The 67,987-nt window shown below is 42.7% G+C and overlaps 3 protein-coding genes and 1 long non-coding RNA gene across 5 annotated transcripts in view; 2 read left to right on the plus strand and 2 right to left on the minus strand.

Moving 5' to 3' along the window:
• The first annotated feature begins 5,394 nt into the window (after nt 1-5,394).
• Nucleotides 5,395-12,661, plus strand: LOC309531795. The gene is made up of 2 exons (XR_014219454.1): nt 5,395-7,674; nt 9,180-12,661. It is a non-coding gene; the product is annotated as an uncharacterized lncRNA (long non-coding RNA).
• On the minus strand, nt 12,197-29,274 carry STYXL2 (serine/threonine/tyrosine interacting like 2). The gene is made up of 6 exons (XM_082221467.1): nt 29,097-29,274; nt 27,234-27,358; nt 22,813-22,907; nt 20,434-20,665; nt 17,062-17,279; nt 12,197-15,914 (listed from the first exon to the last, which is right to left on the minus strand). Exons 2-6 carry the CDS (start codon nt 27,338-27,340, stop codon nt 13,036-13,038), a joined length of 3,531 nt encoding a protein of 1,176 aa, XP_082077593.1. The 5' UTR covers nt 27,341-27,358; nt 29,097-29,274; the 3' UTR covers nt 12,197-13,035.
• Nucleotides 29,275-31,525: 2,251 nt separating this feature from the next.
• On the plus strand, nt 31,526-56,381 carry GPA33 (glycoprotein A33). Of its 2 annotated transcripts, none has more exons than XM_082221490.1 (7): nt 31,526-31,813; nt 43,373-43,527; nt 44,586-44,646; nt 46,083-46,247; nt 52,876-52,986; nt 54,205-54,328; nt 55,845-56,381. In XM_082221490.1, exons 1-7 carry the CDS (start codon nt 31,771-31,773, stop codon nt 55,984-55,986), a joined length of 801 nt encoding a protein of 266 aa, XP_082077616.1. In that variant the 5' UTR covers nt 31,526-31,770; the 3' UTR covers nt 55,987-56,381. The 2 variants fall into 2 exon arrangements, with proteins under 2 accessions (XP_082077616.1, XP_082077615.1); XM_082221489.1 differs by having other exon boundaries at nt 31,528-31,813; nt 44,586-44,799.
• Nucleotides 56,382-62,586: 6,205 nt separating this feature from the next.
• Nucleotides 62,587-67,987, minus strand: part of MAEL (maelstrom spermatogenic transposon silencer) — a 15,713-nt gene continuing 10,312 nt past the window's right edge. Inside the window, exons 7-12 of the mRNA XM_082221486.1 lie at nt 67,871-67,925; nt 67,643-67,784; nt 66,532-66,594; nt 65,399-65,531; nt 64,998-65,079; nt 62,587-63,450 (exon numbers count right to left, since the gene is read on the minus strand). Coding sequence (XP_082077612.1) covers nt 63,347-63,450; nt 64,998-65,079; nt 65,399-65,531; nt 66,532-66,594; nt 67,643-67,784; nt 67,871-67,925 — 579 coding nt within the window. The 3' untranslated portion in view covers nt 62,587-63,346. The remainder of the gene's footprint in view (nt 63,451-64,997; nt 65,080-65,398; nt 65,532-66,531; nt 66,595-67,642; nt 67,785-67,870; nt 67,926-67,987) is intronic.

Below are 67,987 nucleotides of genomic sequence, written 5' to 3' on the forward strand. Positions count from 1 at the left end.
CATTTTATACATTTTTCTTCCTTTCTTCATGCCTCTCAAAGAACTTCCACTAATCTCCTGTCCTTTTCTCCTCTTCTCCTTGTGCAATGAATTTGTATCCTATTCCCACCCAAAACTCCAAGTTTCTTTCAACCGTCTTCCCTCCCACAACAGCTTCCCTCTCCTATTCCCTGCTTCCCTATTCCCAGTTTATTATCATTACTTGAAAAATGAATATTTTATTTCTTTCTAATGTGCTTCAGTGCCCCCTCCAGCGGCTCTTTCCTCCCAGAGAGGGGAGGCTTCCTGGCTCTTCCCCAGGCAGGGATGAAGGAGGCCTGTGAGCGTGAAGCTGAAAGGTCAGAGGGCAGCAGCCCTGGGGGCTTCCTTTTTGCCTCTCCTTCAGATCATCTATCCCCCTGGCCTCCCTGTACTTTCTCTACCTTCCTACATATTTGGCATTGACTCCCATTCATTCTCCTGCTGTCCCTTCTCCCCTTCCAGTGTTGCATGTGACTGGCTTGTTGCTCAACCAACTCCCACTTCCTCACCATCTTATTTACTCATTGTAGATGGGGGCAGCTGCTGTTAAGCTTCTGCCCAACCACAATGCTGCTGTAATACCAGAGAGTGGCTGTGGTTCGGAGGCCCGACGGTGGCCCCAATCTACAATTTGAGAAATACCAGCCTCAAGCACCACTCTGCAATCTCTTCAGGAAATGCATGCCTGCAGTTTGTTCACAGCTATCCTTTAACTACCTGCACAATAACAGGTTCAGATGCTGGCCTTAATGAAGACACCAGGGCAAAACCTGTTTGCCTCTTGTAGGTTCCACATCCTTCCCGAGGAGCTCTAAAAGTAATAATGATATATCCCAAATAAGGAACTTCTTGACCATCTCCCCCTATCATCTGCAGTACTTTTTCAGTTGGATTTTCTTTTGTGTGTTTTATATGTTTCCTGTAAAATGTCTGTTATGCAGGTTACCTGGGATCCTGTATTTTGGCTGTCTCCTAGTGCAGACCCAGGTGACTGAGCTTGAGTTTCCACAGCTGCCACCTGCCATGAACCACCATTAGCAGCAGCAGCAGCAGCAGCAGCCGCCGCCGCCATGTTCTAAGCTTTTGATAATATTTTATTCTTGCCAATTATGCTGTTTGAAATGTACATTTTATATTTGACTTCTTTTAGTAATGCTTTATCTTGAAATCTGCAAGATAATATTTTAGCTTCCTGTTAATTACATTTCTTTGAATGTATGCTTTATATTTGACTTTCTTCAGTAGCATTAAATTCTGGATTGTTTTATTTTATGGTTCGATGTGTTGTAAACCACCTTAAATTTCCTCCCCCCATTAAAAATATAAAGCAGCACAGAAATGAAAATAATAATAATAATATCTATTAACAGTTGAATGCAGCTCTATCTATGAAGATCCAGACCCAAGATGGCTCACTTGCTAGTTAACACCCGAGTTATTCCAAAATAAATTCTTCAGTATCACCTCTCAGTGTCAGTTTTCAGAGTTTTTGGAAACTAACTTATTTTTTACCAGATTTGTATTGCACAACTAATTTACCTCACTTTAGGCTGTTTTTCCCCATAGAATTGTAGAGTTGGAATGTGGGAATAACCCACAAGGGTTATCTAGTCCCTGCAAGTCAGGAATATTTCGCCCAAAGTGGGGTTCAAACCCACGACCCTGAGATTAAGTCTCATGCTTTACTGACTGAGCCATAGAAGAGCCATGCATTAAGATAAGCAGATCCTTTAGCAGCTGAGGATGCCTTGAGAATCATTTTGCCTAGGCAGATGCTTCCCCTTCTTAGAAGAGATATCCATTTATATTGCAGTAACATCAATTTGAGCCACATGTTATTTTCCATTTGTGTTGATTTTCTTCAACAAATTGCCCACAGCTTCCTGCTTCCATACTTTTAGGCCACAGCCACATGGAAGGGTTGTAACAGGGCTGTGTACACAAAGCAGTTTAGAGTGCTTATGATGCATTCCATGGGTGCATTTTTTCATGTTGTGCACATAATTTCCTCATACTAGGGGAAGACACCCCCCACCAAATATGGATTTACTTGATTTGTAGATGATGAAACAAGGAAAATAAATCCAACAGAAAATCACATGTCACCCAACTGTGTATGTACTGAAGCACATTGTGTGTTCAGGTTTGTGGGTGTGGTGCTGTTTTCCTGGGTGCAAGTTTGGTACAGTGGAAAACTTGTATCTAAAACATAATAAATGGTCGCATGCACTCATAAACAAATACCTGCATGTCTACCCACCATGGGACCCAGGACTCAGGGAAGTTGGGGATGTACTAATTTCAGGATAGGAGGTGGAAACACCACAGTGCAAATACATCCCCTCAAGCAACACCACTAGTGTGATGGACAAACATGCTAAAAATCACACATGAAAAAGTGGATCTGTGTGATCCTCAGGCACTGGTGTACACTATGTGCGCAGCCCAGGTGGTGCAGCCCCCTCCAGCTGAAAAACTTTAGCTATCACCGCTCTGCAGTTTGACATGAGCTGCTTGATTTGCTTTGTGTGCCCCCCCCAATGGCTCCATTTCCCCCCTCATATTGTAGAAGCTTATAGAGCAGCTGTGTGAATATGACACCCTAGAAGCAGAATGACTGTCTGAGCAGGTCTTAGATGGAGCTTCACAATCACCTAAACCTCCATGAATAAATTGCTTTATCAGCTGCACATCAGAATTTGCTGGCATCCACAAGTACGTTTTCTAACACTTTTCTCTGGCAACTGTTTAATCTCCTCAGATTCTCTAAGGGGTTTTCCACAGACTTTTGGAATGTCTGTAGAAATTGGGCACATTGTTCATTAGCACTGGAAAGAAAGTTATGTGCTGACAAACATTCTACTGCCATCACATTTCCCTTCACTGAAGGCTACACTCAAAGCTGGAAGGGAAAGACTTTCTATTAATTTTCTTTTGCCCTCTTACTGATGGCAATTCTCAGTCCACCAGTAGCTGTTGTATTAGCAGCTTCCAGGTTTCAAAATCCACCTCACTACTGGGAATTGAAGAATGACATGAAAAGCCATTCAGTCTGAAGGATGTGTGAAGGTAAGTGGCAGTTTCCTCATTAGATTTTACCACACGTTCCACTAGTGCCTTTTGCACTCCTTCAGGGATAGTAAAAAAAGGTGTAGTAAGAGTATACATGGTGATTGGGGAAAGCAAAAACTATACCTGCCCAATAGAATACTTAGTTCAGAATCAATAGACTTGCCCCAGAATTGTCATCTGAAATGCCAGCAAACATCTTTTCTATGTCAATGTGGGGAAGACTCTCTCCATTTAAAATCGGTATAGCAATTTTCTGTTTTTTTCCTTATGATCCTAGCTGTACACTACCTAATAAAGTTATAAATGACAATGTTTGCCTCAGTAGCCTGTCTTTTTAAAAATCCTATCTCAAAGTCCAAATCAAGTCCTCATCAATCACAACAGGGAATAGCTGACAGAATGCAATCCTATATGCTTACCTGGGAGTGAGCTCAGTGGGCCTTGCTTCTGATTAGATATACATATAGCATTGCTCTATCAATCTAATTTAGTGTTCTGTATCCATATACCTGAGTGCTCACTGGAAGGACAGATCATGAAGCTGAGGCTCCAGTACTTTGGCCACCTCATGAGAAGAGAAGACTCCCTGGAAAAGACTCTGATGTTGGAAAAGATGGAGGGCACAAGGAGAAGGGGAGACAGAGGATGAGATGGTTGCACAGTGTTCTCGAAGCTACCAGCATGAGTTTGACCAAACTGCGGGAGGCAGTGGAAGACAGGAGGGCCTGGCGTGCTCTGGTCCATGGGGTCAAGAAGAGTCGGACACAACTAAACGACTAAACAACAGCAATCTATATCATAATACTTACAAAATTCCATTCCAGTAACAGGTAGGTATTTTTTTTTTAAAATTAATTGTCACAGAACAGAAGAAAAGAAGCGAACCAATTGTCTTCCTCAGCCACCAGGTGCATCTGTTCCAGTTTGGGGCCCAATGATTTGGAGGTGATGTGTGGTTCTTCCTCATTTACTGTTGTGATTCCACAAATATCACACTACCAAAACAACCTCAAACGGAGCAAGGTTCATCTGTTTGACAGTTTGATTCCTCGTGGCGCAAAAACAGGTAATAAAACATATGTAAACAAATGTGATAGGTTTTATGACTAAATGTGTGGCTAATTAAAACTGACCGACAAATGTTTATTATTGTTGACAATCAGACTGTGCAACCCGCTCTCTAGCTGTAGCACGTAAGTTAATATTGTCAGAGTTTAAATAATATATTTTTGCAGCACATGTTTCTAGCACATTACAGTTCATATAACAAGCAGAAGAAACAAACTGGTTCTCCCCAAGATGCATCTACTTGGTGCTACTTTTGTTGTAGTTAGCCTTTCTTGATAGAGAGTGATATAAGTAAAAAAACCTGCTCCTTTTCCCTTATGGGGTACCCAAGAGCCCATTTAGAGTCCTTTGTAGGTTCTCTATCAGTAGGAAAAAATAACAGAGACCAACCAGAGAATATTGAGAAGCAAAGCAGCTAGTAAGCCTGTTGCAACAGGGTGCTTCCCCACACGCAGGAGAGAGGAGGAGGGACCAGAACAAAGGTGTGCCTGCCTTTATATAGACATTTTAAATTGCCCACCCTGAGTCCAAGACCACCCCCCAGATACATCATACCTACATCACAGAAAAGGTGGTCTACAACAGAAATCTGAGTGCGTTTTTTACCCTGTCTGCCAGGTTACCTGTTAATGGTCACTTGACTGGATTACCTGGGGAGTCTGGCCATTTTTTTGTAATGATAATACTTAATTACTGAGCCAGGTCACAGGCTCACTCTATTCACACCTTAAATGTGCCCTTAAGGCAGGATTTGTGAGGACAGAGACAATGGGGAGGTTTCTGCATTTCCTTCGACCTTGCAAAGAAATATTTGAGGTGACTGAGTCAAAATGGCTTTAGGACTTTTCCCATGGGTTTCAGACATGTGCTTTATATATTTATATATGTGTTTGCTTGGTACATATATGAACATTTATTATATATATATATATATATATATATATATATTGGTTTTGGTGTCTTCGGGTGTCTTCCCGTGTAAGAGTCGGGGTGTCTGTGCGACGTTTCGACGAGGTCTCACTCGTCATCTTCAGGCTGGTGCTTTCGGCTTCTTGTTACTGGAACAGAGCAAGAAGTAACAAGAAGCCGAAAGCACCAGCCTGAAGATGACGAGTGAGACCTCGTCGAAACGTCGCACAGACACCCCGACTCTTACACGGGAAGACACCCGAAGACACCAAAACCTGCATTCCTGTACCCGTGAAAATCTACGAAAGCATATATATATATATATATATAAGACCTAAACATTCTTATAACAGAGAGCATACCCTCCAACATGTCCCAGAGAAAAACCAGGATGTGCATCTTTTGGGGCCACGTGACCCGTACAAAAGCACAGTGCCCCAAAACACAGTGTTTCGGAGCTGTGATTTTATGTGAGCGCACAGCCCCCCAAAACAGGATGCCCTGGTTAAATCGGGACAGTTGAGGGGTATGAGAAAGAGCTGAAAAGGAGATACCAACTCTTATAAAACAAAATTCCAGTTATGTCTTGCTGGTCTCTAAAGAATCCCATCAGCTTCTTTCTGCTGACTGGATTTATCCATTCTCAGGAGTTCATAATAAAGGCAGTGTAGGATATTAAAGCTGAGAGCAATTATAGAATCATATGGGCAGCAATATGCCAGGTCAGATTTAGCACCTGATATTCTTGGGCAGCTGCCAGGGACCCAGCACCTGCCTCAGCTCCTGCAGCCCCCTTTCCCTTTCCTCTAATGAGCCCCACGGTGGCATGACAGTTTTTGACATCACCCCAGTTTAGTAATAACAAAATAAATATATGGGAGCTCTAAGCTCCACAGAAGCTGGCTGTGCCACTGCCTAGGAACCTGGCCAGGACTCATGGGAAGTCCCATTGATGTAGGAAGGGGCCTTCTGAAGGCAATATGCTGAGCCCCCCCCCCACCCCAGAAGTGGAACTGGCCCTGCCTATAGCATTACAATGACAGCTGCTCTAAACAGGTCACCAAACAACAACACATCACAAACTGAGCTGTAAAACAATGACTAAGTTTTAATTTATATATTTTTAACTGTTGCTATATCTGTATTGTCCCCGTTACACCTAATTGCAAATTCAAATGTATCCCTGTCTTTTTTTATGAGTTCCTTGATATTGTATGTGGGCTGGAACTGGTCTGTGACCGAAAGAATAAAATTCATTCATTCAAGACAATGCTGGGAGACAGTTACTGGTACAGAATCATTTTGACTGATAAATTTCTCTCTCCTCTTTCAGGATCATAGAATTGTAGAGTTGGAGGGGACCACAAGGGTCATCTAGTCCAACCCCCTGAAATGCAGGAATCCTTTTGCCCAACATGGAACTCAAACGCATGACCTTGAGATTAAGAGTCTCATGCGCTACCAACTGAGCTAGCAGGATAAGGAGATCACAAATCTTAGAAAACTGAATTCCACTTAGGCCCTTCTGATCTTTGAGGTAGACCTTCTATATCCATCGGCTGACTGGATTAAGAAATCCTCCAAGCATGGGAGTAGCTAGGATTTATTGGGGGGGGGGGAAGAATTTTTATTTATTTACTTAATGGGGGACAGCTGCCCCCCTGCCTCCAAGGGTTATTTATCTTCTTCACTGAATCCCCACCCTTTCTTCCATATATGGTGATTCCATATGACTCTGTGAGATGCCTAGCCACCTAGTGGAGAAAATTTTGGGCTCCAGCTAATTTGCACTTTAATTCTGCAAGCTGGGCTTATCCACCAAGGTGGAGAGGGCAGAGTGCACTGCCCTAGCCGCTGCAACACACGTCAGGGCTTGTATCTTCCACAGTGTTGGAGATTTACAGAACTGGCATATAAATGTTTTACAATCAATCTTTCCCTAGACACGCAGAGATGGGATTTCAAATCACATTTGGGAACTCTGGCCAGAAAGGATCATTAGAGGAGAAAAGCCAGCGATTTGGAAATTAACTACAATAGCTATGTCAAAATAGATTTTAGAAATACCCTTATGGTGCATGGAGATATTGCAGTTTAACTAAATCCCTCTGTTTCCCATCAGTCAGTGCGCTGACTGGGAAAGAAGAATGAAATTGACTGCGCAGTATAATGGAACAAGGTATCTGTATCTGATGGCGGTTGCTTGTCTTGCTATAACGTTTCTCACATGCACAAGTGACAGCTGCTTGTCACAGGCTGAGACCCCAAGAATACTGCATCTTTCCTCATCCTCCTGCCACATGGAAATAATGCAGGGCATAGAATTATTATGTAATAATGTATTGGGAGATGTCGTCCACAAGCCAAGGTCTCACCAGCACACAGGTGCACACCGAGCTCAATTCATTGTTTCTACCTGCTAATCCCAATTAGGCTACGGAAACTTTTAACAGGCACCCAGAGGCCATTTTAGGATGGATGAGGGCAAACCAACAGAAACTGAAACTTAAGACAAGATGAAAGTACTGTTAGCTGGAAACAGCTGAACTACGTAGAGGTTTGCAACATGTATTGGACAGGGCCGCACTCCTCCTGAAGGATCAGGTATGCAGCTTGGGGATAATTCTGTTGTCTGTGGAGGTGCAAGTGTCTTCAGGGATAGAGGTAAATTAAATAAATAAATAATTTTGATGGTGTCAATGATAATACTCCAGTGTGGGATAAAGTCAAGGTTGAGTCACAGTCTGCGGTCTCAGACAAAGAAGTTCAAGTCCTGGCTCTGACAAACAGAGGGATAAAACCCCTTATATTCTGTAGTCCCATTGAAACCAATAGGGATATGTGTTGTGATCACTGGGTACTATTTGGAAAGCTTTGTGAAATTTAAAAAACAAAGCAAAAAGCCAAGTGGAAAAACTTTTCCATTTCCCAAAGTGTTGGCATGCCCCTTTGTCATGCATTTTGACACTGAAATTTTGCCCAAACAAAATTGGTGCTGCATGAAACATTTCTGGGAAGCCCTATTTTTGCTGTTAGCAGCTGCACTAAAAACCTTGAACTTGGTTACTTTCTGTGGCTAGTGTTATCGGACTCTCTTCAAGCTGTTTCTCAAATGCTTTGAAAATATGTTAAACAGCTGGAGAAAGGCATACAGCGCTGTGAAAACAGGCTGTTTTCTCTGTAATCCTTTGCGTCATTTCTCCAGCAAAATCACACTCAAGCCAGTTTAAACTGTGCTCTGTTTTATAGCATACAATAAATAAATATTAGTTATTTGTTGATCTGATTAATTTGTTGATGTTTTTACATGCTACTTGTTTTCTAAACTGTAATAAAAGGGCATTCCTGCATCGGGAGGAATGTTGTTTTAGTGCAGAGAAATAGAAACAAAATATTAGCAGGACTACAATTAAAAAGGACAATATACAACAAATACACAGTCAGAATAGCAAAAATGAGTATTTAAGTCAGACTTCATCAAAAGAAATAAAAAGCCTTGTACTTATGATTGGTTATTTTACTCCCCTTCTAAGTTTCCCCTCCCCTTCTATTGTTTTTTAAAACACTCAAAGCTGCATTCAAAATTAACAAAAATGCATCAAATAAAGCAATATTAAAAGGCACATATTAAAACAGCTGACATGAAGAACAGTAGAAAGCTGCAGTTAAAAAGAGTTCAGCAGTCCTAAGGCTGTCTGCTTAGAAGCAAGGCCGAATGTGTTTACGATGTCTTACTCCCCAGTAAATCTGTAAAGGAAAGCATCCTAACAGATACTTAACAAGGAGAGAGATGCCTGGCAGATCTCCCTAAGGATAATTTTCCAGTATGTCAGCATCAGTACCTAAAAGACCCTGTTCTCATTGCACCTGTTGGATGACACACAAGGGCAGAACAGAGCTTCTGAAGCTGATCTTGAGTGAGGGATGGGGAAACCTGTGACCCTTCAGATGTTATTAGACCCCAACTCCTTACCATTGGCTATGTTGTCTAAGCTAATAGAAGATGGGGTCTAACCTCTGAAGGGCCACGAGTTCCCCATCCCTCACTCAAGATCAACTTCAGAGGCTCTGCTGCCTATTTCACCCTTGTCTGCCTCTTTTGTTTCAAGTGACTGGCATGGGAGCAGATTGTACCTGATGCAGCCTCTCCCCTAGGGTCTCATCTGCTTGTTGCGAGAACTAAGGTCTCATCCTGGCAAAAAAGGTGAGGCCTTTTAACCTTCATCTTGGTTTCAAGTGGTTATTGCTTCAGGGGAGAAAAGATCCCCTGTTACTGGATAATGAGGTTTTTATAAGGCAAACAGGAAGCATGGGCTACAATCAGTTAATTCCTTAAAGACTAATCATTGGGCTGATATAATGGTGGGGGAAAATCACTCTTCTTGGATTTGTTCAATGAATGAGTGGATTTCCCATAAAGATTCCCAGAAGATTCTTCTGGCTTGTTGACAGTCTGTTATTTTGATGCAAAAAGACATGTTTTTGTGGGTAAAAGTTTTTTTTTCTGCCCAGAACTCTAGCTCCTTTTTGAGGGTGCTGCAAAGTAAGTACTGCCCCCTACTGCCCATTCACATAGGTCCTCCAGAGCAGGAAAGTTCCATCCCTACCCCATGTTTTATTTGATTTTTACCAAGGTAAAATGAATTCATTTAAGACTTCACCACCAGCAACTGTGACACTATCAAACCCAGACCTGTGCAATAATATTTGCAGTTATGTAGATTTGGGCATGATCCCACCTGTCTCTGGTAGGGATGAACAAATCTGTCATTTTCTCATTTCTCTAACCTTATGTTGAGTTTGCCACATCTCTGCAGCAGTTTGCAAAATTCTTGTTAAAAAATCTTTATGAAATTTGTCGGCATTTTAGTGAACATTTCTCCCAATAAACACATTTTTGTATGCAATTTTGAAAAATATACACATTTTGCACAAACCTTTCCCTGAAATAATGCATTTTGTATGTTATTTCCACCATTTTATGTACACCTCTCCCTTTTTTGTGCACATTGGTTGGGGCCAATTGGTTGCACTGGAAAGTTTGGAGAGTTGCCGATTTCAAAGGATCAATTCCAGTATTGTTTTGGAAACTGTGAATTAGGTACCGGTAAGTTTAAAATGCAAGCCCCGCTCCTTAATACCTGGCCTTGGTCCTGCAAAGATTTATCCCTGGGATGACCCAGGAGAGAGGGGATGTTATCAGAGCCAATCTCCAATTATGAACAGGAATAAATGTCATCTCTTGATTACACCTATTGGTTGGTTGTCCCAGAGTTTGTTAACCTTCATTTTGTGCCTCTGGCATGCTAAAGAAGGTATAGCAATTTCAACTTTCTATATTAGAGGGGAGGAAGCCTTTCATATATGGCACTCTCTTCCCCACCCCTCCGGAAAAGCTTTCTGAGAATGTGCAAACGAAGCCATTTTCCTTATCCAGCACTGATCCTCCTTCACACTTGCAGAAGCAACAGAGAGAAAAAGAAGAGCTATGGCAAAGCCTGGTCAAGATGATGCAAGGAACAAAGCCCAGAAGAGAGCTTTCAGTTGCAGCTAGCTGAACAGAAGAAGAATTCTTCAAAGAATTGAACTCTCTCTACCATTCTCGCAGGAAGGAGTCTCATGGGAGGAAGAGAAAACAGCTTTCATTTTAACAAGTCATGGTATTTATGGCCCTTTCATGAGTTTTGTTTGAAAATATGAAAGTAGATGGACTTAAACCTTGTTTCCAAAAAGAGCAGAGGGAGGTGAGAGCACACGAAAAAGGCAGATGCGGCTGAATCAACTTTGCCCATTTAAAAAGAATCAAACACCCTTTTGTCTAAAAACAAGCCTCTTATTTTAAAAATGATGGACAGTCATAATTACCTGAAACCAACTCAAAACACTGCTTTTAGATAGAAATAGGTGGTGGGAAGGAGTGCCATTTTTATCTGGGGAAAGTAAAGGTGATTTGGACTTGGGATTTCAGGTCTAGTCTACACATGCAGTAGAATCCTGAGGTAACAGAATCCTGAAGTAATTTTGGATGGCACCAGGCCTGATGCCAAAAGCTTGTGCCCTAGCACTGTGGCAGGGATTCCTCCTGGGCTGGCCCAGCCTTCCTGATTGACAAACCAGCACTTCCCATTTCCCATGATGTCCCAGAACAATGCTATGTCAGGGGCATAGTGGAGAATGTTAAATAGAGGCCCACAGTCACCTGCTGTGGCCAGGTAAGCCCACAGTCAAGGGCCTGCTGAGGCCACGTTGCCAAAAGCCCCCTCAAATCTGAATCTGCCCTGGACTGGTCTACGTTAGATTGCTGATGGGGTATGCTATTTTTTATTTATTTTTTTTAATTGCTTTCCCACGTACTAAGCTTCCTGCAAATACCACCCCATAGCACATCAGTTTTCTGATTGCAGTGCATTGTTAATGTAGAGGAGCTTTCAAAAATATTTTTCTCTTCCCCTCCCAACATTTGAAATGATGCAGTCAATTCTATCACCCCAGGCCCCTGCCACTTTATTACTTTATTACCAGCTCATTCTTATGGATGTAGAGAAGAGGCTGAAGATGGTGTCAGGTCTGGCTGCTCCTGATTTATGCAGGGTAGGGGGAAGGTCTGAGGAGCAAGATGAAGTAGAAGGACATTCTGGACAAAGAATAGGCCGGGTGGGGTGGGGCCGGGGGGCGACCAAGATGACCAAGGATCTGGAAACCAAGCTTTATGAGGAATGGTTGAGGGAGCTGGGTATGTTTAGCCTGGAAAAGAGGAGACGGAGAGGATATGGTAGCCATCGTCAAATATCTCAAGGCCTGTCACAGGGAAGATGGAGCAACCTTTTTTTCTTCTGATACAGAAGGTGGGGCCCAAACCAATGGCTTCAAGTTACAAGAGAGGAGATTCTGACTAAACATCAGGAGAAACCTTCTGACAGTAAAAGCTGTTTGACAGTGGAATGGTCTCCTTCCTGAGGTTCTGGACTCTTCTTCCTTGGAGGTTTTTAAACAGAGGTTGAATGACCAACTGTCATGGACACTTTAGCTGATATTCCTGCATTGCAGGGGATTGGACTACATGACCCTTGGGGTCCCTTTCAACACTACAATTCTATGATTCCATGATCCATAGCAAACAAACAGATGTGACTCTCTTTCCTTTAATGTGCACACACCAATATATATCCTGGATTTACATTTAAAAGGGATAATCACCACTGTAGCATATGTTTTCTAAGGCTGGGCCTGATGTTTTGTTCCAAAGGTAATTTGTTCTATCTAGTGTTGTCTCCTTTATAGCAAACAAAATTAAAACCTTTAAACAAGATCTCCCCATGTGACCAATGATTGATATTTTGCTCAGTTACAAGTTGTCATGGGAACAAACATTAAATTTATTCTCTCAGTAGTTTCCCTTCTATTGATACACACAAGAGAAAGAAAAGGCTCTGTGGTTTGGGATTTAGAAGGAAAGGAATAATATAAGTTCAATTGTACTATCCACAAGGGAACAGGGCATATATGCTGTAAGAGCAGCTACGTTTTCAAACTAGTGGCAAAGGCTGCTGATTTTGTTCCAATTCTAATCATGATGAAGTGGAAAGGGGGAGACCCCAGAGTGACTCTTCAATGATTGCAGTAAACAGAATCAAATGAATATCTGAAGCAAATTAGCTTAGCCTCTGTTGTTTCTTTTGATTATTATTGTTAATTATGTTTACTGTTTTGTTGAAGAAATTGTCTCAGAAACAACTTGATGCATTTCTGCACACCAGTAATTGACTATTGACACAGTCCCTTTTCTTGGGAAGAGCCACTGTCATTAGTATCTTCATCTCAGGTTGAGAATTAAAGATAAGAGAATACCTGTAGGATTAATGCAGTGCTCTGTTCTGGGAAGGGTGATAGGAAATGCAATGGAGGTTGATGAAACTGAGGGGCATTTTAGTCTTGGTTTCTCGTAGGGACTGTGGAAGTTTTCTTTCAAATGGGAGGGGGAGACATGGAGCTGGCATGACTTTGTTCTCTATCACTCCGCTCCTCTCTTCTTCGCCGGAGCTTCGCCGTAGTTTCTTCTTGCCGATTCCTCCAGGCAGCAATTATGGCATCATCATCCATTTCTTCCTCCTCCTCCTTGCGCATGCTTTGCCTGTGTCTGAATAACTGCCTTGATGCATAACACTCTTTTCTTTCTTCTACCTTTTCTTCTTTCTCTGCATTCTCCTCAGACTTTGAAAAGCTCTGGGTGAACTTTCTCTTGGCTCCAAACTCAGACGTGTCTGAACTGGACTCCTCTTCGCGCTCTTCCAAGCGATGTGACCTGATCCGATTCCTGGTGGGTGGTTCAGGGGATTCTGAGCTGCAGGATGGTTCTGGTGTCCTCCTGAAAAAATATGGCTCTGGACTTTCTTCTCTGGAACTTGTCTCACTGAATTTGGACCGTGTAAATGTGCGAGCTGCCTTATCTTCTTGTGCAGAGGCAGAGGAAAATCGCGAGGAGGTTCTCTGCAAGCCATCTTTGCACTGAAAGGTTGAAGAGCGATCAATTTCTTCTCTTTGAGATCTGGAAAAATTATAGCTAGAAGCCTCAGTGTCCACCTCTCTGAATGATGATCTCCTGTATTTTTCTCCACTAGCATCAGAGAAGTCCTGGTATGAGGACTTTTCTTCTGTTTTCAAGCCACTGAGCCACTTACTTACATTCTTTTCTACCTCCGACCTTATAGCCCCTGCTCTGGCAAACTGGCCTGAGAAAGAAGATGCTGTGTCACTCCTGTCGTTATGAGTTTCTAAAGGGCACCTAAGGCCACCAATTACATTTTCTGCATAATTTTCTGCCTTCTCATCCTCATCCTCTTCCTTGATCTTCTTCTTCTTAAACAAAGTGCTACGTTTATTGTCACTGATAAGCTTCTCAGTCTGGTAATCTGACATTTTCTCTCTCATCTCGGTTTGCATCTCCCTTTCCTTTCTGTTAAGTTTCTTCAAGTCAACCTCATCAGCAAAGAGGCTGTAAAGAGGCTTGCTTGTTTGTGTCACTTTCCTGCTTGAGCTGGATCCTCCTGTCCTTCCACTCATTGAGGTGTTACAAGACAGCATGGACTGAGTGTCAACATATTGGTTGCCCTGCTGGTGAGATAGTGAGCTAGGTAGTGATAAGCCACTTTGTGCACTAAGCAGAGATGCCTTGTCATCATCAACTGATTTAACACTTGAAGCTAATACCGATGATGGGCGGGACAACATTAGGATCTCATTTTGTTTCTGAGCAATAGTTTCACTAACAACATTGGCAATCCAGTTCTGAATACTGGCTATAGATATAGTGTCTTCTGGGCCAACAGGAAGGTTGGGAACACCTGTAGCTACTGAATGGTTTGACATTGCCCCACTACCACCTCTAGCCTGAGAGAAAGATGAGCGATTGGTCTGCATGCTCAATACTGAGACAGAATCCTGTGCACCATTTATGGAAGCTGTTGATGGCAAAAAGGCCGACAAAGGGATGCTTCCACTCATTGTACTCTCTGCCTCCCAGCTGCAGAGAGACTGACTTTCTTCCAGAACTTTCTTTGAGTGTTCAAGTAACTCCATTCGCCTCTGCTTTCTTCTGGAAGAAGCAGAATCTTCACCTTTAGCAAGCTCCACAATATCATCCTTATTCTCATTGCCTACCTTCTTCTGATGTTTAGCCTTCCAGGCTTGGTAAGCTGTCAGGTTGATATCTGACAAGTTCTTCTCCTCTTCCATAGCCTCTTTGTTTTGTTGGCTGCCATCTTCATCCTTTGATTTCTCAGAGGCCTCTGAGTCTCTTTTGTGAAATCCAAACTGAATTCTCTTGATTTTCCACCTTTCTAAGGCAGTCAGCTTATCTTTGTTCTTTTGACAGAAATTATAAAATGAGCTAGTATCAGATAATATACTTTCCTCATCCATATCCCTCCCATTTGTTCCATTGTCAGGCCTTGGCTTCTCATGACCACATTTAGTTTTGGAATGATATTTCCGAGAAGCTTCCTTCTCTATCTCCATCATCCTCTCATTCCACATATCCCAGCTGCTTTCTGTAGACATGGAATCTGTACGCCCTCTCCTCATTCTGTTAATGCCACTTGCTTCTAGCTGTTGTTTCAAGATTCTGATCTCTTGGCTACTCACACTTTCTGTTTCACTTACATCATTTACAGAACATGGCCTTTCTCCCATTCTAGAACCTCCTTCTTCCTCCTTGGGAAACAAGTAGCTTTCCATTTGGTACTTTTCATTTTTGGACTGCCACTCTTGGATCATCCGACTCGTATCCGCCTCAGATTCCTCCTGTACCTGAAATGTAAGGTCTGAGGGTTTGCTTTCTCCATCCTTGTTTGAAAGTTCCTTTGCAGGCAAACCTTGCTTCTTCCTCCATTCTTCATAGAGTTGTTCCTCCTCTTCTTCACTGATAAGAGTAGGCTGCTTGGAAACCAAGCTCGATTTTCCCATAGAGGAGGTACTCATTATACTTCCCAGGAGGCTTGTTGTGTCTTCTTCTTCCACCATGATAGAGTGGACTTTGGCTCCCATGATACTCCCAGAATCTTCTCTCCCAGACATCAAGGAAGAGCTTCCAGCTCTGACAACAGAACTCTGGCTACTGGTTGTGTCATCATCAGAATCTTCTTCACCTTCCTCTTCTCGTTCCTCCAATAGCTTTTCATTGAGCTCCCGGAGCTGTTTCAGGAAGCCATCATTGGGATATATGGCGCGCTTCTTGCGTATAGTCATCAAGGCTTCTAAGATGGTCATATGATGAAAGATCATCAGATAAGCAGCTACCAGCACTGCTGAGCGGCTGATTCCCATTTCACTGCTGACCAAGACTTTTCCTAGAAGTAAAATTATATAGGTGGTTAACTACTGCCAGAGGAATACTGGGAACTGTCGTTCAACAGCATCTGGAGGACACTGGATTTGGGAAGTATGCAATAGTCTATTTCTGAAACAGTTTCTGGATCAAATAAATAGTTGGTGGGGGTGGGTGGGTTCTGCCATCATTAGTCTTGATTTAATTTATCATTAATACCTAAACTGGGAACATGGTAAATTAAGTTAAATAAATGATTTATATATTTCGTCACAGACATCTTAAAGCATTTTAAGCATAGCAGCAAATGGGGGAATATATGCTGTAATGCATTCTAATCCAAAGCAATTCTTACTGAGCTCAGCCTGGCTTACTCTCAGTTAAGTGACACCAGTGTTGGTACCATGGTTCCCACCACACAGGCCACTCCTGCATCTTCCCCAAATTTATATTCGCTAATGTTGATAAACCACTGGGGTGAAGCTTGGTGCAAATCCATAGAAGAACAATGATGCTCCAAAACTTGGGAAGAATTTGCCCCTCACCATATTAAACATATTTTCCATTATTATATGTGTATAAATTATAAAGGTGGTACCCATATTCAGAGGAGAAACTTTAACGTGGACTTAAGTTAGTCATGTCTGTTGCTTTCAATGAGTCCACTCTGAGATTACTTAGTTGGCTTCAACCCAATGTACTTATTTATTTTCATCTTCCTAAATGGTTAACATTGCCATGGTAGAAACATTAAAAACACAGTCTGAAGAGCAGAAGGAACTTCATTAGTGTGTATGAGCGGCCCTAATACCTACTGCGAGAAGCCAAGTTACAGGGAACCAGGCAGAGGGCCTTCTCGGTAGTGGCGCCTTCCCTGTGGAACACCCTCCCACCAGATGTCAAAGAGAACAACAACTACCAGGCTTTCAGAAGACATCTGAAGGCAGCCCTGTTTCGGGAAGCTTTTAATGTTTGATGTATTATAGTATTTTAATATTCTTTTGGAAGCCGCCCAGAGTGGCTGGGGAAGCCCAGCCAGATGGGCGGGGTATAAATAATAAATTATTATTATTTTTATTATTATTATTATTATTATTATTATTACTTCTCAAATGATAATGAACCAACAGAAGCTGAAAATGAGAAGTTGTGCAGTTTGCCCTACATACCTCTGTAGGTTAGTAGAGCTTCGTCAAGGAACTCTGCAGCCTCACGGAAATGTTTAGAGATGTCCATATCTGGGAAATCATCCACCTCAATGCCTAAATACTGGATGTTCATGCCATTGTAGAAGTCTGGCCCTGTATACACACCAGTGCCATGAGCAGCATTAAGTACATGAGTGATTCCTAGTCTCTTTAGGCGACCTTTATTCACTGCAACACTCCTTCAAGACAAAGGAAGAGAGGTTAGATTCTGTCTACTTTCTTGAGTATTTGAAAACTAGCCTAAGGCCAGCAATAGAAAAATGGGTTGAGTTGATGAGGAACTCTGCAAGTTTGTGCAGACTGGCAATATGAATGATCTACCCCACAGGTGATTAAAATAGTATTGTAAGTGCGAGCATGTTCACAACATGTGTTAACTATCTGGTCGAACACAAAAGGTTACAATGGCCACATTTTCATGCAGTGCTAAGACAAACCATTGCTCAGTGCAAACATCAGGGCTGTCTTATCCATAGGCACTAGGGGTGCAGGGCACCAGGCTCTCAGGGGGCTAGGATGAGAGTCTGGGGCCCGAGAGTTGAGTCCAGCGAAGAGCCCGCCCATCAGTCGGAGTGCCACAGTGGGCTCTTCTGCTGTGGGTGGCTCTGTGCCACAAGTTCAGGGGCGATCGAGCCAGCGAGATGCTGAGGCGGCTGGCCGGCTCTGCCCTCTTGCGAGCCTGGGACTGGCCAACCGTGGGGGGGGGGGTGCCGGGCGGATCTTTGCACTCTGGTACCACATATGTTTAAGATAGCCCTGGCAAACATGCTGGCTGCCAGGAAGGAAACTGCACTAACTTAGCTCTTTCCTGGTCTGTTTAGGTTAGTGCAGCACAGTAGTTAATCACTGTTTGTTCTCCAGTTCCACAATCATGGTTAAATGCTCTCATCTTTAACCATGATCCCAAGTTTGGATGGTATGCTAAGCAAAACCTTGACTTAGCTGCCATGCCATGTGGAGTTGACATGAGCTCCCTTTTGGGAGCCAGCATGATTGTGCAGTGCCAGTTATACTTTGGCTTACAGTGACATGTGCACCAGGCCAACATGACAAATCTCTGGAAGTCTCATAACGGTGTTTTATATTAGGGAGATTTATACCTCACCTTTCTAGTGTAGCCACATTACTCTGGGTGGCTAACAAGACATTTAAAGAACACTTACAAAATCAATTAAAGAAACATCAGCGATACAATAATAAAACAAAGAGCCAGGAGGAGGATATAAAACCAGCTAAAAAAGGGCCAGTCTGCTAAAAGTTCATTAGCATGGCAGATCAAATACCTGCCTGAATAATAATGTCATAACCAGGCAATGGATAGTCAAGAGAAAGGGAAATAAACAGACCTCTTGAGGAAGGAAGTTACAAAATTTAGGTGGGATCACTATAGCAGCCATCGCCAATGTTTTACCAAGCCACGCCCCCACCATTGATTGGTCATACAGGAGAGCCTCCCTTGCTGACTGTAATAAGTGGCCATGCTCATTTGGAATGAGATTGCCTTCTGGGTAGCTGAGCCACCAACCAGTTAGGGTATTTAGAAAGTTGCTGCACTTCATCACTGGGGTCATAAATGCCCCACTGATAAAATGTTTACTATTGTTGCCCTGGGCATTGTGGCAAATGCAGGGAGCAAATCATCTGCAAGGCACATAAATGATTCTCCAAGTGCAACACCATCAAGATATCTCATAAGGCCTTCGTTCCAATATGTACTGGGATTTTGAAATAACTGGGTTAAGGAAATATGATGGCTGCAAATGTTGAAAGACTCATATACCAAATTGTGTCATAATCACTGTGATTTGACATTTGGAAACTGTGACAAGCAACCATTGGGGGAAAAGCTTTTTTTATGAACAAAAATGGCTCAGAAATTAGAAGACCTTATTTATAATTCATGCTCTTTTGTTTAAAACAGCATTGACGGCAGCTGTTATTTGTACATTGGCTGGTCTTCTTCTTAAAGCAGGCTTTATTCATACCATGAATCAGAGAGAATCAGGGCATGGCAAGTGGAGGCTGGAACTACATAATGGTCAACACCTTTCGACCTCTGAAAGTAATGGCTGTGCATTTCCCTCTGGCATCGTTTAATAATGCAAAATGCATGGTGTGATGCCATCACGTTACAGTTTTTTCCACCCCCGCAAATGGCAGCCAATTAGGTGGAAAAAGGAAGTGAAAAGTCATAATGCCATGTTACAAGTTCTGCATAACTAAATGTTATGAAGGTGATAGAAGGAAGAGACATCAGATTGCCTGTTTCAGTGGCAGCTGCATCTTGGCTGCAAAGTACAATTCTGGCCTGATGGAGGGAAAGGAATCTTCACTTGTCCAATTTAAACTTTCAGATTCCAACAATTATGTGAGATGCCAATTCCCCAATGCAATAGAAACAGCATCAACTAGTTGACTAAGAAACTGACTTCCCTCATTAATTTGGTTTAGGGGTTTTTGATCTCCCACCACTGGTGTATGTACAATCTCCTTGACTGCATTCAAATCAAGAATGCATTGTGTCACTAACAGGAATGCAGGCAGGAGATCAGGCTATAATATTCACCCTATACAGTGGAACCTCGTGTTATGGATGGGATCCATTCTGGAGGCCCATTCATAACACGGAACTGACGTAAGCTGAAGCGCTGCGTCGGCACACACGCACGACACTATTTAGCTCTTCTGCGCATGCGGCAAAACCCAGAAGTAACCCGTTCTGGTACTTCCGGGTTGCCGCGGGACACAAGACGAAAACACACAACCTGCAGCAGATGCAACATGAGGTATGTCTGTAACAGTTTCTGCCTTTATAGTGGTATTCTTTAAAGGTAAAGGTAAAGGTACCCCTGCCCGTACGGGCCAGTCTTGACAGACTCTAGGGTTGTGCGCCCATCTCACTCAAGAGGCCGGGGGCCAGCGCTGTCCGGAGACACTTCCGGGTCACGTGGCCAGCGTGACATCGCTGCTCTGGTGAGCCAGAGCCGCACACGGAAACGCCGTTTACCTTCCCGCTAGTAAGCGGTACCTATTTATCTACTTGCACCCGAGGGTGCTTTCGAACTGCTAGGTTGGCAGGCGCTGGGACCGAACAACGGGAGCGCACCCCGCTGCGGGGATTTGAACCGCCGACCTTTCGATCGGCAAGCCCTAGGCGCTGAGGCTTTTACCCACAGCGCCACCCGCGTCCAGTGGTATTCTTTACATAAGTTTATATTGGGATGGGACACTTGAAAGATTTTGATTTTTCAACTAGGATTATTTATCTTCTTCTCCAATAAAGTGCGAGAAGTCCAACTCTAGGAATGATAGAGAAACAGTCTTCCTACTCACTTTTCTGCTATGAAGACATTTGGCCAGACTTCATCAACGGCATCCTTTGGAGACTCAAGACGGTCTTTCACAAGTGCCCTCTGCAAATCCATGACACATGGTGTGTTGAACAAGCTGGTATCATCTATCTTTTCCTTAACCCGATTGTACAAGTCTTCCACCAGTAGCTGCTCTGCAGATTCTAGCATCCCTGGGCACCCAGAATCTGCTTTCACCTCCTTTGTCTTCAGCTCTGGAATGAAACAACACTTACATTTTCAAAATAGCACCTGTTTACCTTTGACAACGGTAAAGCAGCTTAGTCATGCTGGCCACATGATCCGGAAGCTGTACGCCAGCTCCCTCGGCCTGCGGTGAGATGAGCACTGCAACCCCAGAGTCATCCGCGACTGGACCTAATGGTCAGGGGTTCCCTTTACCTTTACCTTTGACACGCTTCTCAATGAGTGTTCAACAAAGGGCAGATTCACACCACTCATTTAAAGCACATTCAGTGCACATTTAAAGCATGTGGCTCCTCCCAAAGAATCCTGGGAACTGTCATTTTTGGGGTGCTGGGAATTGTACCTCTATGAGGGTGAAACTACAGTTCTTAGGATTCTCTGGTGGAAAGCCATATGCTTTAAATGTGCATTGAATGTGCTTTAAAGGCATGGTATGGATCTTCTCAAAGTGCCTGGGCCCTTGATCTGAGCTATGTGCACATCAATGCTCAAGCTATAATCTTGATGGACTATTGAATATTGAAATCATATTGATGGGATCTTGGTAAGCCTAAGCCTTGTGATCTTCATTTGAGACCTTTCTCCAGATTTCCCCACCTAATGAAGTGAGACAAGGAAAGGGATTTTCAGTGACTTTCCCTCCTGTATGGAATGCCTTTCCACAAAAGGCTCACCTGATGCCATGCTATGGTGTTTTAGGTACCAGCTGAATATATTTTTTGTTCTCTCGGACCTTTTAATTATAATGGAGACACCTGTGCTTTTAGAACTTTTCACCAAGTTATTCCCTTTGCTGGTTTCACATTGTTTTAGCTGCCGCATTGGTGTTTATTTATATACGGTATTCATCACTGGTTTTAGTGCCATGCAAATGTTGAACTTTAGTTTGTATTTTTAATAGTCCATAAACTGCCCATAGAACTCGGTCACATGGGTATACAGATGTTATAGAACAAATAAAATACTGTATCATAGCATTCTACTGTATTATAGTTTTTCAATATAGAGTTAAGTAGAATCTCATTCCAATAATGAATGGAAGGCAGAAAGTAGCCTGGCTAGCTTTTAGGGCAAACACTTCACCTATAGTTGCAGAGTGTGCTGTGATGCACCACCACTGAATTCAAAAGAAAAACCCCTAGAGTCTTGTTTAGCAAAATGTAAAAGAGAGACATATCAAGAGGGGTTGTTTGGTACTAGAGCAGCTTTCATACAAGGCCATTTAGCCTTGTTAAGGCACTTCATTATAACAATGAGTAGAATTCACTGAATATAATTTAAATGGTAAATTCATGTGCTACTTAGTATAGCATTAAATATCCAAAAATACCCAACCCCATGGCCAGAGTTCTTCTACAATATTTAACTTGGAAGTAAGGGCTGTTCAGCAAAGGTCCTCAGCAACTGTACTCAGAAGGTTTATCCTTGCGTCTTTTGCCTCTGATTGTTTCTTGTTCAGTTTGGCAGTAGAATTACTAATACATTGCCTCTTCACTAGCTGGCTCCTATAACCCATGGTAGGAAGCTTTAAATATTGATCTCTATTCATTATTCTTTTTGTATTAGAGGGAACCAGTAATTAAAGCCCTCTCTCCCCAGTTGAATGGGAGTTCACGAATTAAGGGGCAATTGCCCTGCTAAATAGGAAGCATTTAGAGGCAAAGGTGAAGCAACCTTCTAATTCAAGGTACAGTAGCCCAGCGAAGCTTCAGTGACACTTTGCCAGTTCACACGCTAGATAGGCTGGAATGGCAAATGTTTTAAATTAAACAACACTACCCGAAATATATTAATAAAGATATGAGAACAATACAGGAAAACACAGGAATGGAATAGTGATCAGTATTGATATCTGTGATTGAATCCCTGTCAGGGAAGAAGGCGTGGTAATGATGATGATGATGATAAAGATGATGTCATATGGAATCTCTGTAAAAAGGACAGCAATTAAAAAATACACTGTGATTATGGAAGTAACCTTAATCAGCAGAGTTTCTATAAATGGTCTCCAGATATTATAAGATAATTGAGTTGAGAGGGAGGGACCAGAAATCATCTAGTTTATTCCTCTATTCAAAAGTGAGGGCACCTACTCACCAGCCTCCCCTTACTCATAAACTCATTGTCTTCATTGCTTTTTCTTTCTGCCTCCTACCTTCGTTGATGATCTGTTTAGCAGCCACAGCAGATGACAGATGGATGGGCTCCATGAAGATGCTCTCAGTGTCTGTATCCGATAACACCGAATATCTGTTAATAAATGACAACGATGTGAGGCAAGCTTCTACAAGTTGTTTGACTCACCTTTGACAGCCTCCACAACTATTTCAAAACAGAGCAGCCTGAGGGTGCGGGGAGACTGTACAGCAGAACAGGAAGGGGGTGACACTGGGAGATAGCCCATGTTTGCGTACAAACAAGCAATTTAAAAAAATGTCAAAACAAGTTTAAATTTCCCCATAATGCTTCTTTTATTATTAATTCTCATCAATGCATCAATGTGTTCCTCCTTCCCAAAAGTGCAGAATTAAAATACTATAGCATAAAATTCATCTAAAGAAAACGCTACATTTCCCTTTGTTGTATGTTGATTTTACCATATGGAGGCACATTTGTAAACTGGAGTAATCTGTGGGGGAAAAGCATTTCCCAGCAAAAACAAAAAAAATGTTTGTATAAACTAATCTACTGTCTCCCATTCCCTATTCCAAAATGAAAAGCAAGAATGCTCTCATAGTAAATACTGTAGTGATACACAGATTTTGTAATATAATGCTTGTAACATTCTTTGATGTACAGTGGTACCTCGGGTTAAGTACTTAATTCGTTCTGGAGGTCCGTACTTAACCTGAAACTGTTCTTAACGTGAAGCACCACTTTAGTTAATGAGGCCTCCTGCTGCTGCCGCGCCGCCGGAGCACGATTTCTGTTCTCATCCTGAAGCAAAGTTCTTAACCTGAAGCACTATTTCTGGGTTAGCGGAGTCTGTAACCTGAAGCGCATGTAACCTGAGGTACCACTGTACAGTAATGCAGGTGGGGATGAGGAACTTGTTGAACCCGGTATCAGCTCAAAGGCAGCTCAGAGGCAAATGATGCACTGCTGTCTCCCTTTGACTCTGGGGTTTATCAGCCCACATCTCTCCCCGGAGATAAAGGGGAGCACAGAGCAAGGAGCAATGACCAAGCATTAGGCCACAAATCCCCCTGCCCTCTAGTGACACTCTAGTTACCACTGTGGTAAAGTTATGGAGTCCTGTGTCTCCTTTTACAGACGAGGAAGATGTTTCCTTTTCATCCACTAGAGGGTGGATGATAGTCCAGATGTCTCTGACTGTTGTAAACAGAGGGTTGCCTGACAGCTGCATTAATCAAAATTGGTCTCCATAGCAACTGACCATGAAACGTTATATGGGCTGCCAGCTTCCCAAGGCAGTGGCAGTGGAGAAGGCCGGGAGAAGCCTGTGATGTCTAGGGGTCAAGTGTACAAAGCACTAGAGAGCTGGGGCTTTAGCTAATGCATATTAAGCTGGAGGGACTGGCTGAGGAAAGAGCAGGAATGGAGCTCTGGTGTTTATGTAGCAAGTGTGAGCATTGCCCTTTCATTGCCTCTGTCAAAGGTAAACAAAGTTTTTGCCCCCCCCCTTCAGCCCTTTTAAAGTTAAGGCTGCCATTTTGCCTAGGAATCGATTACTTAGGGCAGAATTCAACTCATGCATCCCAGCAGCAGAAGCCAACAATAGGACTTCAGTTTGTACAACAGGGTTCCCCCCTCTCCTTCTTCTGTGTCCCCCAAAATTGGCTAGGAATGGTCAAGAGAACCCCCAGAACAGCACCTGATTGTTCCATCTGGCAAGCTATAAAGCTTGCCCTGGCAGAACAATCAACATAGTGCAATGTTGAATTTCACCCTTAAAATCTAGACACACCATCCTCTACAATACACCCTGCAGCACAAAGATGCTTTTCACTTTATAGCACCAGAGGATGTCAGTTTGAGTTACGCCTCCTCAACTTAAACGAAGATCTGTAATTAAGGGACTGCAAGGTGTTGTTCTGCCAGCATTACAAGCAAACATACAAGTAGCACTCATACTTTTAAGAGATCCCTTGCCTTCTTGAGTATGCTGAAACTGAATGCTGAAACTGAAGCAGAGACAATGTTTTGCTCCACTGATAGTGCTACTTTCAAAGCCACCTGTTTGAGGTGTTGATGCAGAAAATCCAATTAGCTTTCTGCTCATGGATGTGTGGAGGAAGCCACCAAGCGGTCCGTTCTGCAATGTTCGAGCCGGTCGGCACTGATGGGAGTTGTAGACCAAAACATCTGAAGGGCACCAGCTTGGAAAAGCTTGTTCTACAAGCTAAGGATATGAAAACTATCTCTGGCAAATTCCTTTTTTGACATGCCATTTGCAGAAAGCATGAAACCTTTAATGGCTGTGTATCTTTAAAGCACATCAAAGCACATTCTGGGCACTGTAGTCCACCCCTCACAGAGTAACAATTCCCAGAAACCCTTAACAAACTAGTGCCCAGAATTTTTGGAAGGAAAGAATGTGGCTCAAATGAGCTTTAAAGGTATGGTGTACACAGCCAGTGGCAGGGAAAACGTGGCAACTCTAAGAACAGGAGTTTTGGGTTGGGAAGCTCTGTTGTACTAGAGCAAGTGAGGAAACAAACAGAGAGCCCTTCCATCTCTATTGAGGACTGCTGGATCCATAGTGAAGAACAACAGGCTGGTATAAAAAGCCTCTCTCTGCCAACAACAAGAAAAATGTTAGTTAAAAGCATTTTGAGTTGCTTAAACCATGAATTCCTCCAATATTTTACAGGAGGAAAAATAAAACACCTGTTGAAAATGTTGAAAATCAGGCACAATAATTTAGGGAATATATAGCCCTTCAGATGTTATGGGACTCTCCTCCCATCAGCGTCAGTCATCATAATCAATGGTCAGGAATGATGGAAGTTGTAATCCAGCAACAGCTGGAAGACCAAACTTTCCCCATCCCTGATTTAGGCATATTTAACTGGCTGAGAGTAAATTCCATTGAAAACAACAATCTGAGTAGATATGAATAGAATTTAACTGTTAAGTTGTTTAATCACAAAATAGATTTGTGTGTCTCTAAGAGAGTGGGTGGTCTTTCCCCCTTTTGCTCCTCCCCAAAGAATAATCTAGCAGCATGGTAAAGAGAAAGCACAGATCACCCCAATAACATCTAGAGCCAAAGTGACTGCCCTCGCGTACGTATTCAAAACACTATGGAACTTTTTTTAAAAGCAACTGCAAGTAAGTTTAGGGCATATTAACAATGTACATGCAAATGAGCCATATGCAAAGAAAAAAACTGAACTTGGCCAAGTGTATCTAAGCTGCAGGAAAGACAGATGGTTTGGCTAGCAGCACTCAGTCTCATCATCAGCCATGGGAACAGAAACAGATAAAAGAAAAAATGAATCAGCCTACAGAGCCTGATTTATCCTTTAATATCCCTACGGAATGGAACTAAGAACACGCCAGAAAACAGGAGCCCCTTTTACATGTTCAGTGAATGCATGGGGTGAGGGTTACTTGTGACTACGTCTTTAAGTGTAACAAATGTTCATTAATAGGCTCTACTGAGACACTCATATAGACTGGACCATGCTTTTGCTCACTGCCTCCTTCCTTCCTTTCTCAGAGACTAAGTTCCAAATGCTGCAACCTTTCCATCTAGAGGACTCGCTCAAATTCCCTTGACCACTTTGGTTGTTCTTTTCTGAACTTTTGATGGCTCTACAATATCCTTTTTGAGGTTGAGGCGACCAGAACGGCACACAGTATTTCAAGTGTGGACATGCCGTAGCTTTGCAAAACAGCATTATGGTATCAACAGCTGTATTTTTAATTCCTTTTTTTAATGAACGATCCCTAGCAAGGAATTCACTCTCCCCCTCTCCCCCCCGCCGCACCAACAGTTACCACACACTGGGTCGAAATCTACTGAGCGATGCCTTTGAATGAGAAAAAGGCAAGATCACACAGGTTTGGGGCATTGAAGAAGGCTCTCTCTTGCAGACCAAAACGTGCTGGATAAAGAAAATCTCAAAAATAGATAGGGGCTGACTATTGCTTTCTAACTGGGATTACTGGGCATGCCTCTATGCAAGACCCAGAAATCCTGCTTCACATAAGATTCCAAATTTGTACAATCAACTGTATCAAACGCTTGAATCCAAACAAATCAAAGAACTGTGAAAAGACTGATGCAAATGATGGCAGCTTGGGTGGGCTCTGTTTCCTCTGTGCTGCCTCACTTAACTTTGATAATGCTTTTCCCCAATAACACTTGAGTTTGTGGAAAACCTCAGTTGACCCAATTAGATTAGCTAAATAATACATGAGCTCTCCACCCTGGCTTCTAAAAGAAATAAGAAAGAACCCTTTAAATTCTGCCTTGCTCAGGGTTTAGATAATGCACAGGGTTAGCGTAAGGTAATTTTAAAAAAGGAAGGGGGAAGGCTAGAAAATGGCTGGCGTTTGTTCCATGTGATCAGAGGGATATAGAGGCCTACTTGGCAAAAGACTCACCGGCTAGGAGAGGGACTGCGAAGATAGTGGGCCTGCACGGCTTTCACATCAGGGCCTTCTCCATCGGGCACCACCTGCTCACCATCTGAATCCATACCACTTGCCATAGTTGCTGTGGGAACACGCTGGAATTGGGGAGGGTGGGATTAGGAGGATCAGAACGTACTAAAAGGCAGAGGCACATCGAGCAACCCATCTGCCAAGCCACAAAAAGCAGATCGGTGTGGTTCAGAAAGGGGGTTTGTGTATGACAGAACATGAAGTTTGAGAGGTTTCCTTTCCACGACGAACCACCCCAAGCAATTGAGACCAAACATTTGATTTCACACGACTTTAAACCCCAGGCCTCTCTTCCAAAGAGATGTTTGCCATAAAGCGATACCACCCACTGGAAAGGAGGCAAGACACTTCGGAAGCACTGTATTAATGGAAGTTAGAGAAACTGTTAACATACCCTCCAACATTTCTCTGATGAAAATGGGGATGTCCCAATCCAGAATGATAATTTTTCTATATATACCCCACACATCTTACGGGGTTGCCCCACCCACTCTGGGCAGCTTCCAACATATATAAAAACATAATGAAACAGCAAACATTAAAGAAAACTTCCCCATATAGTCATACTTCGGGTTGAAGTTGCTTCAGGTTGCTTCGCTCTGCGGTGAACCGGAAGTAACAGAACGCGTTACTTCCGGGTTTCGCCACTCACGCATGTGCAGACGCTCAAAATGATGTCACGCACATGCGTGGAAGCAGCAAATCGCGACCCGTGCAAGCGCAGACACGGGTTGCGTTCGCTTCAGGATGCGAATGGGGCTCCGGAACGGATCCCGTTCACATCCAGAGGCACCACTGTACAGGATTGCCTTCGGACAGCTCAGGGGTCGGATAACTCCATACCCTCCAACATTTCTCCAATGAAAATAGAGACATCTTAAGGAAATGTGAGACATTTCAGGACCAAATCAGAATCTGGGATGGCTTCTCTAAATCAGGTATGTCCCTGGAAAATAGGGACATTTGGAAGGTCTGTGTTAATATCCCTGGGCTCACAGTCCCCATCAGTCTGCCTGCCTCCACCCCACTTGGCAAAACTGAGCTGGCTGCCTCTCGGGGGAGAGCAATTGGGGGCCATGTGGGTCCAAAGATACACACAGGTCCAATACACACACAGAGGGGTAAGTGAGGGCCATCACATCCAGCCCTAAACCAATGGTCCCTGATTAGTGGAATAGGCATATGCATTAAAAGTGCCTTCTAAAAGCAAAATCCTTTTGCTTTTTTTTTTGAAGTGTGAATATTCACATAGGTAATAGCTATTATGAAGTATAAAAATAAATCACAATAAATGCTCTTAACAGTGCAGCCCTATGTCTACTCAGAAGTAACTCTGGTTGTGTTTAGTGGGACTCTCCCCCAGCTAAGATTGTAGCTCAGAATAAAGTAGGGCTAAAGGGTTTTTTTATTATTTTGCAATTCAATTTTTTGAGTGGACCTATAAGCCTTACCACCGCACTTTGTCCCCCACCCCACAGCAATTTGAAATGGCACCCCTGGGATCCTGCTTTGGGTTGTTAGGACGGAGTCTAGAGAGGCAGCACTTCTTTCCTGAGGCTTCTCCATACAGGGGAGATGTGAGATAAATGTGCAACAAAAATACCTGCTCCATTTCAGGCCGCGAGGGAAGATGCCTCTTCCCTTACACAGTCCCCTTTCTCGCCCCCCCTGCAGCTTGTCTCAGATGTCAGGAATGCAGCTAGGCCTCCGCAGGCAGGGTGGCGGTGGCAGTTGTTGACACCACACAATGACCCAGCAAGACCAAACGAAGCAAGAAGCTACGAAAGCCCCACAGCAACTTACCGGTTCTGCTGGGAGGGTACGTCTCCTGACAGTTTAATGTTCCTTGTTAGCAGTAAAGCGAAGCACCCAGTCAAAAAAAGAGCAGGGAATTAGGCCGCCGGGATCACAGTCAGGACAAGGGCCGCTGCCCTCCTTCCCTCGCTGTGATTTCTTCCCAAAGGGGCAGGACAACTGTCAGCCTCAAATTTTATCAGCCTTCTAATAATAGCACTTCCAGGCACTGGCTGTCAGGTTGCCGAGAGAGAAGTGCAGTCCCTGCTTGGGCTTTTTAACTCTATCCCCACCCATCGAGGGACCTCACTTGGCTGTGGAATAGGCCAAATATATGAAGGGCAATCATGCTATTTGTTTTTATTGGGCGCCTGAGCCGTGTCCGTTCAGAGGTCAGAAAGGAAGCTTCCTCCCTGTCTCAGAATTTTAGTCCTTGTCATCCCTACCCCCCTCTCCCTGTTGGACAAATTTGCCCCAGGGATCATCCCCAGAGGGAATCAATTGCTGCATGATCAGAAGGAGTCTGACACCGAGATCAGGCAAAACCAAACATTGTTTATTATTGAGACAGCGCTGCACGTGTAACTCCCCAGCTCGTGCTGTAAAGAGGGAGGCCCCCATAAAGTACATTAAAGGTACTTTATACCCTATAGTCAGTCCAAATTTCCCTCCTACATTCTCCTGTTGGTTAGGAGACTACAGTTTCCAGACTTCCCGGTCCGCCTATTTCTTATTTCCCCCTTGATATGTATACCCTCCATTACATACATCCTATGATCATGCTGATTAGCTCTAGCTCCACCAGGGGTGGTTTGACCAATATTCATAGCCTTTTTCAGCATGCGCAATAGTTTTCTAACTGTTCTCATCCATTTTTCCTCGTGATTCCAAGTCACCCAGAAACCTTCCTAGTACCTTATAAGGCATTACGGTATCTTTCGGCTACTCTCAGTGATTTCTTAACTTGACGTATTACCACGAGTTTCCTCTTTCTTTGCAATGCAAGCAGTTACAACAACAAGGCATGGTCATTTCTGTTAAGCTTTTCCCCCCACATCCCATTTCTTCTGAGCCACCTTGGATTACCACAGAACAAGACAAATGGTTGAATAAAGGTCCTCTTAGGAGACCTCAGGAGATTAATATTCTTTCATTCCCATGAGGTAACTCAGAACATAGGAATATGCCTTATACTGAGTCAGGGTCTAAGAATCCCACACCCCTTGCCCTAGGCGGCACATTAGTGGGTGGGGGGCAACAGAGAGAGACAGAAATAGGATGGGAACCCCAGATTTACTAGGCTACCCTACTGGGTTGGTACTGGAACATGTCACTTTCCTTATCTCAAAAGTACAGTCTTAGAAGAATAGATAACCCACTATGACTGAAGGACTATGGCACATTAAAACATATTGGTATAAGTTGGCTGCAATATCATCAACTCAACTGAATTTTTAAACAAGATAAAATGGAAAATGGGTTTGACAAGATAATTTCTGAACTAGATAAAGAACTCTCAAATAAAAAAAATCTGTCTAAAATGTATAAATTATTATTAAATTGGCACCTAAAAGACGAAGAAGTCAAAAATGTAATGGTAAAATGAGCGCAGGAACTCCAAACCTGCTTTACTTTTGTAACCTGAGTTTTCTGTATGGATATAATCCTACATAAAATTAAAGACAGTTTGGAAGTGCCCTCAGTTTCAAACAATGGACACAAAAATACTCCATACTTGGAATTTTCTAATAGTTGTGATGTCTTGTGTGTACACAGAATGTGTTCCAAACTTGTGCCAAAGTTCAACTTTCTATATATTGTGAAAGGGACACATTTCTGGTACTCTTGTATGTGAGTGAAGCAGAAATATATGATAGCAACAATACAGTGATCTCTCAAGGGTTTGTGAGAGGTAACACAACCCTTTGGCCTCTGTTTCAGGCAACTACAGGTGGTGCCTGAGGAAAATTAAGAAAAGCCAGGATTCCAGAAACATAATAGTGATTTTCTGAGCTATAGCTATAAATGTACCCTAGACAGTAAATTGCAGCACAGTGGGTGGAGAAAGTGGAAAGTGTTTTAACAGCACACAACATGAAAACAGTGCTGAATAAACAAAATATTGTAGCACATCTGTCAGGTTAGCAGAATGAATAGAAATTAGGCTAGGCTGCCACAGATAACGCCTAGTCTTGATGTCTTTAATGGCTGAAGCAAGCAGCACTCTTGAATAATCACCATAAAAACTGTAGTGCCTGCAGCAGCAGCAGCAGCAGCAGCAGCGTGGTCTTCTTACCATAATACTGTATTTTTCTCATGGTACTTGCACGAGCACTTTCACCTGGGCGTTTGTGATACGTTATTGCTTCCTTTGTGTACTCGTCTGTCAGAAGGGATCAGGAATGATAGGTTGTTTGCTTAGGTGCGGATAGGGTCAATTAAACAGGCAGGGTAGTTTCCTTCAGCTTGAAAGGGAAAAGATAAGAACACAGCCTGCCCTCCTAGTCTGAAGGGGCGGGAAGGTGAGCAAGGGTGAAAGGGGAAGGAAGCAGAAACAGCACATACAACACAGAAGAGGGGAGACAGTCCAGGCTACAGCAGGAAGGCAGGTTGTCCTTCCCTCAAACTTCAGATTTATCTTTCATTACCTGGATATTTGCTTGGGTGAGGGGAAAAGCACACCATGATGGCGAACAAGGAAGTAACATGGTTTATACTCAGTGCAGGTGAGTAGTACTTTTTGCCTACCAGTGGTATGCTAGTGCGATGGACAGGGAGAAGGTGCCCATGGATATTTCATGGCACAAATCTCAGGCCTTGCAGTCCAACAAATTTATAGTAGATACCAATCTGTTGTGCAGGATCTAGGTGTCTCCCATAAAGTCTTTCTGTTACTGGGATACCGCACTGACCCTGTACTCATACAATTCTTTGTTGCTGTTGAGAAAATATTATTTTCCCCCCATTGGCACCTCTATGTATTTTGCAACAGCTGCGTAGAATGTGGATGAAGAAGCAGTGTTATGGGTACCTTTGTGATATTTCCAGGGTTAAGCAGCACAGGACCTAGGACCACACCAATTTATAAATGTTGACTTTTTAATGCTTTATTTAAATTATTCCCCTAATGTTGTGGGCTGCCAGAATGCAACAGCAGTGCCAGACTGTTCATCTAGCATTAGATTAAAACAGAAACACAGAAGCAGGAAGGCTACCCTGGCACACTGCTCTGCCAAGATTTTAATTATCCTAAGTTGTTTGCAGTGCATTGACATGAGGAAAGGAACATTCTGAAATGGTTTTCTTAAATGAATGAAGTCTCTCCACTTAGGTTAAGTGGAGAAATCCTAAGCATATGAAGCTTCCTTATACAGAGTGAGGACATTGGTCCACCTAGGTCAGTACTGTATTGCTCTAATTCACAGTGGATCCCTAAGACTGTACATTTGCTGCACTACTGAGTTATGGTCCTTTCCTAGCTTGCCACAGGTGGAGAACTAACAGATTTATGATGGAGATGGGATTTGAGGGGGGGGGGCTTGGGTTCCTGACTCATAATCTTAACCACTACACTACGCATTGTTTCTCCCTTCCCTGCTCCCCAGTAGAATAGATTAAAACAAATCCACAGTAATACAGGATGCAAGCTCACACCTCTTTGTGTGGCTATTTGTCACAAAAGTGATCAGCATTAAAAAGAGAGAGAAAAGAATAAGTGATGGATGGGACAGTGTTGCATACTCTCATTTCATTCAGGATTAGATACCTTGGCGGGACTTGGGCTATGACCTGAACAGCACTTTTCTGTGCAATCTGCTACTGATATTTGTTCAGTGAGGGGACACAGCACACACTGCAATCTTTTCTGAACTAGATTGTCACTTCTTTTATCTCCCCCCCATGCAAAAACATGTACCCCATTCCTGAGCACAAAAATATGGGAAACCCATAAAGACTTGTTCTGACATAGTGGGTGACAAAACTCAGATGACAGGAAGTGTGGCAAGGAGACCTAAAGTGCATTTAACTGTGGGATGAATTCTGGCCCGCCTCACTAGGGATGAGCAACCAACTGGCTCACCCTAGAAGTGCTCAGCGTTTTCCAGTGCTTGACTGGAACACTACAAGAACTTCCCTTCTGGTAATCTTAATTATCCAGGGTTCAAGCCTTTACCTTGAGGATTAAGTGGCCCTCCCATCAATGCAGCTAAAGATCCACAGTGGGAGGGGGCAAGGAATCTCAGCACATCTGTGGAATCATTTGTCACCTTTTCCATCAAGGTCCCACCCTTCTCATCACCTCTTGCTTCCCCAAGGCAAGACAACCTGTGTTAGGAAAGGTGAAGAAAGTGGAGATACTGTTGGAGGCATTGAGCACCAATGATTTGCAGAGCACTTTTTCCTCATTTGGGACCTAGGACTACAAGTCCTAGGATTCCTAATAGGAAAAGATGCCCCATGTATCAATTGTTGATGCACTATCTCTTGTCCTCCTGGAGTCAAGTTCCAGGTTCCCAGTGTGAAGAGATGCTCCATACATCTAGCAAGGCATCATTTCCTTCCAGAGATCCTGGGAAGTCTAGCCAAGTCCCAGGTTCTCTGGGCAGGGGGGGATCAAGTTGATGGGAATGCCTTCCACTGCTGAGAACATACCCTATTCCTCTTCCCTAAGGCAGAAAAACCCTTATCTTGGGGAAAGGGGAGATGAATAGGGTAGAGGCAATGGACTAGCTAGCAGCAATGCATGGGGCATCTTTTCCTCTCAAAGATCCTGGGATATGATTATATGGTCCCTGGTAGAAAAATATATTTCTCATGTCACTGGGGTGGGAGTGAGGTCCTGCCACCATCTCCTCCCGAAGTAGGATTTTTGTTTTTTTGCTTTGTGGATTGGTTCAGATTGGTGGGGAGGGAAGGGGGCAGAACTAAGGTAGGTTATATGCTTGTGTTGATTTCACTCACATTGATTCAAACAGAGCGCTTGCATATTTGAGCACTCTTGCTTGAAATGGTTGCCTCACCATCTGTAGATGAAGACATACAGTACAAAATAAGTTACAGAGAAACTGTGATCATTTAGAATTCAACAGGTACACCCTTCATAATAAATGAGCTCCATGTTAACTGTGGGATTTGTGCCTGTTGGGCACCTTCTTAAGACACAAAGAGTGGATTTACCTAGAATGTAAGACAGAAGTAGATCACGAACCCTTTAGTTATGTGATAATTGGAGCAAACACCATAACCTGAATGTGAGAAACTTGTGATAATCAAGTGATAAAACACCATTGTTCCCCCAAGCTGAATCACATTTTCACTTTTTAAACATTTTCTTTCTGTTCGAGTTTTAACAACTGGCTAAAGTATTTCTCCTGTATTCTTTGCAACTTTTGAAAACTACTCATTGAACTCTGATACTAAAATTGTTGAACTCATGATTTGAAAGAGTCAAATAGGCAGCTTACTGCAGCAGTTTGGATGTTTGACACAGGGGCGAGCTGGCACAAATCCCCTGAAGCGTGCCAAGTGACCTTTGGCTAGCCAACCCTTCTCTTCATAACCTGCCTTATAGTATTGTTGAGGCAACAAAATGGAGGGCAGGAATTCATGTATGCTGCTCTGATCTCCTTGCAGGAAGGGCAGCATAAAAATGTCGTAAGCAAACAGAGCAAAGTTCATATGCTTACACAGCAGCAACGTGGCCCCATCCACCCAGAAACTGTCCGTACCTGCTGCCTCTGCCTCTACAGACACCCGTGCAATAGCTTTCTGTGTATGATACAGGCTATTCTCTGTGTGATCAAGGCCCTGCCTTTTGTAGGATCCTCCATTGTAGGTCCCATGCCAGGGGTAGGGAACTATTTTCAGCCCAAATATCACAGTTCCTTCTGGGCAGTCTTCCCAGAGCCACAGGCCAGTGGTGGGCAGAGGAAGGCCAAAGTGGGAATGGCAGCAAATGTGAAAGTTACCTTTGTACAGTAGGCTAGTTTCTGTGCCCATTCCCACACCCCTGCTCTTGTTTATCCAGGCAAACAAGAATCAGTTGTCCCAGTTTCAGCCAGAGGAAAGAACTCAAAGAAAGGTTGTGGTCTGATGAAAGGTGATGTGGCTGGGAAGGGGGGTATGGTCTGGGGAGAATCCCAAGCGCCAGATAGAGATCTGATGGAGAGTGGGAGCAGAAAGAACATCCCTGAATGGACATGCCTCCCTGGATTCCTGGCACATGGTTTCTGGCTGTCTATTGACTCTCTCTTGATGATGGATTTCCTTCTAGAATTACAGGGGGAAAATATTTAAATTAGTACAAAGTTTTTGTTTAAAGTTCTCATGAAAGACATCCGTTTATGACTGGTACACACTTCCAGCGCTCTCTCTCTTGTATCATCCTGCTGATCCTCAGACGAATATGAGCATGCTTCCACTTGCCCGATCATAGCCCCAAACTCGCATTTTGTGCAAAGGTATGTAACAAAGTTGTGAAGACCTTCTTCCGAAAGAAGAACAGCTCTGGGAGGAGAGGATTTTGAATAGAGAAACTGGAAGGGCAAGGAGAGTGGGTGACATAGAGGGGAAACTATAGCAGGCATTCCACACATTTCACAGGGCTCTCTGGATGCTGCAGGTGAGGCTACTCTTGCTTTCTGGACCGCTTCTCACTGGGAACAAATGATCCATACAATCCTGCAGTAAACTCCACTCATTTTTGGCTCTCACCACCCGCCTTTTGGCTCCTCCTACCTGCCACCAGCATGTAGCGACCAAAAGAACATCCCCAAGGGAATGTGACCCTCAATAGAAAAAAATAATACCTGAAGCCCTGTTCTAGACATAATAGTTATAATAATTTTTATTTATTGTATCCCACCGATCTGACAGGGTAAGGAAGTGGGGAGGATTTGTAGTAGAGATAAAGCAGGCAGGGAAAGGGTTAAGCGTCTTTCCTGCTCTCCCCTCCCAAAACTGTTTTTCTTTTAAAAAGAATTATATTGGAGCTCTGTTACTTTTATTTGTCCATAATGCCTTGATAGCTCATCATGATAGCAAACAAGCCTTTTTTCGGTCCTCTGCTTCCTGGGTATCCCTAGATCAGGCATTTGGCACTACAATTCCCATCGTCCCTAGCTAACAGGACCAGTGGTCAGGGATGATGGGAATGGTAGTCTCAAAACATCTGGAGGGCCGGAGTTTGCCTATGCCTGCCCTAGACCCATCCATCGGAATTTATAAAATAAGCTTAATATTTTAAGCTTTTAATTGTATAGGGCACCCCCACCCCCCATATTTGTGGAATTTTGTTAAAGTCCTGTATCTGCATTTGCTGGTCTTAAAACGATTTGATCAGTTTCGAAAACCAATTTATTTCATATTTTTAGCCTATTTTAACTTGCTTGTTAAACGGGGTTTTTTTTTTAATAAAAAAAGCATTGACGGTTAGCGATGTGATGAACATCACAGGAAGAAAAGAGAAAGAAATACAATGGATGCAGAAGGAAACATGCCAGGATGGAACAAAACAGGGAGTTGTCAAAGCCCAGCAAAAAATGCAGCGATTATGCTTTGTTCTCGAGGATCTTCCCATGTTGAAACTGGATTACAAGCCAGTCAGGGAATGTCAGCTCAACGGAACAGATAAAAGAAAAGACACCTAGGAAATTAACCCATTGCCTGCCTGTTGCAAGCTAGATATAGAAATCTGATTAGGAAAACGTTTCACAAAACACAGGGCAGCCCAGGCTTTCCAAAGCACCTCATCAAAAGTTGCTTATGGCAATTACCTCATCAACTATGTCAAATGCATGACTTCATTAAAGGCTGCCAACTTCAGTGTTGCCACTCCAAACTGTTGAGTGCCCTTATGATGACTGCTTGGACTTATTACTGCAAGACTCTGTTTTTGTAGGCTTTTGCTTCCTTTTTGTTCCTTCCAGTGTGGCCTTCTCTGTCTTCTTCTTCTTCTTCTTCTTCTTCTTCTTCTTCTTCTTCTTCTTCTTCTTTTGCGATCACTCACAGCTGAGTAAGATTGTCTTCCATAAACACAGTTTTAACAATGAGTCCGTAAGTGACTGTGGAGGCCAATTCTGGACCCACATGTCCTTCCACAGTGGGGACATTGGTTCCCGGGTGGGAGTTGATCACGGTGTGGATTTGCCAAGTGTGCCTTCCCCTTAGCAAGTTTCTCCCTTGTGTCCTGAGTCCGAGTGTCTTCAAAGTCCATGACACCTTTGGTAAAGGCTGTTCTCTAACTGGAGCGCTCGCAGACCAGTGTTTCCCAGTTGTCAGTGTTTATACTACATTTTTTTAGATTTGCCTTGAGACAGTCTTTAAACCTCTTTTGTTGACCGCCAGCATTACGCTTTCCATTTTAAAGTTTGGAATAGAGTAGTTGCTTTGGAAGACGATAATCAGGCATCCGCACAACATGACCAGTCCAACGAAGTTGATGTTGAACAATCATTGCTTCAACACTGGTGATCTTTGCTTCATCCAGTACATGATTATTAGTTTGCCTGTCTTCCAAAGTGATGAGTAAGGGCCTTCTCTGTAGTGGCACCCTGACTAGAATAACCTCCCGCTAGAGCAGTGTTTCTCAACCTGTGGGTCCCCAGATGTTGTTGGATTACAACTCCCATCATTCCTAGCCAGCATGACCAGTGGTCAGGGATGATGGGAGTCGTAGTCCAACAACATCTGGGGACCCACAGGTTGAGAAACACTGAGCTAGAGGCCCAGTGGAGACAAATGTAGTGTAGTTCCAATGGATGGTTAAAGCACACTTGTTCTCTTAGGCTTTTGGATAAATTCAGGGCTTTTTTTCAGCCAGAATTTGACGGAACTGAGTTCTGGCACCTCTCTGGTGGGCATCATTGCCATTATAAGAGAACAAGGGAGGCATTCATGGTGAGTTTCAGCACCTCTTTTTCTAGAAAAATAGCACTGGATAAATCTCACTGGGTGCTTCCAACTCCTGGTATATTCTGAATTGCCCCTCTTTTTGCGGGCGATGTTTTAAATATTGCATTGTGTTGTATTATCTGATATACTATGTTGGTTTTTTTTTAAAAAAAATTGCATTTTTGAAAGTTACAGAGAAAAGAATAAATTAAAAGTTACACCCAAATACACAAAAAGAAAAGAAAAAAAGAGAAAAAATGAAAGAAAAAATACAAATAAGAGAAAAAAGGAAAAAAGAATTAAAAAGATACACACAATTGTTCAAAGGATACAAACTGTAATTTGAATATTCTATACAAAAGACTCCCAGAAAGAAATTGCATTAATATTTCTTCTTTGCTTTCTTTCCTTACAATCACTTTCTTTCTGTTCCATTAAACTTGTTTGAATCCCGAAGAGAGAATATTATGGAAATGATTTACAGGTGGTACATGACACCAGTCAAGCTTGCAAAAATCTATCATTTGCCCAATAATAAATGTTGGAAATGTAAAGAAACTGAAGGTGCATTCTTCCACCTTTGGTGGACGTGCCCAAGGATTAAGGCTTTCTGGGAGATGATTTATAATGAAATGAAAACGGTATTTAAATATACCTTTCTGAAGAAACCAGAGGCCTTTCTCCTGGGCATGGTTGGCCAATTGGTGCTAAAGAAGGATAGAACTTTCTTTATGTATGCTACAACAGCAGCAAGAATACTTACTGCAAAGTATTGGAAGACACAAGATTTACCCACTCTGGAAGAATGGCAGATGAAGGTGATGGACTATATGGAACTGGCGGAAATGACTGGCAGAATCCGAGACCAGGGAGAAGAGTCGGTGGAAGAAGATTGGAAGAAATTTAAAGACTATTTACAGAAATACTGCAAAATTAATGAATGTTAGAATGATGTTGGATTGAAGTTAAGTGGTTTTTAGCAGCAATGATAAAAGGAATATGTAAAAATGGATTGTTAACAGGTGATAATTTAAAGTTATTATATTTTAAGATAAAAGATTAAGATAAAATCAAAGAGGGAAAGGATTTGCTGAATTAACTAATTTGAACTGGAATACAAAAAAGGGAGGTGTGAGGAGGTCGGGGAAACAAGCAAATGAAAGATAAGACATGGAAAGACTAAATCTGTTTTTTAATTGTTTTTATCTTGTATTTTCATTTTTTATTTTCTCTCTCTTTATTTCTTCTTTATTTTTTTGCTTATTTTTGTAATATGTTGAAACTTTAATAAATATCTCTTAAAAAAATAAATAAACTTGTTTGAATCCCTGATAAGTTAATTGACTTCCCTCTATCCCTTTGCGGCTTCAACACTTCTCATTAGTTACCAATAATCTGTATTCCTTTATTTAAATCAATTTTTTTCCATTATTTCTGTGAAATTTATATAAGCACAACCAGGTATTATTTTTGGAACCATATTTAGTCAAGTACTGTAGTTTTTGAAGCAAACCCATTCCTTTTTTACATTGTCGCCTGAGTGGTTTCTTATTAGTTCTGTCATTGTGGCTAGTTCAAGGTACTCGCACAACTTCAATTGCCACTTGTATTTTGTTGATATTAACTCACTTTTCCAGTATTTTGCTATTGATATTCTAGCTGCTGTTGTCGCGTAAAGAAGCACTCTTTTATATTCATTTGAGATGCTTATCATTAAAATGCCTAATAGAAAAGCTTCAGCTTTCTTTAAAAATGTATGTTTTAGGATTTTCTTTAGTTCTTCATAAATCATGTCCCAAAATTTTTACATTTGGGGACATGTCCACCACATGTGGAATAAGGTTTCTTCATTTATTATACTTATTACTGTTATTTTTATTTATTTTGGCTAATTTGCTTGGGGTCAGGTACCATCTGTGGATCATTTTCATAAAGTTTTCTTTTATAAGATAGCACGTGCTGAATTTTAAATCTGTTTTCCATAGTTTTCCCCATTTTCCCATCTCGATAGGATAACCAAAATCGTGTGGTTATCTGATATACTATGTTGTTTTATATGTATGCTGGAAACTGCCCTGTAATTCCTATGTAATTAATCAAGGGTGGCCTAAAAGAATGGCAAACAAATAAAGTGCCAAAAAGATTCCCACTGCTAACTAGCCCTTTGGAGAGGGTGTCACGGTTGCCAGGTAGGAATGCAAGTTACATGCTGGAGCCCTAAGCTACTCATGTTCTGAGCTTAGTGGGGGAAGGCAGTTTAGAAAGCTCTCAGTTACAGATGAGTTGAGGATAGAGAGCACAACAACATTTTTATATTTTGCCAATGCAACCATGGATGTCTAAAGTTAGCCTTCCGTGGCTCTGCGAGGAAAAGCTTTTCTCCTTCCCTGAAAATAAGCTACCCCAAGTCAAGCAGAATGCTTGGGGCTGGGGGAATGGGACACCAGAGGATGAGGCCTTCATGTTTCTCTCAGTTTTCCATTTTTACAATCAGCGCTCCACATTTCCACATCAGTTTGAAGGTTTTTTTTTAAGTCCTCAAGAAAATCCATCTGCATTTAGTTTAAATTTCTCCTATTACACACATTTTTTTATATTTTCACTAATATATGCATTTCTCTCTCTCTCTCTCTCTCTCTCTCTCTCTCTCTCTCTCTCCCTCTGTGTATACATATACATACATATGTGTGTGTGTGCGCGCGTGTGTATGCATTGTGTGTGTATGTGTATGCATTTTTCTACCCATTACTTGGTTGGCACTGCAAAATTCAGAGAATCCCAAATAATAACTGTATTACAAATGTGTTGACATTTACTGTATTATGCTTATTTTTTTAAAAAAAGATGCTGTGTTTGGTTTGCGTTCAGAAAGTGTGAATTAGATAAGCTTGCCTTTAAATGAGAAATGAATCTGATTTCTCCTACATCCTTATTCACAGCACAAGAAAAACACGGGAAGTGGCTGTAAAGCAGGACGGACTATTTGTCCATCTAGCCCAGATAGAATTGTGACGGGCCATTAGCAGTTCCCCAGGGTCTCAAGCAGGTGCCTTTCTCATCACCTGCTACCTTAAACCTTAAACCTGCTACCTGGTACTCCCCAGATTCCATATAATGCTTATGGCTCTCCCACCATGATTTATATATCCTCGGTGTTGTATTGGGATTTGGATCCTATGGAAGCAGGGCCAGCCCTATCATTAGACACTTGTCTCTGGCAGCAGATTTGGAGAGGAACTGGGGTGGGCTCTCCCCTGCCAGCTGTCCAAGTTCACTCTGAGTGTGCCTCCTTGCCAACTGCTTCCACCCTGCTTCAGTCCCTGTTGCCAGCGGCTGCTTGTCTTATTTCACGTGGCAAAATGGCTTAGGGTGACAATGTATGTGTGTTTGCACACAAAGGAATTAGTCTAAGTGTGTTTGATGGGACTGGCTTCCTGTGGCTACGTAGGATTGTAGCCTTAGTTTTGCTTTAATTTCCGGTCTCTAGACTTGAGAAAATTCCAGTGCCATAGACATTTAAACCAAAGAATTCAGGGAACTGTAATGTAAGGGTACTGGGAATTGTAGTTCTGTGAGGGGTAAACTACATTTCCCCAGGTTTTTTTTTGGGGGGGAGGGGTGTCTTTTAAATGTGCTTTAAATAAAAACACTGGGAGTCATTCCTTAGTCCCTGAGCCCCTTCTCTTTAAGCTCAGCTAAATCCCCCATTAGGTGGGAGAAGTTCAAGGGGTTCCCAGGTTACCTTGGTTACAGAACAAATACAGCTTTCCAATAGGTTCTTGGCATATATGAATTTTTATAGAAACACTCCCCTCAACTTAAATTTCAGTGTGTGGGGGGAGGAATTTTCTGAGTGAGACATTCCTCCGCAGTTTCTCTAAAAGGGTTGGGCTCTCTCACTTTTCCTCTCTGCCTTTCTCTTTTTTTCTCTCTGAATGCTGGTTTTATGACCTGATTATGAACCCACCCCTGGAGGAACCGGTTTCTCCAGCACAATTGAGTTACCTCAGAACATAATAATGTACACTGCCAGGAAAAAAAAAGCCTTTGTGGGCGCACTTGTTTGCTCCCTGAGCTGAGAGACGATCTGAGAGCCCTGGCCACCAACAGCAAGCTAGCTTTTCCCACAGATAGGAGGACTGTCCAGGAAGTTGGACAGGTGCCTCAGGGATGTAAGATATGGGATAAAATGCAAATAGATAGAATCATAGAGTTGTAGGGAGCCTTATGGGCTATCTAGCTTAATCACTTGCTCGTTGCAGAAAATTCAGAGGTAGGTGGTGGTCACGCTGTTGCCAAGCTTCTCTTACTGTCAATAGGTTTTATGTGTGCAAACTGAATTATGGGGGGCAGTGGATGGAACCTCCCACCTGCCATCCCTTATCGTACTAGTTGCAGGCAAAAAAAGTGGAACTGCATTATGTGTCAGCTGGGTGTGGTGACAATAAAAACTTTACGTTCAAAGGACCTTGTCCCCCTGTACATCCCTGAATGAGTCATAGAACTCAGCCTCATGGAAGCCAGTGGGAGGGACAAATAAGATATCTGAGAAGTCACAGATGCTCTGCCAGATCCTTTCACACCCCATGTTGTGTTTTACTGTATAAACTGATGTGATATGCACAGACTAAAGGTAAAGGTAAAGGAACCCCTGACCATTAGATCCAGTCGTGACTGACTCTAGGATTGTGGCGCTCCTCTTGCTTTATTGACCGAGGGAGCTGGTGTACAGCTTCTGGGTCATGTGGCCAGCATGACTAAGCTGCTTCTGGCGAACCAGAGCAGCGCATGGAAACGCCATTTACCTTCCCGCTGGAGCGGTACCTATTTATCTACTTGCACTTTGACGTGCTTTTGAACTGCTAGGTTGGCAGGAGCTGGGACAGAGCAATGGGAGCTCACCCCGTCACGGGGATTCGAACCACCGACCTTCCGACCGGCAAATCCTAGGCTCTGTGGTTTAACCCACAGCACCACCCGCGTCCCTATGCACAGACTACTATTATTTTATTAATGGTTTTACTGATTGTTCTGCAAACCACTTTGTGATCATCTGTGGTCTCATAATACTGGAAAGAACTAATGCTTCTTGCTTACCTGGAGGGAGGAATGTGGGCGTGGATGCAGCTGGAAGGTAACCTACTGTACAAAGGTCACATTGATTGCCCTGCCTACCTATATCTTAAGGGGATGCAGCCTTTGGGTTGGAAAATGTTTCTCCAACCCTGTCCTAGAGCAGGCGAGAAAGCGCGTTTCTTACAGAAGGCAGATACAGATGTGGAATGCAGATGTGTGCGATATCTTAGTAGGGCGTCCTAACTTATGCATGCTGGCTTTCCAGTCAAAGTGACAAAGATAACAGTGGACTTTCTGACCTCTCTTTCTCTTTTTAGTTGTGGCAGCTGTTCACGCCCTCTCCGTAAACACACCTCAGAAGCAAGTGCGAGTGAAGAGAGGAGATAATATCACCCTACCGTGTACCTACGAAAGCTCTGTTGTTACTCCAGCTAAGGGGGACGTTGTTGCCTGGATGAAAATGCCAGAAGAGGTGGGCAGCCATGGTGCAAGGCATATGATACGCATGAGTGTCTGGGAGAAAATGGCACTCTGTGAAGAAACAGGTGTGCTGCCAAGACACCAGAGGAGCCTCTTTGACCTCTGTCAGTGAGCAGCCTTTCAAGGGTTCCTTTGGTCTTGGCTGCAAGATGGGGCCAGATGGTAGCCTGAATTTTGTTTTAATTCCAGATCTTTAGTCTTGTGACACATAACATCAGGCTGCCACTTTGGCTTTGATCCAGCACTTGACAGAGGCCGCCAGTCATGCATAGCAACTGGTGACTCCAGATGGGGGCACATATCCCCTAGGGCCTATCCAGTTCAATTCAATGTGAGCAGGATGAGCAGTACTGGTTCAGATGGTTCAAAAGCAAGTCTGCCTGTGTTCAGTGGAGTTAACGCCCAACTAAATGTCCAGTACCCCAGGTCTGTGCATGACTACATGGAGGCAAGTCTCACTGAATAATAATATTGTGCACTGGGAGCATTGCCTACTAATGTTTAAGGCTCCAAAGGAAATGATTTGGTTTGACTGATTGTTTGGAGGCAATGCAGCAGATTGTCTTGGCCCCTAAAACAACTTTAAGCTCATGGAAGATAAGTTTCTGATCATATCTTCCCTGCTGCCGCCAACCATGTACATAAAATGTATTTCTTGAGGGTTGAGAGGTAGGGATGGAAGGACCTGTCAATTTCAGTTTGCTCACTTTCTCATTTTTTCCAGTCTTAAATTCAGTTCTCCAAATTTTTCCAGCAGTTTGTGTTTGCTTTGTTCATGAAAATTCATCATCATGAACATATATTTGTATGCAGCTCTTGACTAATGTACACACTTAAAAGTGATTTCTTCCCCTACTATAATGCATTTTTTGATTATTTTTTTTACTACTGAATTTCCTCAGCAATGAGACAATTCAGGAGATAGGGATAGGTTGGGTCTCCTTGTGTTTTGTTTGTTCATTTCGTGGTTAAAAATATTATAGTGACAAACAAAAGATTTGAGCCACAGTAATTAAGTCTTTTAAACTGATACTCTTCTCTTATTGTTAGGCAGAATTTATTAACCGGTACCTTGCTGATGGTGGAACATGGATTAGTGATGCTTATAAAGGTCGGGTGAACTTCTCTAGCAATACAAATAATCATGACATTGGCATCATCCTCAGTCAGGTGACCTTGAATGACAATGGTACCTATGAATGCTCAGTCCGTCTTCGCGATGATCCTCCCTTGACACATTCAACAATGGAACTTTTGGTCCTTGGTAAGGCATTCTGCCCTTTGTATACATACCAGTCTCACACCTTAGTTCAGTAGCAGCGCACAGCAAGCAGGAAGTGCTGCTTGCAATGATCAGGGCGTAATCGGATCACTAAAACTGTGCTCCACTGCAACATAAGGCAGCCATGCACATTTGTTCTAGATGATGCTATCATGTAGTGTTTGTGCCATAGATCACTGGTCTTCAGCTGGTGGATCATGACCCACTAGTGGACTGTAGCCTAATCCAAGGGGAGTCATGATAGGAGCACTGCCACCATGCAAATATATGGTAAAAGATTAAGAAATGGCTCCCCAAATGCATGTTCGGGTTAAAAATGGATCCTGGGTCTGAAAAGGTTGAAGATACCTGCCATAGATGATCTTAGACTTGGTACTCATGGCTCAGTTCTGGCACCTCTCAGGAGGGCAGCATTGCTATTGTAAGGGGAAAAGGGAGGCATTCATGGTGAGTTCTGGCACCTCTTTTTCTATAAAAATAACACTGTCGGTATTCATTACAGTGGAACCTCAGTTTTTGATCGTCTCAGAAGCTGAACGTTTCAGCTTTTGAACATCAAAAACCTGAAAGTAACTGCTTTGGTTTTCGAATTATTTTTGGAAGCCGAACATGCCGCACGGCTTCCGTTTTGAGTTTCCCTTTTGTATTGAGGCTTCCATATTGCGTTTCAGATGTTTCAGAAGTCGAACAGTCTCCCGGAACGGATGACGTTCAAAAATTGAGGTTCCACTGTACTAATGGAAAGAATGGTGAAGACAACCATATATTTTAACCAAGTTTTCACTCAATGGGAATATGAAGAAGTGAGGAAGGTTGGAAGTTGTTCTATAGCAGATAATACTTCCCACGTGTTCTGACAGCAGTTCTCCAGGAATTCAGATGTCTAATTTCATCTTGTTGCAAACTGACCCATGATCATTGGATGAAGGGCACTGTATAAATTCACTAAATAATAATTTTAATATTTCCCATGACTTGCTATTGATCCTTAAATTGGAGTAGTTGAGGTATGAACTTGATACCTTCTGCAGCGCATGTGCACTTCTAAGCTATTGCCCCCACCCAGTCAGTTTATGTGCCTAAATAAAATTGTGAAGATGTGCAGATTTTGGAATAAAATGGGTTAGTGTTGTTTGCGAAGGTCAGCATGCATTACTGCTGGTGATGGGATCTGAAGACAGAACATGTTTTAGGCTCTCCTCAACACAACAGCTTCCATTCTTATGCTGCTGAATTTGCTCAAGTTATTCTTTCCTCCTATCTAGTGGCTCCATCCAAGCCAGACTGCAAAATTATAGGGACCACAGAATTCGGACAAAACATTAACTTGACCTGCAATTCTATCGAAGGATTCCCCAAACCCGAATATTCCTGGCAAAGCTACAATCCAGAAAACAAACAACGAGCACTCGTAGGAACAGTAATGCCAGGTAAGCGGTGAGATGTTGGTACTTTGTGAAAATCGGTTTTCTGTATTCAGTTTTTAAATGCATGCAAATATTTTGAAGATTATTAATGTAAAAAGAGGAATGAAAAACCATCATTTTAATTTAGTCCTTAAAGTGTTATCTAGCAAGCACAGTGTAGATGCGATCTTCCCTTGTCCATTCTAATGTTTTCCTTCTCTCACTGGTTATCTCTGCCATTTTCTTCATGCCTGATTTCATTCAACGGCAGCAACCGTTTTAGGCACACCTCATATGTGTGAACCCAGAATTGACTCAAAAACATCACAAAAAGGAGTGGAACATGGTGGGGGCAAAATGGGGTAATTGCAGGCTTTTTCAATGGTGCTTCAAATATACACAATTTCACTTAAAAGCGTGGTGCCTTGGAACGTAACCCCCACATAAATTGGGAGTTTACTGTAATAAATTCTTGATGCAACAAGGCAAAAGTGGCACTCTTGTGACTTTCATTTCAGCAAGAGGCAGGCCCCTAATTCTACCAACAGACCTTGAAAATTAGTGCTAGCTCGATTGCAGAATCATGCTCACTGCCTGGTTCTTCTCTCACAATGATTAAAATCATTACTTCGAAAACATACATTAGTTAATGTAGGGTGAACATAGTCATAGACAATTGTTCACCATGAGGCCATTAACCACAGTGGGGCTTGTAATTAATGGGCAATCTAGTTGCTTCTCTCTCCTCCTCCTGCCAAGTGGTGGTAAGGAGGACTCTATCATGCTCTGGCCTCTCCAGTTCTCTGATGCACCTGTTCCAAGCTCTCCCTTGTGGCACTGACACAACCAGGTTTCCTGTATAGCAATTAAGAGATCCAGACTTTTTAAGCCTACATGTGTCAGGCTGGGTATGTGGGAGGTTGCAGCACACCTGTCTGTCTTGGAACAGATTATATCACTCTTGAAAGACAGGGCAACACTGCACTCTGCATATCTGTTTCCTTAATGTGAAACCACAAACATTTGTTTGCATTTGATGTTGAACAAACCTAACCCGCTCCCGTTGGGATGCTGATTCCAGCGCCAATGTAGCGCTGGCTGAAGTGTCCAATGCCACTATCCTATGAGATGCTGTGAGATCACTTGATGTTTATGCAGCCTAATGATGTCAGCAAGATACTTGCTACCCTCTGTTCCCCCTTGATCTCTGCCCCTCTTGGTTTATTCATCATCATCATAAACTTTATTGCACTAGCCAAAGGCCATGACATCATTCACAAAGGAAACAAAAAGAAAGTCAACAATAACCATAAAAGCCAAAAAAACACCAGGCACTGTGAATACAAAGACCAACAATCACATCTCCTAGAAATTATTTGTTGCATATGATATAATAGCAGGGGGTTCTCAGGTAGAATGCGCCAGCTTCAGTGTCTGAATCACCTTTGCAGTTGACCGCTATTTTATCTAGTTCTTTTCTCCTGATCTTCTTAGCTGCCAACGCATATGGTGCTAGTTTATAAGTTATGAAGTTCTTGATTTATTAAATGTAGCAGACTTGTTGGGTCGGGAACATGGTTAATGCTTCATTGCTTGAGGGGATGGTTCCTGCAGCCACTCATAATGAAGCCTCGTTCCCATCTGTTGCTTTGGACTAACTACTGACCAGTTGCTAATGCCCACTTTTTAGGAAATGTGGCTGAGAGGGTTATGATGGGGCACTTACAGTTATTCTTGAATGGTGTAGATTATCGAGCTCTAGTCCGAGTTCAGACCTGGCCATGGACGGGACTGAATCAGCCTTGGTCAGCCTGATGGATGACCATTATCAAGAATGGGACAAGGGGAGTATGACCTTGCTTCCTTTGCAATTTATGTGTGGCTTTTGATACCTTTGACCCTGCATATCAGGCACAGTATTACAGTATTCTAGCCATATTAATAATAATAATAATAATAATAATAATAATAATAATAATAATAATAAAAAAAAAATTTTATTTATATCCCGCCCTCCCCAGCCGAAGCCGGGCTCAGGGCGGCTAACAACAATCAAATAATCAAACAGTAAAATAGTTACACAATCTAAAAATATGTCATTATAAAAATTAATTAAATCAAATTGAAGGCAACCAATTAAGCAAAATTCTGTGCAGGTTGCCAGAGGAGGGAGTCAGGCTGCGCCCTGACCAAAGGCCTGGCGGAACAACTCTGTCTTGCAGGCCCTGCGGAAATATGTCAGGTCCCGCAGGGCCCTAGTCTCTTGTGACAGAGCATTCCACCAGATTGGAGCCGCAGCCGAGAAGGCCCTGGCTCTAGTTGAGGCCAGCCTAACCTCTCTGAGGCCTGGGACCTTGAGGATGTTATTATTTGCAGACTGTAGGTTTCTCTGTGGGGCATACCAGGAGAGGCGGTCCCGTAGGTACGAGGGTCCTAGGCCGTATAGGGCTTTAAAGGTTAAAACCAGCACCTTAAACCTGATCCTGTACTCCACCAGGAGCTAGAGTGAAGAATAGCATTGGCAGATTGTTTTTCAGCCCCTGGCAGTTAAGCCATAGGACACTGGAGGGAGCTGTTTTATTCCCAATGCTATTTCCTATCTATATGAAGCTATCAGGACTGGTTATGAAGGAATTTAGGACAGGATGCTGTCAGTAAGCTGATGGCATTCAGCTCTATTTCTCCATAACACCCGAATCAGGAGAGGCCATACAGGAGCTGAGTTGGTGCCTGGATGCAGTGATGAGCTAGATGAGGGGAAATAAATTGAGCCTAATTTCTGACAGGACAGAGGCCCTATGGATCTATGGTTCCGGTGCATGGGAAACTGGCCAATTGCCTGCTCTGAAGCGGGCTGCATTTCTTCTGAAGGAGCAAGCCTAGGCATGTTCCTAGATCTAGGTTTTGTCCCTGGAGGTTTAGTGGTATTGGTAGCAAGGGGTACATTTTACCATCTTTAAGGTAAAGGTAAAGGTAAAGGGACCCCTGATTAGGCCCAGTCGTGGCCAACTTTGGGGTTGCGGCGCTCATCTCGCTGCTGGTGTACAGCTTCTGGGTCTTGTGGCCAGCGTGACTAAGCCACTTCTGGCGAACCAGAGCAGCGCACTGAAACACTGTTTACCTTCCCACTGGCGCAATACCTATTTATCTACTTGCACTTTGACATGCTTTTGAACTGGTAGGTTGGCAGGAGCAGGGACCGAGCAACGGGAGCTCACCCTGTCACAGGGATTCGAACCGCCGACCTTCTGATCAGCAAGTCCTAGGCTCTGTGGTTTAACCCACAGCACCACCCGCGTCCCTTTACCATCTTCAGCTGGTATTTATTTACTTAATTTATTTAGATGATTTTTGAACCACTTAATCAAAGAGCTAAGTGGTGTGCAAATAAAATTGCAAATAAAGCTAAAACCTACAAAACAACTGAACCATTTTAATTAAATTAAAATACGACAGCTGCCTGTTCCATGACTGGGATGGCCTGACCACAGTAGTCCAGGTATTGGTAACTTCAAGACTGGATTACTGCAACACACTACATAAGGCTTCCCTTGCTCCTGATTGGGAAACTGCTGTTGGTGCAGGGTGCGGCTCTATGATTGGGGACCAGAAGCCAGATCTTGTTCACATGTTATACTTGTCCTCAAAGATCTGCACAGTCTACAGGTTTGTAACTTGGTCAAGTTCAAAATTTCCTAATTAGTACATAAAGCCCTTAATAGCCAGCAACCAGCTTGGTTGAGGGGTCACCTTGCCCATGAGGGCCTATTCAACTGCTTACACTTTTATGTATACAGTGGTACCTCGGGTTAAGAACTTAATTCGTTCTGGAGGTCTGTTCTTAACCTGAAACTGTTCTTAACCTGAAGCACCACTTTAGCTGCCACTGCGCCGCCGCTGCATGATTTCTGTTCTCACCCTGAAGCAAAGTTCTTAACCTGAGGTACTATTTCTGGGTTAGCGGAGTCTGTAACCTGAAGCGTATGTAACCTGAAGAGTATGTAACCCAAGGTATCACTGTACCATGTAATGTTTGTTGTGTATTTATGGGGAGGTGATGGTAGTGTGGTGAAACCACTGCTCTGGAATTCACAGTCTATTGACATTTTAGGCATCTGCTGGATATATATATATATATATATATAGCTGCCTTTGGTTTTTTTAAAAAAGCTTTGTTGATCTCATTTTGTACTCTGCTTTAGGTAGCCTACATATTTTTCTCAATAGTTCTTCAGCTAACCTTTGTGGATGCAGATTGCCCACCCCCAAAACATGCTTCGTTTTCATTGTCTAAGTCAGTGTTTCCCAACCTTTTTTGGGCAAAGGCACACTTGTTTCATGAAAAAAATCTCGAGGCACACCACCATTACAGCCCCGTGACGTCAGCGCGCAGCGTCACGCCGGGAGGGACATGAATTGCTAGCAAATTACATAATCACCTCCTTGAGGGCTGGCTCATCTTCTCTGAAGGCAGAACCCCATTAATTAACAGCACAGACTCACACCATAGCCAAGACGAGGGGGAAAAACCCCAGTCATGCACAGTCATGCACATGTGGGGGCTAAATGAGGACGAAGACCGGGCAGAGAGCAGGGTTCAAATCACCCCACCTGGCCAGGACAATCCCTGGGTGCTCCCTTGGGCCACTCGCCTGACCCACCTCGTAGGGCTGTTGTTGCGAGGATAACACGGGGAGAACCACGCGCGCCCCCGGGAGCTCCTTGGAGGAGAAAGCGGGCGATGAATGCAATGCACGAAATATATGAGAGGCGACCAGGTTTTGCAGGTGAGGGGCCCCCGCCAGCCTCCGCTTCCAACACCCGGCGCAACGACGCCGAAGTTTCCCCCCGGGCTCGGCTCGGGGAGCAGCGCTGCTCCCCCCGGCTCCCCTTCGCCCTCCCGGCTCTCTCTGCCGCCCACTGGGGACCCCCCTCACCTGCCAAGTCCGGAGCGCCGGTGGAAGTTGCATGCATGCATGCATGCATGCAGGGCGCCACGTTGCCATTGCATTGCACTGCACTCCATGCAACGCCTGCATGCATGCATTGCCTTGCACGCCCGCCAAGGGGTCTCCCCGCGGTCCGATGCGTCCCCTCCGGCGTGGATGCAGCATTGCAAAAATAACACCCCCCCCGACGCAGCCCTACCTGGGGGGCAGCCTCCGCCTCCGCCACTCCGCGGGGATCCCCGGGCTCCATCCTGCCGCCCGATCTCCACGGGGGCGCAGGCAGGCTGCGCGGGGTCTGCGCAGAAGAGCCCCGGCCGCCGCCGCTGCGCTCATTCCATGGCCGGGAGAAGAGCGCTTCAAACAAAACGCCCCGGCCCGCCAGGCCACGCTGGGAAACGTAGTTTGCGCACCCCGCGTGGGCGCGGAGCCCAAGGGCGAGGGGACTACGGATCCCGGCAGCCCCCGCGCCGGGGGCGGAGGGGGAGAGGCCGGGTGCAGGGATGAAGGGACGGGTGGGCGAGTGAGTGGCAGCCGCCAAGCCTTGGCCGAGAGCCAGGAAGGGCCTCCCCGGAGGAGGAGGAGGGAGGCGCAGAGCGGGAGGGAACCCCAGGGGTCATCTAGTGACGGCGCCCCAATCGAAAATTTGACTTAGAAAAAAAAATCTTTCGAATTTTTTAATTTTTCCCGCGGCACACCAGGCAACATCTCGCGGCACACTAGTGTGCCGCGGAACAGTGGTTGGGAAACACTGGTCTAAGTAAGCCCTTAAAATAGCTCAAGATTTGCAAAGAAAATGTGTGCAAAACGTGCTCGTTGTTCACTAGTTTTGCCCATAGGTGGCACCACTACACCAGAAAATAGGATCCCAGTCAGGCACTGTAAATACTGACATAATCCCCATCTCTAGGGGTATTGGTTAGTTTATTGTTTTCTTCTCATTTTGCTTCAGAATGAAGATTTAACTCTGGCCCATATTTTTATATATTAAATTGTCAGTCAAGAAATCTACAAAGAAAGATTAGAAAAGTGCAACTTAAAGAGCAGGGTCCAGTTATTGCTGCAATTGGAGCCCGTAATGGAGGGCGGAGGATAGGCCTGGCATATTCTTGCATGTATCTGTATCCATGTTAGGATTAATGCAAGTTGCATGGATAAAGTACATAAAACATTGAAAATTGTGGTACAGTCACATGAAAACACGGAACAAATGGGGTTTCGTGTTGTTCCGACGACCCGCCTAGTTTCTATGTGGTGTGAAATGTGGAACTGCTAACTCAGTCACAAGCATTATCAGAAAGCCAGCATTGTGCACTATACTGGATGCTAATCCCTCTTCAGTAGTGAGCTAGCCAATCTCTTTCATTTTAACCCATCTCATGGATTGCTGCAAGAATAAAATTGGAGCAATGGCCGCCTGTACTGACTGGTCCGCCAAAACAGAATAAGGGACTGCATTTGGGAACACATGGTGACAAATGCAGTAAGCAAAACCACACATGTGGCTTGCTTGCATCTTCTCTGCAATTGATCCTTGCCAGAGCTCAGGCTCCTGGGCAATGCTCTGGTCACTATGAAACCATCATCCAGGGTCTGTAAGACTCCTCACATAAGGTGGATTTAAAACTGCAATATGGCTGAAGACACTGTTTCTATTTGCACCTGCTAAATAATGATGACCCTTTCCATCTTCTCTTTTGCATCAGGAGTGCTTATGCTGAAGAACATCTCTATAGACACCACTGGCTACTACATCTGCCTTGCCAAAAACTCTATCGGAGAGAGTTCATGCAACATCACTGTTAATATCACACCACGTAAGATTGCAATGTGCAAGGGTGGGGAGGGGAAGAAAGCATGGCTATTGTAGTCTGATCGGCAAAGCATTTAAGTCCCTAAACAACCCCACGTCCCATTTTAAGAACTAGTCTCTTTGCTTAATTGCAAAGCTTAGATGTGGCTGCAGTTGAGAATAAGCCCAAGACTTTGTGATGACGTACGGCTCAGAGTATGTTTCTACCCTAGATATTTGTTGCCTAATAGCCATGCTTCGTTTGCTCACTTTTTAGGGAGTGTCTACATAGGACCATCAAATCATTTCCCTATTTCCTCTAGGCTCTTCCTCTTTTTTGAAAACAAACCGAAACAGCACCACATTGGTAGATCACCAAAACTCAGCTATCTATTTTCCCTAAAAGGCCTGGTTTTGATGTGTGTAATAGCATATTGATCAAACAAGTCTACTGTCATTCATCTATACCTCACACACCTCCTTTACTATTGATCACTTTTCTGGCCAAATGACATTTTAGCCGTGTTTCTTTTAAAGCGACCCTTTAACTTGCATCTTCCCACCCATTTTAAATTATTCAAGTACTAATACAATAGAATTTGAGATAAAATTAATTTCAGTGAATTAAAAAAATGATTTTTTAAAAAGACCGGCTTTCTCTATCAGTGCCATTTCATCAACATGTTTATTAGACAAAAGGCAAGTTACTTCCTGTTTATTCTGCTTTTAAGTAGAGCAGTCATTTTTCTGAGAAAATTTCTTTAAAATTTTCGCTCACCCCCTAGAAAAGCCCCCCCCCCTTTGCATTTCCCCCCGATTATTCTCCCCCATTATTGTTGTTCTTGGTGGCAGCTGCCATTTCCAACGTGCTGAACCCCCCCCCCCCAATTAAGTAGTAAACTACCCTACTGCCAGTGAATCACTGAGAAACTATTTGGTAATTTTCCTTGGGGTGTGTGGAGTTTTGAGTCACCATTTTCACATAACTCTGTGTTATTCATTTGACCCCAACAGCAGCTAGAGGGCCAGAGTTTCCCTAATGCTGTTTTACAGAAACCATCTAATTCAACCTAGATGAGCCCCCTTCCTGGCTTGTCATTCACAAGTTGCTCGTTTGTCATATTATATTTAGCCAGAGCCACCCTCAGGCTAGAGGGAGAACAGTAGTAGTAAGAGCTCTTCCCCAAAGGAAGAGTTTGTTTCTCAACTATGAGGTGACTAATGCTAGTATTTTCTTCTACAGCATCCATGAATTTTGCCTTACTTGGTGGAGTCGTTGGTGGGCTTGTTGCTGTTGTCATTATTATTGCTGTTGTGGCTTACTGTTGTTGCTGCAGGAATGGGAAGGAAAAAGACTATGAGATGACGTGAGTGCCTTTCATTAGGTGGGGTGGTGGTGGTGGAATAAAAGTAGCATGGAGAAATTACATACTGCATGCACCTCTGAGGCAGCCGTCTCTCTCTACTCCCCTGCCATGTCCCTGTTGCTGCTGCTTCCAATAGCTTTGTACTCAACACTTCCCCAACAAGCACAGCAACTGCTGAGCTTTCTAGCTGCTAGCAGCAGGTATAAATGGTTTAAACCAGAGCTTTCCAAACTTTTCAAGTTGGTGACGCACTTTCTGAACATGCATCATTTTGTGACACAGTAATTCATTTTACTAGCAAACCGGAGGTTGAACTAACCCCTTTCAGCCCCAGGAAGAGTGTGGGGAGCATTTGTGTGACACACCTACACACTGCAGCCAACACATTAATATGTTGTGACGCACAGCTTGAAAAGCTCTGGTTTAAACAAAAGAATGAGGAAAGACTTTGGACCCCTTGGTAAATAGTTCCAAAGCAGTTTTAATCTGCAAATTTGGGGGGGGGGTGATTTTCCCTTTAAAAATTCATACATACTTGATGGGAGTGGAATTGCTGATCTGCTTGTGTGCAAGAAAAATGGATCAGCGCAAGATGTCCATCCCTACCTGCTACCAGGGAGGTGTTTAAAACACACTTTATTTTGGTCCACCAACTATAACATTGAGGGTAGCTACATAAACAATTAGGTTTAAATGCACGCGGCTTTACCATTTCTTCGTGAATTCCTGCTTCATAACAGCAAGCCTCAACTTTATATTACCAATTTTGAAATTATGCTGTGAAAATGTTGCAAATGGAGATTTATACCATATGAATTCTCCAAATGGAGGTTATTCCTGTGAGATTAGGCAATCGTGAGAGTAAATAAAATAAATCTGGCTCGGAAAGCACACAAGGATATTTTGAGATTGACTTCAGAAATAGATTTGTAGCACGACTTAATGTTAAAGTGTCTAGCATTTACATCGTGCTAGTCCTCTTTTTAGTATGCATAACAAACAGCATATGCGAGGGGGCTCTGGAAAGCTTAAGCAAATGGAAATTTACCCAGTAGGCCAGAGACACCTCTTTGCCAAACTAAATTATTAAACAACTGTCTCTGAAGTTAAGTTGTTAACAAGAACCAATTCATTCCTCACTTTCAGGTTTGTTCATGAATTACTGTTTTTACATACATGGGCAAAGCATAACATGATGGTGGTAGCACACAGATCTCCACAGGGAGACTCATGGGACCTCAAAAGCCATGGGGCCGAGTAGTAATTTCCTAGCATTACTTTCTAGTAGCAATTCCAGAGGTAGGAACAGAACAACTCTAATATGGTACCTGCAACTCCCACTTCCTTGGGCCCCTCCAGAAGGATGCCATGATCGACAGTGTCAAAAGCCACTGAGAGATCAAGGAGAACCAACCGGCTTGCACTCCCCATCTCTTTCCTATAATACTAAGTCATCAGTTAAAATTAAGAAATACAGATAACTGAAAATCCATCTTCTTCTGCGCCAAATTATTAGGGAGACAGAAAATGGCGATCATCCACCTGAGGTAAAAATACGGGGACCTGCTGAAGAGGAGATTCAGGACGATGAGGAAGAAGAGGAAGACAGGCACCACCCAGTACGGCCACCCATTTCCAGAGTGTCTCCAGAGGTTTAAGAAGCTGTGGCTCAGAGATGAGCATTCCCATTTGAGGAAGGGGGAAAAAAAGACTGTTGTTAAATATTTCTCTTTCACCTTAACTCATGTGGCTTTCCAAGACAGTATAGGCAGCAAGTTTGTGGAGGCAAAATCTGACTTGTTTCCTCATATGCATTTGGTGCATATATACTCATAAGCTCCTTTCCCATTTGCCCATCAGAGTTGCCTTAAAATGGAAAAGGAAGGGGGACTCCAGGACAACCGTTATATTGTCAAATTGACAATATACACTCCATTCAAGTTTTCACGTGGTGCGATTTGAATTATTGTGAACTGACACTTTCCAGTATATAGGAAAACAGGGATATCTTTTATTTCACTTTTCACTAAGTAGGCCACTGTGATGCAAGAAATCTAGAGCCTTTAGATGAGCAGTTTAAGACACCAGCTGTTACTTATTTGTTGTGCAGCATCTACATAACACCCATTATAACTGTGTTGCTATTATCGGAATATTATACAGTGGTACCTCAGGTTACATACGCTTCAGGTTACAGACTCTGCTAACCCAGAAATAGTGCTTCAGGTTAAGAACTTTGCTTTAGGATGAGAACAGAAATCGTGCTCCGACGGCGCGGCGGCAGCAGGAGGCCCCATTAGCTAAAGTGGTACCTCAGGTTAAGAACAGTTTCAGGTTAAGTACGGACCTCCGGAACGAATTAAGTACTTAACCCGAGGTACCACTGTAGTTTCCTCAATATTCAAACCAGAAGCTGCTAATTCCCGTCAGTGCATTATTGTTTCTGCTCTATGGAGTTTGATACGACTGTCATGCACATTTCTTGGACAATGCATAGACATGCCCTATCTCATTTTATTTTAAAATGGCTCTGCACTCTTAATGGCTAACAAAAGCAGTCATCTCACATGTTAGGAAAGGATCACTTTCCCTGCTTTTGGAATATATTTTTAAAAATATATAAATTGCTTGCTACTAGCATTGTCACTGCTGGTGCAATTATACTGCTAACAAGTTTTTTATAATAAAAAAATCACCTGGGGGAGAATTAATTTTCAGCTACTTGGAAAATCTTCAATACATGGGTTATTAATGATGCGTTTTCTTTGAAATTTGCTGTTTTTGAACTTGCATTTTTTAAAAAAAATAATAAAGTGACACCTCACCACTACTCTAAGCATTGTCTATCACAGCTGAACTCAAATAGAAACAGTAATTACATTGAATGAAGCTGCTTTCTCTCCACCCTTTTCTAGTCCAGTACTTGTCCCTCAGTCTACATTATGTTAACATGCCTATATAATTGCAGCCATACTGGATAATGTATAATCTAGTTTTCTAGTGCATCCTCTAGCAGTTTTTAAAATCCTGAAAATTACATATTCAAAATATAGTCACCCTATTTTTCGGTGACAAGTGTGTTGTTTTTGGATGCCAAGGAGGGGAAATTCAGCAAATCTTTAAAAACATGCCAGTACTTCTGGTGCTTTGAGTACTTAATTCCCAAAGCAAGAAGTCTTCTTCTTTTAGTACACACCAGGTACAGCACAGGGAAAGCTCCCAGTCCCATCATCATAGTGCAGACAACAGAGTGCACTGTGACTAAGCTGTAGGCCACACAGAGGTGGGGTCTAGGCAAAGAACAGTTGAAGCTATATAGAGGCTAGATGTGTATCATTGCAGTATCTGATCAACAGCTAACCTAGTTTGAAATAGACGCAATGAGTCAGGATTGGAAAGGCCGGGTGGGTAGATAGATTTTGGCATCTACCACAGAACTCTGTTCTCAACATACAGCTTGCTTTGCAATGCGTTCCCTGTAGTCCTTCACTATTCTTGCCCTTGCCTAAATACCTCAATTCTGCAAAAAGCTGCTATCTTTGTTATTCAAATAAGTTAGTAAATTTATGCTCTTTTTCCTAATTGCCAAATACAAATTAAGAGCAGACCTCACAACGGGGCACTGAAACATTAATTTCATTTCAACAAAGGATGCTTAGGAGCTGCAGGACTTGCTAAGAAAGATTACAAGCTTTGTTGTCTGCTCCATTTTAGCTCCACTCTTTTCCAAGTTCAGAAAACAGACTTACAGAATCATACCAAGGGGGGGGGGGGATGCTGCCCTTACTAACTTTATAAACCTTTATTATGACATGAGGCAGTAAAAGGAATGAAAGCCTGGACAAAGGAAATCTGCCGAATCAACATTTAAAACATAAAAATGCCAACGCTTTATGTTCCTGAAGCTGTAACACATGTGCAAGTGGGTCTTACTGAAAAGAGAATCTGAGGACACAATCCTGTAGCATCAGATGGAGAGAAGGAAAGGCCTCTAAATTCCTGACAATGAACTTCCCCTCCCACCTTAAAGTCCTACCCTTTATGAACTTGTCGTTTCTTTTAGGGTCACAATCCGGCTGGAGGTTTCCTTGTTGTACCCATTAGGAGAGGGACCTTTCCTCCACTGTGTATTTCAGACCTGACAAGTGACCATTCCTGATTATTTATTTAGGAGCTGCCATTACATGGGTTTGGAACTGGAATGTACCTTCACTTGTAACACTGAGCCCTGGGACGGTTATGGTTTATAGTTCATCACATGACCATGGTCAATATCCCCACAGTAATATCCAGTGCTGCAGACATGCCAATGGATAATTCAAGTTGGAAAGCTGCCAGACTTGCAGGATCCAAATTTAAGGCAGCTCTGTCATATATTTCATCACAATCACTTTTTAAAAAATCAACACCTTCTGCCCCTTTTCATTATTGCAGTGTTGGTATCTAGTACCTGCACACCGGCAATTTCATGCACAAGTTTAGCCAACAAAATCCAGGAAGCTTAGTCATACTGGCAGTGTCCGATGAGATATGGGAGGTTAATTTTTACATTAAGGAAGCTCTCTCTAAACAGGACACACACACTTTCCTGCTTCTGGAGACCCTCCCAAGTTCTCAGAACAGAAGAGCAGAAGTGTTTCCTGTTAGGATATAAACTAAGTAAGAATTCTAAGCAAATTAAACAAGAATCCAAACAATTATCTGCAGAATTTTTGAAGCATTCACCTCACAAATGGACAACCCCTAGATAGGATGTGTGTGTGTTTCTGGCCTGTAATAGGTTTCTATTGCAGCCCAAATACATTGTGCTTGTTTCATTTGAACTTTCTGGGACAGACAACTTTGATGGTCATACAAATGCACACAAACAACAAACCAGGAGAATTGGTACTACATGCTGCTCCACTAAAAGGAGATCTAGAAGAAACTCACATCCTGGCTTCACCTGCTGTCCTGGGGGTGTGGAATTGCCTGAAAGTGGCAATTACAATAGCTTGCGAAGGTTTAAGTCAGAGCTTGGGAAAAGTGAGGGAACAGAGATAATACAAGGTTAAGTTAATAATAGCATTCTTTGTACTCCTTTAAAGAAGTTTATAAAGCGACTCTCATTAGCTGCTTGGGTATTATCAGGATATCAGGGCTTCATGGATATCGCAGACAATACCTTGCAGGCAGGCAAGCAAGCAATAGCCACTGAATCAAAAGTCTAAATGAGCACTTTCCAAAGTTTCCCCCTCAGATCTCCTCTCAATAAGTTTCCAGCTGTCATGCTGTACAGAAGACTCTTCCTTCAGATGACAAGCTAGTTAGTTCTATGTTTGTCACACTCAGCTATCAGCTAGGAATAAAATTCCCTCGTTTGCAAAGATGCTGCCTGTAATTGCTTTCAGGTGCACATGGACCCAGCTTATTTATACATTTGGCTGCTAATAATTATGCAACGTAGACTAGTTCACAGCCCAGTTGAGTCGTTTTAGGCCTTAGGCCTTATGCACAAGGACTTAATTTGTGCCACAGCTCAATTCTGGAATGTATAAAAACAGATAAATGACTCATTTACCTCATCACACACGGGGCATTAGGGAGAGGTTTCCAGACAAAGTTCCCTAAAAATTAAAGTGTATCTACTATTAAAGATACAAACTACAGCTCCATCAAGTTTTCATCCTGAAATCAACGAGTGTGCATTCATTCATTCATTCTGTCCCTTTCCCCTAGAACTGGGACTCAAAGCAGGTCACAAAAAGTAAACCAAATACAGATATAAAATACACACAGCTTAACGTTTAAAGTTTTGGTGTGTTTTTTTAAAAAGCTATATATGGAATTTATTTAAATATAAAAAAGCTTACAGGTTACACTCCCCCCAGTACAGCACACTATCAAGACCACTTTAAAAACAGTCAATTCTCAAAGACCTCCTGGAATAATAGTCTTTGCCTGGAGGGAGCCAGTCTAGCTTCTCTAGGCAGCAGCCACTGCAAAAACCCTCTCCCAGTTTCCTTTAGATAGCCTAGACCTAAGCCATACAGGGCTTTATAGGTCAAAACCAGTACTTTGAATTGTGCCCAAAAACAGACTGGTAGCCAGTGCTGCTGTTGTAACAAGGGAGTAGTGTGCTCTCTCTATGAGCGCCAGTCAACAGCTTGGCTGAAGCTCTTTGGGCCAGTTGAAGTTTCTGAGCACTTTTCAAAGGTAGCCCCATTTAGGGGACATTACTGTGATCTAAGTGGGGTGTAACTAAGGCATGTGCCACTGTGGCCAGATCAGACATCTCCAAGAATGGGCACAGCTGGCACGCTAAGCATTTTCCCCCAAGCTCCTTATCAGATACAGTACTTGAGAAGATACCCAAACGCAGCACTTCATACAAGTTGTGATGGGGCTAAATATCGAGACTATACATAGGCCTGCTTCATATATCACCCCCACCCACTGATACTAGAAAGCCCCAAGAAAACAGTGGCAGCTAACTTTTCCTTCCTCCCAGCTAACCCAAGCCAGTTATTTCTAGGTAGTGGCAGCAGCATCAGCACTGCTACAAGAAGTGTGGTAGGGGCTGCCATTTGGTACAGCAAACCCTTGAAGCAAAGAGCTGCTATATGCTTGAAGCATCAATACATGTAGGAGTGTAAACTCTTGTGTGGAACATCCCCCTTTGAGGTGAGGTGCCTCAGAGATTCATCTGACAATGATGCCTTCTGCTCAAGAGATTGCTAGGGGAGTTTCTGATTATCTTCCTCGTTCCTTATTTACACAGCTGTGAGTATAGGCCAACTAATGACAGAATGGAGGTGGCATGATACCTCGAGACCAGCTGAACCAGCCTTCACCTGCTGCAAGCATATGCCCAACTGCAGCCAGGTCCCTTGACTTCCTACTGGTTTGATTCAACACTCTTCTGTAAGAATTGGGAAGCTCCAGGTGTCTACCGTTTCTCTCTCTCTCTCTCTCGTAGAAAAGGGCCTCAACAGACTTGTTCTTTGTATATCCCATTTTGCAGCAAAAGTACTGTACAAAGCAAGCATGGTGGCTGAAGGATAACATAGGGAAGAAACTGTACTGCAAATATATATCTGGTGACTAGATATGGCATGAATACCTGAGACTCTGTCTTCAAGTGCTGCAGAGATAAAAGTAGTAGAATATAAGGCCAATTTCTGTACCCATGAGTGCACTGCAGCACCCACTTTAGTCCAAAACACTTTAATGCATTGGAAACCTCACTGCAGCAAGGAATGGAATCGGTTGCAAGAACTGTGACCTTAACAAGTTACAGAAGCAATTGCATCTGTTCGGACTTTGACAGTGAGAATGAAAGAATTTATAACAGGCAGTCCTCTAACTACAATATCCATGAGAAGTAGAAAAAGCCAGCAGCAGCTGAACGAGGCCAAATTAGTATCCAGAAATGGTTGTCTACAGAAAGGGTGGGGAAGGTTCGGCCCTTCAGATGTTGTTGAATTACAAATCCCATCAGCCTCAGCAAGCGTGACCAGGAGTTGTAGTTCAACAACTTCTAGAAGGCCAGAGGCTCTCCATGCCTGGTCTACAGGACAGATGCAGAACAGAAAAGGGCAGACCACCGCTTCTTGTGGCTTGTAGTTCACAGCTGAAATCACTGAAATGTATCACCAATGATCTACATCTCACCCTCTCACTGGCCTTGGAAGCAGGCCTGTACTGGCTTACAGATGGCCCCCTAACCTAAAACTGCTCCTCATCTCCAGCAAAAAGCCAGAAAAGGTGCAAATCCAGAAACCTGACTCTGTGGCAGATCCAGATGTCAACTCTGCAACACGACTTAGTAATTTATTCTACAATTAACAGGGGATCATTCACCTGTGCATTTTCCAATGTGATTTTTATAGCAACAATGTCCTACTGCCTTTTACACACAGCAGACTGGTTTCTATGCAAACAAAAGGGCACAAATCTGACATCAGAAATTGCAGTATCTGCAATTGGGATGGGGGTCAGAGGGAGAGGATTTGATGTCCACTCCCACTGGACCAATAGCATATTCCTTCTCACAGCAAGGAAGCAAGGATGCATTTCATACATCTAATTTTCCCTAAGTTACTTTGACAGATCTATATTCTAGTTGCATGTTTCTTCAGTGCATGACTGTCCTTCAAACAACTCAATCTAAAATTTGTTTTCATCTCAGTTTAAATAACTTTAGCATTTGAGTTTTCCTTTTCTGCACTTGACAATACCATACTACATTTGGAACCACAAAATACAGACAGAACATATCAAATCGGAAAGAAGTGTTTAATTAAACACACAAGCTGGTCTATCATGGTTAAGATTTAGAAGCTTTCTGTACTAAATGACTGAATGTATGTATAACACGAAAGAAAGGAAAAAGATGGTTTTAAAACAACTTTTAAAGTACATCATTGTAGTACCTTTATAGAACTTCATAGGTTTTTTTTCTTTTGTGAGGGAGATATTACCTGATTGCAAGTTTTACCAAAAAATGTATGTTGCTTCTATTGTTGGCTAATTTAAGGGCTTTATACCAAAACCTTGCCCCTCTGACAAAAACAATATATAATTGGTACCATACCAAATCCTAGAATAGCTTATTAAAAAAACATAATTGCAACTGTTCCTTAGCAAAGGTTTACTTCAGTAAGGTACCAGTAGGTGTAAATAGGCTTTGCTCTAAAGAAAAGGCACAACAGAACTTAAAAATCCAGACATCATTTCACAAAGTTGCCCTTCTGGTTTCATTATCTAATCTCTTATCCTACTGACTTCATTATTTCAAGTTTCTACTAAATATTCCTACATACAAAAATAATATTTCACAACTCACAATAACATTTGTTATTTTAAAAACTTAAATTTTACCCCTTGCAATGGGATTAGAATGGGTTTTTTCATTAAACAAAGATAATATTTAACACATGACAGACCAAGGAAATATAAAGTATTTATATTCCCAAAGATGGTGGGAATCATTATATGCAGAGCTGTTCTGAATGGGAGGCACTGTACTGCAAATGTCTAACTGCTGGACTGCTTTGAGACGCTCTCCAGAAACCGGGCAATTCCTCTTCCACGCCTAGTAGTTGTTTCACCTGTTGTTTTCACTCCTGAAGGATTGTGACCTAAGCAAACAATGCATGTGTCAATATATAACACAGAAGCCATGATAATTACATTTTAATTTACACTCAACACCAACAGCTAGATATTTTCTATCATTAATTTAAAACAATAACCTCACAGGAGAGTCACAACAGTTTAAGTGGCTTCTATAAAACTGGTAAGGAAAGTGGAATCACAAGGTTTTGCTCTACCTTCCGTGCAACGCCTACAGTTTCTTGCCTTTATAATCATGGAGAACTGATAAAATAGCAAGAGCTGCATTTTATTTTATCAAAATAGCCTTGGCACAGTGATCCACACCTAGTAATCTCCATCTTCAGTACTAAAGCCAAGACTGATACCAAGGTGGGTTAAGCCAAGGTGGGTGTTTTCATGTGGCTAAATAAGATTGCCATAGTACAACTAACCACTTCTTGAAGGTGCAGCACCGCAGAGAGATCTGTAACAGAAATGGGTGCCAGTACTGAGTGCAACTGCTTAGCTGGCACTTGTGGACCTGTTTTAGAATGCTCATCTCACAGGCCTCTGGCAATGGGAGCAGTTGTCTACTATATGCTCCTTGCTTTAGGAAGAAAAGTTAGGAGTTGTGACCACAGGATGACATGGTGGTTGGTAGTAATGGGGGTAGTTTGCTGCCACAAGTTGAGCACTTAATGTACATTATGGCATTCAGCAAGTATTCAGATGGCACAGACTATAGAATTAAACAGGTAAAATTGGGGAGGGGGAATGAAGATGGGGGTAGAAAGAGCTTTGCTTCTCTACTGCTGAGTTTGAAGGAAGAAAGTTTTGAAGTTGCAACTGCTGTGGTGATCAACAAAGTCTTGGGACCATGTAACACCAGTCTTTAAGCATTGGCATTAGCTAATAAGTCAAATTCAAGGTCTTAGTCTCCAACGACTAAGCATTTTAAGGCCTAGGACCAAGTTACCTGAAAGACTACCTTCCTCCTCAAGTCTGTAACTTGAGATCTCCTAGTATCTTGACAGCAAGACTTCTCAGTTTTAACACCCCAGTTTTGAAATTCACTTCTCTTGGAAATTCATTTGGTACCAAACCTACAGTTTTAGATGCCAACTTTTGTCAGGCCCTTTATGCATATGCTTGTTATCAAGGAAGGTAAATAACTTGACGGTTTAACTGATTTTAATATTCAACTAAATAAAATCAATGCAGAACCTGCCATGAGGTCTGCAAAGGACAGTATATAAATGATAAAAGTAAGTTATAACGTGAGCGGAGGAGCAACTCACTCAAGGAGAATGCCTTCTTAAAATTTTAGCCAGTATCACTGCAGAGAAATTCTGTGACTGTTTAAACATACCACAAGCTTCATTACATTTCCTTTATGCAGATATTTTAGTGGTAGACTACAGTGAGCAGGAACACTCAAAACTTCAGAAAAGAATCAGGAAAGAATGTGTTGGACTTAACAGTATACAGTCACATTTTCTTTGACAAAAATGCAGGTGTGAAACAGTAGTAATGATTCTAACAGCAACTCGTTTTCATTACGTTTAATTTTCCAACATAGATAATCACTCACCAGTACAAGAAGCAGCACCTAGTTCCTCATTAAGAGATTGGAAGTACCTTTCATTTCCAGTGCGCTCAGCAGCCCTCATTTTCTGTAATGCAAAAAAGACAAGATCACCCACACAGAGATATTCTTTCACTGACTCATTCACCAGGTTTTCAGGACATCCTTGTATACAAAGAAAAGATGGATATAGTGCATAAGGAATATTTGCCTAATGTGCCTATTGATGGATGTATTAATATTCTGCACATAATTAAACAGACATATTGGTCAAATAAAATTGTTTGTAAATAATATCATTATTTTTGAGCATATTATCATGATTACATCCTACATTTCCAAGTACACTCCAGAAATGTTACCGATAAGATATAGAAGAACTAATCTGTTAAATGAACAGGGCTGACCTGGAAACGTCCAGCATCCAGAACCACCATTTTAGGATTTGCTGTGTTTTGGGAGTCCTCCTCACACAAGGGTAAGTGAGATGCAGTCAGCTGGACACAATACATATTGGCTAAGGAATTACTGATACAGTATCTATATTGGACAGAAAAACACCAACATGAAGATGTGTTATCATTTCCACGAGCTGAACAGAAATTTAAAAACTACATACTACTGACAATATACTGCACCAAGACCATGGATACAGGAACATAATTTGTGATAGGAGACATTGGTTGAACTGCAGGGGCGCAACCAACTTGGGTGAGCTAAAGAAGGAAAATCAACCAGGAGGCAATAAAAAGCCGTTCCTTTTAGCAACTTCTTCCAAGCGAATAGCAGCAGGAGCCTACAGAAACTGGGACCTGAAGAACCCCTCTGCCATGAGCAGAGACTATAACCTCCCAAACAACTACTTGTGAAGCCCAGATCATTTAATTGCAGGTATCAGCCTATCAGAGACAGCAGAAAGGGGAAGATCTTTTGAGTTGTCTGAGAGACAAGTTGCTGCTTCTCAAGCCCCTTCTAGTTAAGGCCTTGGGCAACCAGTTTGGATGAACCAGGTGTGTGTGTGTAGGGTGTGTGTGTGTGTGTGTGTGTGTGTAGGTGTGTGTGTGTGTGTGTGTGTGTGTGTGTGTGAAAACTGGTCTCTGCATATGTGTGGCACATCCTCCTCCAAAATAAATAAACCACAACAAAGTTTGCAAATGCAAGGTAAAAAAATTCTTCCTCATGAAATATACTCATAATCCAGAGACCTTTTTTGGTGACAATGCAAACCTGAAGTTTTTCCCAACTGACCTGTCTAGTAAGTGACACTTGGAAAACTTAATCAGAAAGAAATAGATTTTATTTTATTTGGATCTTTAAAATTCCTTTCTTCCTATAATAGCAGAAGTGCCACAAAATCACATCAGTTGCTCCTTCATTCAAATGCAGCCGACAAAATGCCTACTAAAGAATATCCAAAAGAATCAACAGGTTATACTTGAAAGAGACAAGACGACCCCAGACATTGTATATGAAACTATTGTCCAAAATAGTTTTAAGATGCAAAAACATTCTAAAATATTCACTGTATTTTCATACTCACGCAATTTTCTTGCAAGTAGCAAGAGCACAGAACACTACATCGTTTTCTTCATGCCACTTGCACCTAAGTAGAAATAATACTTTCATCATGAATGTCAAGTTTCAAATACAGTGGTACCTCGGGTTAAGTACTTAATTCGTACAGAGGTCCGTACTTAACCTGAAATTGTTCTTAACCAGAAGCTAATGGAGCCTCCCGCTGCGCCGCCAGAGCACGATTTCTGTTCTCATCCTGAAGCAAAGTTCTTAACCCGAGGTACTATTTCTGGGTTAGCGGAGTCTGCAACCTGAAGCGTATGTAACCCGAGGTACCACTGTATATGCTTCAACAGTAAGACATTTTCAAGTTCTAGACAAACAACTTACCTTTTTCTTTTCATCTACTCCACTGTTTGGCATTAGAAACTTCTTCAAGACAAACATTAATTTTCCCAACCCACTATCACAAGATAAGGTGCTTTAAGAGCGCAATCCAGGGGGTTTGTGGAAGAGAGTAGTGAAGAATGTTCAATAGCTTTTTTTACATGGTGAGAGAGAATAGAAATAGGCAAAGTGAAACATTTGGTAGAACTGAGGCCGGCTGCTCAAAGCTAAGGCAGGACTAGAACACATAGAGGCACTATCCCACACTGGGTCCTATAGAAGCAAATGGGAGTAATACCTCATTCAATGATACCCACCTTCACTGTAGAAAAATCTGTTTAGACTTTTAAAACTACTAAGTACTTCAAAATAGCTCTATGGGTGGTTTTTAACCAAATTTTACTCAAGAGCAGACCTATTGAAATTAATGAACCAAACACAAGCATATTCATCAATTTCAATGTGTCTAAACCTTAGTTTAATGTCTCAAACTCTTTTCTGAAATGAGTGCAAGGCTTTAGATTAGCATTCAACATGCACGCTTATAGCACCATAATTTATTTGTACCCCACCCATCAGACTGGGTTGCCCCAGACACTAAGCCATAGTTTTGTGTAATGTACAACTATGGAGAATCTGTCAATCACATTTTTTCCTGGTCATAACAGACTCTCATCTCATAGTAGTCAAGTCACTGTGGTTCAGGTAGGTACAGCAGTTATTATGATTTTTAGAGCTACATATTATACCTAGTATTGCTGGAGTAATCCCACATGGAGGCATCCAGGGAGTTACACACCCATGCCTTGGAAGGCTCCTTTTGAAGCTTCTGATAATACAGCTCCACAACAAGGTCTTCCACGCAGAGACTCTCCAGATTATTAACTGTGCCTATTATAAAAAAGTAAGTTTTAGGAGCAGCAGAGACTGTATCTAAATATTAACTTATTTCCTGTTGTAAAGGAAAATTTTCTTACCCACTTCTCTAGCCATATGCTGCAGGCACCAGTTGACCCTAAACTGGTCAGAAGACTGCAAAAGAAGTTTTAAGTATACATTATACAATCAAATCAACAGAATTAATAAATCTATAC

Source organism: Podarcis vaucheri (genome assembly GCF_965113315.1).
Source record: "Podarcis vaucheri genome assembly, chromosome: 4".
Classification (NCBI taxonomy): Eukaryota; Metazoa; Chordata; class Lepidosauria; order Squamata; family Lacertidae; genus Podarcis; species Podarcis vaucheri.

What these genes read in the sequence shown, in the direction of transcription:
- STYXL2 (XM_082221467.1), bottom strand. Translation starts at nt 27,340, where the DNA reads ATGGCAAGTGGTATGGATTCAGATGGTGAGCAGGTGGTGCCCGATGGA. An exon ending in TAAACAGATCATCAACGAAG is followed by an intron (nt 20,666 to 22,812) that starts GTAGGAGGCAGA and finishes GTTTCATTCCAG; the next exon opens with AGCTGAAGACAAAGGAGGTG. An exon ending in AATGTCTTCATAGCAGAAAA is followed by an intron (nt 17,280 to 20,433) that starts GTGAGTAGGAAG and finishes TTTGTCTTGAAG; the next exon opens with GAGTGTTGCAGTGAATAAAG.
- GPA33 (XM_082221489.1), top strand. Translation starts at nt 31,771, where the DNA reads ATGATGGCGAACAAGGAAGTAACATGGTTTATACTCAGTGCAG. An exon ending in AATGGAACTTTTGGTCCTTG is followed by an intron (nt 44,800 to 46,082) that starts GTAAGGCATTCT and finishes CCTCCTATCTAG; the next exon opens with TGGCTCCATCCAAGCCAGAC. An exon ending in GAAAAAGACTATGAGATGAC is followed by an intron (nt 54,329 to 55,844) that starts GTGAGTGCCTTT and finishes CCAAATTATTAG; the next exon opens with GGAGACAGAAAATGGCGATC.